Source organism: Polypterus senegalus, chromosome 10 (genome assembly GCF_016835505.1).
Source record: "Polypterus senegalus isolate Bchr_013 chromosome 10, ASM1683550v1, whole genome shotgun sequence".
Lineage (NCBI taxonomy): Eukaryota > Metazoa > Chordata > Cladistia > Polypteriformes > Polypteridae > Polypterus > Polypterus senegalus.
In genome coordinates, this window is record NC_053163.1 from 17,417,207 (window position 1) to 17,489,295 (window position 72,089).

Here is a 72,089-nt window from a genome sequence, read left to right on the forward strand (position 1 = left end):
CACAATGAGGCTATTAGAAATAAACTGGATACATTAGGATTAAAAGTCAAGACGGAGATAAAAAGCTTAGGGGTAATTGTTGACTGTAATCTGTAAATCGCATATTAATCAGATCACTAGGACAGTATTTTTTCACTTAAGAAACATAAATAAAGTTAGACCTCTTATATCACTGAAAGATGCTGAGAAATTAGTTCACGCGTTTGTTTTCAGTCGACTAGATTACTGTAACGCACTCCTCTCAGGACTACCCAAAAAAGACATAAATCGTTTGCAACGAGTGCAGAATGCAGCTGCTAGAATCCTAACTAGGAAAAGAAAATCCGAACACATTTCTCCAGTTTTATTGTCACTACACTGGTTACCTGTGTCATTCAGAATTGACTTTAAAATTCTGCTTATGGTTTATAAAGCCTTAAATAATCTCTCCCCATCTTATATATCGGAATGTCTGACACCTTATATTCCAAATCGTAACCTCAGATCCTCAAATGAGTGTCTCCTTAGAATTCCAAGAACAAAACTTAAAAGAAGTGGTGAGGCGGCCTTCTGCTGTTATGCACCTAAAATCTGGAATAGCCTGCCAATAGGAATTCACCAGGCTGATACAGTAGAGCACTTTAAAACACTGCTGAAAACACATTACTTTAACATGGCCTTTCTATAACTTCAATTTAACTTAATCCTGATACTCTGTATGTTCAATTTCCTCATAATAATTATTCATGGTGGCTCTAAAATCCATACTGACCCCTACTCTCTTTTCTGTTTCTTTTTCTGGTTTCTTTGTGGTGGTGGCCTGCGCCACCTTCACCTACTCAAAGCTTCATGATGCTCCAATAATGATGGACGGATTACAAGGCAGAACTCTACGTGACCATCATCATCATCAAGCCCTTCCGTGAGAATCCTAAATCCAAAGAGGACTGTTTCATTTATGTTAGGTAGAATGCCCAGAGGGGACTGGGCGGTCTCATGGTCTGGAATCCCTACAGATTTTATTTTTTCTCCAGCCGTCTGGAGTTTTTTTGTTTTTTCTGTCCCCCCTGGCCAAAGAACCTTACTCTTATTCGATGTTAATTAATGTTGATTTATTTTGTTTTCTTATTGTGTCTTTTATTTTTCTATTCTTTATTATGTAAAGCACTTTGAGCTACTGTTTGTATGAAAATGTGCTATATAAATAAATGTTGTTGTTGTTGTTGAAGTCTTGTAGCAAAACAACCAGAACTTCGAGAAGACATTTTAAGTGACATAATTACAGCCAAGCAAAATGAAGACAAGATGTTTATTGCATCTGCATACAATTAATGTAACAATGAGATGATATATAAACTGCATATCGACAATAGATAAACTCTGTCAAAGAAATGCTTACAAGGTACAACAATAAATATTAAACATTAGCTCAAGTAGTCTTGACCTTTGAGCTCAAATGTTTTTGAAAATCTTATAATAAAGGCAGTAAGGAATTATTTGCCTATCTGTGACATTACTTAATAGGCATTGAAAATGTAAGCAAAAAGGGCTGGAGGTGACAGAGAATAGACGCACTTTCACGTTCCCTCTACCTGCAAAACCCAGAAAGGAAAGACAAAGGGATCTGAGCGGAGGTCGGTCATGGTCTCGTTCCCCTACACTCCACAACTCAGTGTGAGTGAGAATTAATAAAGGAAGTGCATTTTGAAATGGACGGACATAACACCAAAACTGCTATCCATCCTCCTCAATGTATGAAGCTGATACACACAAAAACATACAAACCGAAACATAAGGTAAAAGACAATTACTTCAGTTTATATTAAATAAAGCAAAACGTCAAACGTATGATTAACACGTCAAAAATATGGTTAAAAATTCAAGTTCAAATAAAGTCTCTATAAAAAGTCAGGTATATTATAAATAAAACGGATGTCTTCATTAGAATAAGGCTTTATTTTTTGTTTTGGATTCCAATTTCACATTATTAAATCATTTCCGATTTCGAACTATTAACTTTTCTCTTTTCAACAGTCAGTAACGCAAAGCTTGCAGCACATAATTATGTAGTTTCCTTCATGAAAAACGAGTGTGATATAACTAATTCAAACATTTTCCCTTTATGGTATGCCATAAATGCCACTTCAGATTAAGCACTTTCAAAGTCAGCGACCTTTTTGTAAGGCAGCGTAAACTAACAAAGATTGGATTATCGGGATAATGAATGGGCTCAAGATTTTTGTGTGCAGTGGACATTTTACTAATCAAAAGCATTATACTAGAAATCTCCATCAGCTGTTTATTATTTAAATGCACTTCAATAATTATATGGGCTCCTACTTATTATCTTCTTATTTATTTGTTTTGTTAACTTTACAGAGTCCTGCTAGTAAACTGCAACTTATTTCTCATTTATTGAAGTCATCACATAAATCACATCCTATATCTTATACTTTATTAATATGCCATATTTTTTAGTCCATAGAATATTTGGTAGTATATTATGGGATAAGAATCAATTTTAAGATTTTTGCAGTTTATTTATTTATTTTTTTTCTTGTTTTTGTAAAGCAGTAGGAGGCAACACCCTCTAGTGTTCAAACTAAAAAATACTACTGAGAAGAGGTCACTTGTAATTTCACAGTCGGAATAAATGAAGTCAGTTTGCAACAGAGCAGCAGTACAACTTTTTGCAGTCAGTACTTAATGGTCTTAACCGCATGTGGACTGTGAAGGTTTTTCCAAAATAGCCAAGTATTTTTCCGTCATTCCATAATGTTTTCCACATACATTAACATTAAATACAATTTCAAGTTTGAATGGTAATACCTCATCGACAAAAAATATGCTTTGTTCAGTCAAATTAATATCAAAGAAACCTATTCAGGATCAACAGCTAGGCAGTCCATATAGAAAAATATACATAAAAGACATGTCCTTTGGTTTTCACTACCATTATAAATTGATCAACCTGCTGAAAACCCACATGTGGGGATATTTGCCAAGAAAAATGTTCAGTTTTTTTCAAACTGCATTAAATTCAATATTATATGTACTAATACATATGTATGAGCACATACAGCTGTTAGTAATCTTCTTAATAATTAATGGAAGACTAATAAAAAAAGCTATAGCAAAAGCCCACATCATGAGTTTGAACAGGTGCTGTTACATTTAACTGAAAAGCAGAAGGCTATGTTCAGACACCCCCATGCCTTGGATCTGTCAGTTTGTCCTTTCTAAGAACACCACGCGTCTTTTCTGTTTCGCTAGATGCTGTCATAAAGCTACATTCAATAGGAATAACCCTTTTGAGTCTGGCAGCAGTCTCTCCATAGTCACTCGTTTGTCCATAGTTAGGCTTCCAGAAGCCACTGAGCCAGTTTCTGAATTTGCTCTCTCTGCTCATAGATGTAGATCTGCGTCTCCCAGAGCATGTGAACCAGTAGGGCATCCTGAGTCTCATCCAACGTTACCTCCATGGAGAACTGGGGACTCAGCCTGCAATTGTGGAAACAAAACCAGATAAGGGATTCACAAGTTTTCCTTCACAACATCTTTACTTTTGCAGAATGGAAAGAGAAATGTTTAATATTAACAAATGTTTAACTTTGAGATAAAGTGTAGACTCTTCAGTACAAGGGTCAATACTCTAAAATTCAGTGAGATCCTTCCCTTTGTAATCTTAATACAGGGTGAGCCAAACTGAAGTACCACATTTCTCAGGGTCATTGAGGAAGGTAGAGGCAGTTGAGTGGGTTGGGGTCGGGGGTCCTTTGATAGGCAGTCTCTTGGAGTTTTCAGTCTGCAACATGTCTTGGTCTGATGCGCACCATGCTTTCGCTGCCGAAGCGTTCATCAAAAACAAATAATCCATCATCACTAAGTAGCGCACTTTTTCCGAATGCACTTGAGCATGCCCGCCAACAGTGACGTCCCAAATCAAAAAACAATTGGTGGCTAAATTTAGACAGACGGATACAACGTGGAACAGAAAATCTCCAAGCCGTCCTCAAACTGTACGAATGGCTGAAAACATCCAAGCTGTAAGGGCGTCAATTTCGCAGTCTCCTAGACGTTCAGCACGCAAACCTGCTTCTGCCTTAATCATTTCCAACACTTCTTTGAGGAAAATTTTGCATGAGGACCTAAATTTCCATCCATACAAAAAGATGGTAGTGCAGGAACTGACTGAGAGAGACAGGGAGAACAGTAGAGAGTTGTGTGTGAACATTCTGCAAATCATTCATCGAGATGCCATTGTCATGTGCAGCAACGAGGCACACTTCCATTTGAATGATTGTGTAAATAAGCAAAACTTTCACTATTGGGCTGAAACCAACCCTCGTGAACTTCATTAGAGACCCTTGCACAGTGAGCGTGTTACAGTTTGGTACGCCATTGCAGAATCTGGCATTGTGGGCCCTTACTTTTTTGAGGCTAGAGAACATTTTGCAGCCCCAACTGGAAGAAATGGATGTGGTGGATGCCTGGTTTCAACAGGTTAGAGCAACAGCTCATACGGCGCTGAGTTCCATGAAAATTTTGCGGGAGATGTTTCTGGGGAAACTGTTCTTCCTGAGAGGTGACACACTGACCTCACTCTGTGTGATTTCTTCTTGTGGGGATATCTCCAGTGGAAGATTTTCATTTTTATTACTATTTAATTTAATTTTTTTTTGTATCAGTATACTGCTGCTGGATTATGTGAAGTTCCCCTTGGGATTAATAAAGTATATATGTATGTATGTATGTATCTATTGTCATGCATGCACGACTAGGAGACCGCGGATGGATCTTAAAACACATCGAAGGACGTTCGCCGGGGAATGGCGGGGGACGAACCTTGTTTCTTTGTTTTCCAGGACTAAAGACGCTCCGCCATAAGACCTTGCCCGCAGTACGTTCACTTCCGCCCTTCCTCTGCCATCTTCCCTGGCGTCAGCAGTCCCATCATCCATCACGCCTCCTTCCCAGCATTTTTGCACTTCTGGCTCCTCCCATATAAAAATGGCTGCCGCCGACGCCTAGTATGGCGTCGCGCATGAATGTTGTTTTCTTGTGTTTTAACCCTGCATTATTTTGTTGAAAAAGTCTGGAGTGTCGACAATATAAAGGGCCGGAAAACCCCAAACCTTTTTGTTGTCTCCTATTGCATCTTTTACACTATGTATCTATCCATCTATCTATCTATCTATCTATCTATCTATCTATCTATCTAGGACGCTATTCCCCTTGAAATGGCCAAACGAGTCATGCGAGTGTTCAGAAATTGTCTTGAAGAGTGATGGCCACCACTTTGAAGACATCATTTTCAAAACGTAGTGAAAAAAATCTATTTTGTATACCCTTTCTTGTGTCGTAATGAAATTTATTTTATCTTGTAGTGTTTTTTGTAGAATAAAAGTTTGAAATGTGGTACTTCTTTTTGGCTCACCCTGTATTTACTGTCAAATTCCCATTTGCATAATGCCAGAAAACAGAGGTTAATAATTCTGCAGCTTTAGAGAATACCTCAGTTGACCCTTCATCCCTTGATTTAGATTATGCTAGAATGAATCCAAGTTAGAATGAATCCATTGTTAGAATGAATCCATTGTTGGAACTGCCTTATGCAATTACTTATATGAATTAGAAACATATTGTCTGGAGGAAATGAAGGAGAAATGCTTTACATTAACAAAATTTTACCTTAAGTTAAGTGCAAATATTGGAATTCAGTATTATTAAGAGAATTATTTACCTAAGACAGAACAAAAAAAACGCATGTTTAACTAACAGTTACATTCTGATTAACCTGAGTGCCATAGGATGTTCAAGAATTAGAAATACTTCTAGAATATAACAATACTTTTCTCAGTTCGGCCTGAAAACCGCTTAAGGTAACTGTGTCCTGGGCTCCCTTGTTATAAATAAACTTTAGGAAACTTCAGATCATCCTCAGCTTCAGCTGATTATTTAATAAAAAAGAAAATCCATGCCAGAGGACAGGTTTTTGATTTTTACCTATAGTACGTGATGTCAGTCATCTCACACCAAGCTCTTGCACGATCAACTGCTCTCCCATCCGAGTCTGTACACTGCAAAAAAGAGGAGTACTCTCAGTTGTTTCAAAAGATCCAGTCTGAATTTGAATCTTATAACAGAAATTCTTGTCTTGACACAATATTAAAAAAAAACACTGTATGTATGAGATGAAGTCAGAATTCATAAAGACAGCTATGATTAGCAAACTGTCCATTTCTTATGTTAAATATTGGCAGGTGAAGAAAAAAATAGTATTTCTGAGCTCCTTTATCTTTAGAAAGCACTACAATCAACCCAAGATTACTCCCTTTCCAGAACCCAGCAGGCTAATATTTACTCACGCAGTCTACCAGCATGCGACCCAGCTCCTTAGCCCCCACAAACGTTTTAGCAAGCTCCAGAGGATTTGAAGGACGAAACACATCGACAGAGTTAACCGCCACTTGTGGTGGCTTTCCCGTTCCAAGGGACACTACCACTCCAAGCTGCACCGCCTCAGCCCCCATGCCCTGCAGGAAAAAAGTTTATTTTGTCAGGAAAATATTCTGTACTGGCATATCCCACTGTTTGAACCCTCCAACCCCTCCACACCCAGCTCCTTATATTACAATTTTAAACAAACTCAATCTAAATACTGTACCCTGTGCTTCAGAGCTTTGTTGTACTCATGGACCTCTGTGAGTGCATCAAGCGTTGGATTATTGGCCAGCAAACCACCATCCAAAAACCGACCCATTGGTCTGAAGTAGGTAGGTGCAGCCCCACTGGAGCGAGCAGCCCGCCACACAAGCTGTTCTGAAAAAAAATGGAACAATACCTTATTATAACATCTCCCGGTCTGCATATTTCCACCTGCGTAACATGAATCGTATTCGCCCCTCCCTCACTCCCAACACCACTGCTATCCTTGCTCATGGCCTTGTCACTTCTCGTCTGGATTATTGCAATTCCCTTTTCTTTGGTCTTTCTTGCAAATCTCTTTATAAGCTTCAACTGGTTCAGAATTCAGCTGCCCGCATCATTACTAGAACCCTCTCTATTCACCACATCACTCCCGTTTTGCAGCAGCTTCATTGCCTTGCAGTTCAGTTCCGAATTCAATTCAAATTTCTCCAACTAACTTTTAAGGCTATCCACAACCTCGACCCTCCATATCTGTCTGACCTCCTCCATGTTGCCATTCCCTCCCGCACCCTCAGATCCTTTTCCTCCATCCACTTGACTGTCCCCTTCGTCCGTCTTACCACTATGGGGAGCAGAGCAACTGAAAGCTCTGGATCTCACTACCACCTGAGCTTAGAAATATTGAATCATTTTCACTTTTCAAATCTAAACTTAAAACTCATTTGTTTAAGACTGCTTTTTCTCTTTGATTTCAATTGTTCTGTCTGATTCTAACTTTTGTATTTTACTTTTGTTTATAATCTGTGTTTTGTCTATTATTTGGTGTCCTTGAGTGTTTAGAAAGGCGACTACAAATAAATAAAATGTATTATTATTATTATTTTATTTATAAACATACAGGTCATTATAGTTTTATAGAGCTACTATTTAGGGAATCCATTCCCGGGAATCCCGGGCTCCCGTGAATGACACAGTTCACGGGCATCTCACATGTGAACAGTTTTAGAATGACTGACACTTATTTTTAATAAAACTACTGCAATATGTTGACACCAATAAAAGACTAACCTTAACTACAAGCAGTTCATGCTCTCATATAAGTACATTAATCTAGTTAGTTGCATAATTAGAGCGTAGAAAGCACAACGTGTCGAGCGTGCGGTCGTCCAGGCAACAGCGCACCTTCATGCAGAGTATGCCAACAGCTGAGGAAGCGCACACTACCTCCACTGAAGTAGGCGGCACAGTCATCAGATACTGATACACTTGTTCTAAACAACGCCCGCGCTTGCCGTTGCTCTGAAACACAGCTATTTCAGCTTTTACCGATGCATCCAGTTTCTTGTCATCATTCTGTGATGGCAAGTTTTTTGGCACAGCTAATGCGGATGCAACAGACTGACGCATTGCAATTTCAAGTTGCTGTTCAAAGCTGTTGTCTGATGAAGACACCAGCCTGTACTGTCAACAGCACGTGCCACAGACGTCAACGAACTCTTCCCCGTCCCGGCATTCGTGAGCTGTAGAGTGCAGACACCTTCCATGTCCACTGTGCTTAGTCTTAGTGGGAGCCAGGAGACTGACTGCTGCTGGTCTGTTGTTGACTGAATTAATGAGCAACACACTACACCGTGGGCCAAAAAGCCATGCCACTTACTTATTTTCAACTATAACTCTGTTATTTCTTGATCAATTTTTACACTGTTACACACTATATATGCGAGCTTGGCCATTCCCGTTCAGCCAGGAATTCCAGCAGTTTCATTCCCGGGAATGCAGGAATGAAAATGTCTGGGAATCCCGGGCTCCCGGTAATCGGGAGCCTGGGATTGGATTCCCTACTACTATTGTCAAATGTACACAGTACAATGAAATTCTTTACTTGCGTGTGCTAATCAACTTACTTATCAATCATGGACACTCTCCAGCACCATGATTAGTAGGCACAACTACCTTTACTTGAAACTTCTATCTTCCTTACCTGAAAAATCAAATCCATTTGAGCTGCTTTTGTGCTAATCTTCACAAAAGTATGGTGATCCTCTCTCTGACACACTAGCATGGAGAGGTTTTAGGCAATAAATTACTCAAACAAACTGTATCAAAGCAACGCTACTGGGGCTCCTTCATACTTACAGAAATACACATTTACAATGCCTCACTGAGACTGCTCTCTTAGCTTTAGCCAAGTCATAAGTTTTCTTCTTTTTTGTAATTCTTTGTGTGTATTTGAGTGGGGTTGTTATTGTTATAATATTACCCGAGCTTCTGTAAAAAGCCAAAATTTCATTTGGGAGAAATAAGCAACTAACAAACAAATGAATGAGTGAAAAAGCAAGCAAGCAAACTACCTATCTATGTTATCTTGCCTACTATACTAAAATCTATCTATCTATCTATTGTCAGGGATGCCAGGGGCCATGACCCGGCCGGGACGTCATGAGGGACCGGATGTGGGTCTGTGCCCACCCTGGATCACGTGGGGTTTGCCTTCCGGGTTGCTTTGGGGGCCACGGGTACAGGGCATGGAAGCTCCACCCTGTAGGGGCCTCGTGGTTACCGCCAGGAGGCGCCCCAATGCCTTGGGGACCTGTTACCCCAGCACTTCCGCCACACCCGGAAGTGCTGGGGAAGAATGGGGCGGCACCGGAGAGCTGCCGGGAGGACAGCCGGCACTTCTGCCACGCTGGGGCGTGGCCAGAAGAGGAATGCGGGGAACACCTGGGGCTCATCCGGGGACTCTATAAAAGGGGCCGTCTCCCATCATTCGAGGCTAGAGTCGGGTGGAAGGAGGACGAGGCAGAAGAGAGTGAAGGCGGCCCGAAGAAAAGGCATTGTGGCCAGGACTGTGTGTTTTGGGGTTTGTGCACGTGACTGAGGTCTGAGTGACCATTGGACTGGGGTCTTTGTGACCAGTATTGTAAATAGTCTGTGTAAATAAACGTGTGGTGGTGTTTTAACAACATGTCCGCCTGTCTGTGTCCGGGCCGGGTTCACACTATCTATCTATCTATCTATCTATCTATCTATCTATCTATCTATCTATCTATCTAATACAAAAAGTATATAAAGAATATAAAATATACATAGGTACATAAACTCAGCACTTAAAAATAAATCCCAACAACTCAAATTAAGTGATAAAAATTTTTACATAATCAGTGAAGTTATGTTATTAAAAACACAAGAAAGACAAATTTCAGAAATAAGAGAGTGGCTCAGTTTGGTGTCAAGCACAAAGACATGAGGTGTTCATGTGAGTCATGTGCTCCCTGCAGTACAAAGCAAAACAAGTTTTTCTACACAGAGTGGTCAAATCACATTCCACCAGATGTCTACTGTTTCAGTGCTGAATGTTTCCCCCGCATGCGAGTGCCATTTTTTCTGCAGTGAGAAAGGCATTCCGAAATGCCTACACGATCAAAACCGCCACCAACCACACTTTATTAACAAAAGACAGGCAGCCATGAGGCAGAATCTAAACTTTGTTTCAGTGCTTGTAAGTCACTCGGCAACAACTAACCTTCATCACTTATTTTCTGACGCTTGCTTGCTCTCCGCACATACCCCATAAACACAACATCATCGGCTGAAACAACACAACAGAAGGACCTACATATTATTAAAGAGATTCAATGCCTCTAAGTAATTAGAATTTAAAAGGTTAATAACCTAGAAGGAACCATTGTCTGATAAAAAAACAAGATGAAAATCTTCCATACTTCAGACACCCAAACTTGTTTTGGGCATGGGGTGGTGAAGTGTTTCTGGTGGGCAATCAATCCTAACAAAGTTTGTGACGGACCATTCTAACAAATGCCAGTGCTCTAAATACAGTCATGTGAAAATATTAGGACACCCTTTGAAAGCATGTGGTTTTTTGTAACATTTTTAATAAATGGTTATTTCATCTCCGTTTCAACAATACAGAGAGATTAAAGTAATCCAACTAAACAAAGAAAACTGAAGAAAAGTCTTTTCAAGATCTTCTGTAAATGTCATTCTACAAAAATGCCTATTCTAACTGAGGAAAAAGATAGGACACCCTCACATGTATTCCCTCTTAAATTGGCTCAGATCTCACACAGGTATATCACACCAGGTGCACATAATTAGTAGATCGTTACTCTGCATGTTGAATGAGGCTTGCCCTATTTAAACCTCAGACATTTAGTTTGGTGTGCTCCTGACTGTTGAAGTGAGAGTGAGCACCATGGTGAGAACAAAAGAGCTGTCAGAGGACTTCAGAAAAAAGATTGTAGCAGCCTATGAGTCTGGGAAGGGATTTAAAAAGATCTCAAAGATTTTGAAATCAGCCATTCCACTGTCCGGAAGATAGTCTACAAGTGGAGGGCTTTCAAAACAACTGCCAACATGCCCAGGACTGGTCGCCCCAGCAAGTTCACCCCAAGAGCAGACCGCAAGATGCTAAAAGAGGTCTCCAAAAACCCTAAAGTGTCATCTCGAGAACTACAGCAGGCTCTGGCTACTGTTGATGTAGAAGTACATGCCTCTACAATCAGAAAGAGACTGTACAAGTTTAACTTGCATGGGAGGTGTGCAAGGAGGAAACCTTTGCTTTCCAAGAGAAACATCGAGGCCAGACTGACATTTGCCAGAGATAAAGTTGACAAAGACCAGGACTTCTGGAATAATGTTCTTTGGACAGATGAGTCCAAAATTGAATTATTTGGACACAACAGCAGAGGACATGTTTGGCGTAAACCAAACACAGCATTCCAAGAAAAGAACCTCATACCAACTGTGAAGCATGGAGGTGGAAGTGTCATGGTTTGGGGCTGCTTTGCTGCAGCAGGACCTGGTCAGCTCACCATCATAGAATCCACGATGAATTCTACTGTGTATCAGAAGGTGCTTGAAGAACATGTGAGACCATCAGTTAGAAAATTAAAGCTGAAGCGGAACTGGACCATGCAACATGACAATGACCCAAAACATACTAGTAAATCAACCAAAGATTGGCTGAAAAAGAAGAAATGGAGAGTCCTGGAATGGCCAAGTCAAAGTCCAGATTTGAATCCCATTGAGATGCTGTGGGGTGACTTGAAAAGGGCTGTACGTGCAAGAAACCCCTCAAACATCTCACAGCTGAAAAAGTTCTGCATTGAGGAGTGGGGTAAAATTTCCTCAGACCGATGTCGAAGACTGGTAGATGGCTACAAGAACCGTCTCACTGCAGTTATTTCAGCCAAAGGAGGTAACACTCGCTATTAGGGGCAAGGGTGTCCTATCTTTTTCCTCAGTTAGAATAGGCATTTTTGTAGAATGACATTTACAGAAGATCTTGAAAAGACTTTTCTTCAGTTTTCTTTGTTTAGTTGGATTACTTTAATCTCTCTGTATTGTTGAAACGGAGATGAAATAACCATTTATTAAAAATGTTACAAAAAACCACATGCTTTCAAAGGGTGTCCTAATGTTTTCACATGACTGTAGATGAATAGCAGTATATAGGGCAATGCTGGTCAAAGGCCTTTTTAGAGTTTCAAATCATAATCACTGCCAGCTACTGGTCATGTGTAGATTTAAACAATCCGCCTTTGTTTCATTTTGCAACATAAAATACCATGGAAAACAGCCTAGAGAACTTCTGTGCCCACCCACAAAAACAAAGACCAAGAATGAATATTTTCAAGGTGAAAGAGAACCAGTTCAGTAATGAAAATGAAAATCCCCACACTAACATGTCTCTCTGGGGATAAGGGGACATCATGGATCACAGAAGATAGGAGGAACAAACATTTTTAAAATAAAAACAAGACATGTAACTAAATAATAGATCAATCAATACAAATACAATAAAAAATTATATATACAGTATTTAAAAATCGGGAGTGGTCTCCCCTAGACTTTCTCGTATACTTAGATATGGGGATGGATATTTGAAGAGTAAACCGCAGAAAAATGATTATATTTTTGTATTATGAACATTAAAGAACCATCAACAACAAATCAAATTAATAATAAATTGAACATTTATTATAAAAGTATAGTTGAATAAATTGGAATAATAATAAAGAATAAATACAGTTAACAGTAATAGCCCTATAGTTGATAGAAATCTATGTTTTGTACCTGATACTTGTATGCAAATTTAGTTCATCTAAGTGAAAGCGTACTCAAGTATCGTCTTTACATACACAGACACACACACATAATTCCAATAATGGTATTTTCGGACTCAGGAAGGTCTAAAACGTCGAGAGTCATCAAAATCTCGAAATGGAATTTTTGGAGGATTCCAATACTTTCCCTACACTTCGTATACAGTACAAGAAAGTCAGGGAGGTCTAAAACGTCGAGATTCATCAAAATCTCAAAATCTAATTTTTAGACAATTACAATACTAATCATTTCCGGCGCCGCATCCGAGTGGCAGCCTTTCCAGCAGCTCTATCTATCTATCTATCTATCTATCTATCTATCTACTTTTCCCCATACTTTATATACAAGAAAGTAAAAAAAAAGACAACAGAGAGGAATGGGAAGATACCAGTGGGTTCAGTGAGAGGCTGGAAGTGAGCACTTCTCTTGTACGGGGGATCCAGGCCAGTCAAAGGAGCATCGTAATTCCTGAAAAGGTGGAGCTCTCCAGGATGTCTGTCAGCCAAGGTTCCTGTCACCATCACTCTGTCAAAAGTAAAGCAAAGCCATAGGGCGTGTTATGAAATACTGTAAAATGTTTACAAAAATAATAAAATTTAAAAGTTCTTTGCTAGGAATTTCATTTGGCCTCCTAAATATGAGTGATATTGTATATTGATATAGTGTTGGAATAAATGATTTAAAAAAATGTTTTCTATTTTCTATGCATTCCTTCTCCTTATTAGATGAATATGGAGGTATAGAGCATATCAGGTAAACCTAAGAAACCTTCAGCAACTGGTAAACATCATCCAATTCATTTGTAGCTTCACACTCCCATCCATTTGGGACATTTCTGAGCTGCTTGACAAAAGCACTGTCCATCAGAGCCACAACGCAACATACTTTTTTGCCCCCATTACACTACAGTTAATTTCATAGCACTGAAGCAGTTTCTACTCATGAGGCAGGACTACCAGGTTTCATACTAGTACTTACTCACAAGCTATGCAAAGAATGAACGTGGCATCTAGACTTTAAGGATTTTCTACACTACCCTAGTGAGAAGTCAATCAAAATGAGACCTTTTATTAGCCAATAAAAGGAATCATTTTGCTTGACTTCTCACTACATTCATAATGGCTAACATGGTACAACACCCTAGTACTACACCAACCTAATAAATCTGTCCAGGTAAGTTTTTGTTAAATTTTTTGTTTGGGGTGACAGTTAATGATCATTACTGTTGTTCTAATGGTAAATATATGTATTAATGTTTTAATCACCAAATCAAGTTGCATGTAACCAATTTTCTTCTTATATAATACACTACAATGGATGTTTGTTTGTCTGTCCAGAATTTTAAATCACCTGTAGCTCGCAAACCATTTCACCTATTGACCTGGAATTTGGTACACATATACTACGTGACATCTACTATCCGCTTTTGGGTGATGATTTTTATTACTCTTTTTATTTATATTTTATTTTTTTTTTAGAATCAACTATCGGCAGCACGCAGCAGGGCGGTCATGCAGCGCATGCGTATGGGCGTTATTCTCATTCCCTACCACCTTCGCTAATCATTCTTGAGGCAGATTGAAGATTTAAGTGCCAGCTTAAGTGAAAAATGAAAGTAACTGCAACACAAAAACTAACTTAATCAGTTTTAACGCGAAAAGATAATGACGAAAGAAGAGAAGCACTGGGCCACTAGGGTGTGGAAAAGAAGAGCTGCTCAGGAAGCAGCAAGCGCATCAACCTCTGAGCAAACGAATGCTAAACAGAGACAGAAAAAGATTATTAAAACTATGAATGCTCAAGTCAAGTGTATTCCCTGCACGTTATCGTGCAGTACGCCGTTACTGGTGTATAATAAATGATGTGCTTTCATTAGCAACCCAGAAAAAGGAAACAAACTAGTAAGCAGATTGAAACAGAAGAAAGGGTACTCACTTAGGGTGTCGAACATCTGTCATCTTTGTGGTCTCACCAAATTCCTTTTTCAGAAACTCTTCTAGTGGTGCCGACTCATACGGGCGAGATCCTTTAAACACTTCATCCTTCATTCGAAAATAGAGGCATCGAAGGTATTCCATGGGTTTCCCTAATAAAGAAAAACATTTTTTTTAAATCCTATAAACAAGAACAAGGTAACAGTTACTCTATGCTGAAACTAAAGAAAAAGGCAGCGGATAGAAATATTTTTAAGATTTTCATGGGTAGGTAATGTTCTTTCTTTTTTTTTTTAAATGTATAATGCATTTCAATAGCAATGACAATCAGAATGGAGCTTTTGGCTTTCAAATTAACTGACAAGGTATACACAACATGGGGTTTCCCATTTAGCTCTGAGGTGGGTATGTGAGTTTAACGTGATTGATCAAGTATGTCTATATCCTTCTTAATGCAACCTGGTGTTTCCTTCATCGAGTTACTGAAGTGTACGGTGGTGTTGGATAAAAAGAATGAGATGTAATTACAAGAAGCTGAACTCAATTAACAGTTTTGGGTTGAAACTTCAGGTGAACTTAATCACATTATTGAAGAACTCTGTCAAGAATGCTTTTGTTGCTAGGCTTGAAATTGACTTATCATTGATGTTATTGTGACCAAAAAGGCTTAGATGAGAGTCAAATGTCTTAGAGACACAGTTCCCTTGGCAACTACTGCCTTGTACAAGAGTCCTTGTAGCATTAGGGACCATGACTACTGGGGTGAAACTCTAGTGTCTTACGAATGATTCATTATTTTCTCTTTTTTGAATCTACTTCTTCTTCTACCACAGGTTTGTGACTGGGTGATCCAGGCTTGCACTGCACATTGTTGTATTGATGAATATTTGTCAGTGTTTGTCATTTGGGTTCATTACAATCCACATTGACCAATTCTGGGGAAATTTAGTACTAACAACCAACTTTGCACACTTTTGTAATGTGTGTGTAATATGGCATCTCTTGCTAAATAGGCATGTTAGTTTGACACAACCTGTGTTTTGTTTGCAGGTAAGCACTTCTACCTCCATTGCTTTGGAACTCATAAATGTTTTAAAATAGCATCTTTTTTTACTTTCTTGTATACAAAGTATAGGGAAAGTATTGTAATCGTCGAAAAATGCGACCTTGAGATTTTGATGAATCTCAACATTTTAGTAGGGAAAGTATTGTAATCTTCCAAACATTCGACATCGAGATTTTGATGAATCTCGATATTTTAGACCTCCCTAAGTCTGATTTACTTTCTCGTAGGGAAAGTATTGTAATCTTCTAAAAATTTGATCTCAAGATTTTGATGAATCTGGATGTTTTAGACCTCCCTGAGTCTGAAAAGAACCATTTTTGGAATTATGTCTGTGTGTGTGTATATTTAAACACAATAACTTCAGCACACTTTCACTTAGGTCAACCAAATTTTGCATACAAGTATTAGGTACAAAACGTAGATTTCTATCAACCTTTGAGCTATTTCCGCTAACCACAACTGGTACTTTTTTATTAATGCAGCAGCGGAGTCTGATTTATTCAACTTTACTTTTATAATAATTGTTCAACATATTATTACTTTGATTTGATGTTGATGGTCCTTTAATGTACATAATATAAAAACATAATCATTGTCTTGTGCTTTACTCCTCAAATATCCATCCCCATATCTGAATATACAAGAAAGTCTAGGGGACACCACTCCCGATTTTTTTAACTTATGGCCATTGTCTTCTAGTCAGTTGCATTTCAGTTACTATTTGCAGGACAAGGCTTATTTCCCACTAATCTTCATCTCATTATTCTGTATAGAATGGACAAAGACAGTAGGCAACAGATAAGTGTCACTTTAACAAGAAGAGGTCGCTGGCACAACAGAGATCATGGGAAATTCTAAAGACATAAGCTTCTGTCAACTGTATTGGTGCCGGAAAGTGTAACTGTTGAGTGAATGAGCCCAAGCCTGTGTAAAAAAAAAAAAAAATCACTTACTAATTTCCCTTTATAGGTATATTACAAATATGGAAAAGCAATGCTTGAGAAAAGCTATTACTGGAAAATAACATAGTAAATGTGAACTTGCTGAACTGAAGAGCATAAATAAGCATTCATACACAAACACACTACAACACAAAAAAAGATTAACACACAAAAGCTGTATTAAATTTTATATTACTATGCTTAAATAAAATGTCAAATATTAATGTCCTTGACTACGTAAATAGAGCCTCTAAACAAAGTTCCTTACCATGAACCACAGCCAGTGCCAAGATGCCTCCAGTGCTTGTACCAGAAACCCAGTCAAAAAGCTCTCTGATTGGCCGACCAGCTGCCTTCTCAATGGCAATAAGCAGCTGGATTAAAACAAGACCTTTAATTCCACCTCCATCCAGACAAAGCAACCTGTCATACCTGGAAAATCAAAGAACTAAATTGAGCTTGCAAATTGGGAAATCCAAAGTAAAGAATACCTATTGTTAATATTAAATTAAAAAAAAGTAATCTAATGCATAATCTCTGAGTAGCTATCATATGAATTTACTGAATAGAAAAAAACAAAATATCACATTGACACAAGTACTCAGATCCTTTTCCCCATACTTTGTTGAAGCCCTTGGGCTTTACTTGACGAGTTTGCATAGCTGGTTGTTGGAAATTTCTGCCATGCTTCTCTGTAGATCCTGTCAAGCTCTGTCAGGTTGATTAGAGGCCGTCGGTGGATAGTTGTTTTTAGGTCTCTCCATTGATGTTTGACTAGGTTCAACTTGAGACTCTGGCTGGGCAACGCAATGAGTCAACCCTATGTTGTCTTTGCTTTGTGCTTAGGGTCATTCCCCTGTTGGAAGGTGAACTTTTAAAGGATATCTCTGTACTTTTCTCTGATAAGCTTTCTCTCAACTCTCTATTGGCACTCCACCCACCATAAAAAAAAACCTCACACTGATCCATTCCATCTGAACTAGTGTTGTGCTGAGGTGTCACCTGCTGCATGGCTGCACTAGGGTCCTAATCTGGGATCTTGAGGTAGTTTGTCATGTGGTGGGTGCAGCAATGCGCTCTATCAGCGTGTGATCATAATCTCTCTCTCTCTGTTATCAACAATTACTGGATATTTATCTTGTATTCATTGCTTTTCTTGTGTTGCTATACAACTGACCATACAAAAAACATTTTTGCTGTGCAATATCATCCTTTTGATAAAGTATGTTACACTTTACATTACAAATGACTTTAAGTAACTGCATTGGCATTTCTTTTCATATCCTTTGTATGTTAACAGCTGGCTCTATAGCATAATTAAATTGTCTGCCCTTTTTTACACATGTTTTTTACCTAACATAAAGCTTTGCAAAGCTTTTGGTAAGAGGAATGGACGCATTTACCCTGATGAGGCCTAACTTGAAAAAAGGGCTAAAGGAAATCTAATTCAGAATAAATGCACTAGAAGAAATTATTTTAATAGAATAGTGATGTATGACCTGGTAGATATAGGGGAGCTAATATGGTCTTAGTTTGGTTTTAAACTAGGATGGGGCAAATACAGAACAATTGTGTTTTATTCCCCATTTTATCCAATTACCTTAGATAAGGTGTAGAATACACTAAACAATATCATAAATGAGAGATTGGGGATTGTGATGATATGCAAGTAATAAAAGGGTAGCAGTGGGCAAGGGTTAGGGCTCACCAAAGCTAAAATCAGAGTATTGTCATGGAGGGCTGACAACAGGTCAGAGTGGCTTCTACCCAATAAAAGGCAGCACATGGTTCTGTTTTGGGGAATAAGACCATGTTGCCCACTCCTAAAGGTACAATTTTGAGGAGGGCTGGCAAAAGGCAATTTGGTTTTCTCTTGCTTGAAAACTGACATCACAATTTAATTTAATATTGTTTGTTATTAGTATGCTGCTGCTGGAGTATGTGAATTTCCCATTGGGATTAATAAAGTATCTATCTATCTATCTATCTATCATAGTCGCAAAGTCTAAAAGGTCGAACTGTGTTGCTCTTTAAAGGAAGGTGGCCAAGAGGATTTATAACTGGCCTGATCGTTTAAAGGCATAGAAGACTGAAGGATGCTGTGCTCTCGGGTTTGGCCACGAGGTTAAGTGGTGTCATGGCCAAAACACTTTATAGATTCACCACCCCTGCTTCACTGCAAAAGTTCTTTTTGAGTCTGCCTGGAAGTGAACCCAGAAAGGATTAAAGCCACCTCTGGCCTAAAACACATTGAGCCTGCAATCAAGACAGAGATGAGAGACAGAAAACATTCTCTGTGTGAGCATGTGGGTAACTGAACAAGCAACTCTGCCAGACAAATAGAGAGCTGAGCAGGTGTAAGGAGGCCTCGTGAAAACAGCAGGTTTTTCTTTCTGGTCCATTCATTTGCTATATTGTGTTTCTCCTTTTGTTGATCTCTCCCTTTTGTTAATTTTATAGGAAATGTATCACATTGTGTACCTTTGCCTCCCTGGTAGAATTGTGGGTAAGGAGTACCTCTACAGGAATTCAAATAAAAACAAAATTTGTAAAGGTAACAGTGGTTCCTCTGCATTATCAACCAAAGGACTCGTCTTACTTCCTTTGAGCCATCCTCTTGTTATCCACTTGGTCCATCCCTCTGCTCAGATCACCCAACACTGTGGCAACATGGATTATGTCGTCAAACCCTGAGAAGGAATTGCAAATTAGTAGCAGTCTTTATCAAGCAGGAGAACACAGAAAACAAGAAGTCTGAAAATCTAAAGCCTGAAACTGAGTATCAACAAGAGACATCTTCACTGGATAGAACAAATCTAAACACCTGAGTATGAGAACTGTGCTGCTTACCTATGATCCAGTAAGGCGAACAATGTCCCGCATCTATTTCATTAGTATGGGAAAGGCACAATATACAGTAAATAAAATTATTATTATTATTATTATATAACATGACCACACCCTTTCACATAAAAGGGCCCATCTGAGGAGTAATGTACCAAATTGGCAGCAATGCGTTTCTTAGACTCTTTGAGCAGATGGACCTGCTGCTTTCAAAAGCTGACCTGCAGGAGTTGTGGTCAATAATCACCAACTACAATCATCCTACAAATACTTTAAAAGACTATATATACATTCACACTAGCTATGAGGCTTCCTAATTTATGGGAAAACCACAGAAGAGAAGCAGGAGATTGGCTCTGCTCTTTAATGGCACGATCTGCCACATAATGTGGCAAGGTTTATCAGACACTCACAGTACTCAATGTCTAGATTATTAACAAATCGTAGATATTATTAAACTGTTGATGCTAAGATAGCATAGAACTGTCTATCTGAGGGAGTCCACAAAAATGAAAAGCAAACGATGGCCAAAGAAAATGAAATTCTTCATGCAGTTAGGTGGCACACATAGTTCTTTTCTGCACAATAATGCATGCTAACATGCTTTTAAAACAGCACTCACTGTTATTTCTAACATTATGAACAAAGGAAAACATTCTGAGAAATACCTCAGCAGTGTCACTCAGGGGAAGAAAGCATGTCATCACGTATACAGGACAGCATAAAATGGAGGGAAATGAAAGGAACGGTGAAAGAAAGTGAAAACGTTGTTGCTCTGTAACACTTGGGAGCCAAAGGAAAAGAAAAGAGAAGGTGAAGGCTGGATCTACTGGGGTCTTGGAGTAGAACCTCAAAAAACAGTTACAGGTTTTGCCAAATATCATTTAGGATATTAGGAACACTACTTCCCAGTCACTGCTCAATTACTGTCGCTTACCAAAGATGATTTTGGTACATTCTTCCATAGGTTTTTCATGTGATTAAACGTGACTTAGAAATGCAACATATGTTTTTGCTGATTAGTACTTAAAGGGATCCGGAAGCTGTTTGGCCATCTATAATGTTGTAAAGGTGCAAGTCATTTATTTAACACTTCAGAGGAAGTTAACCATAAGTGTAGGAAACAACCACCCCCGGATAAATGCTATATTTGAATCCCACGCTTGGAAATTCTGGGAGTCAGAGAAAAGGCAGTTGCTATGATATTAATACATTACAGGCTAGATCTAATGTGCTGGGATGTGAATCATGAGGCTGCCATACCTGCTGACTGACAGAGTGACTCTGGGAATGTCACTTTACAATTCAGTACAGTATCGAAATTAACAAAAAAAAAAAAACAAAACATGTAAAGCACTGCATTTGTGGATGTGATTTTAGAGTGGTCAGTGAATTTTAGGCAGCAGGTTCAATAGCATTGTTCTTGTTATCCGGGGGAATCCATATGCTTTATTTATCACATACATACATACACACTGCTCTCTAGTGTAATGAAAGCGACTGATAAACTTATACAGAACAAATGATTACTTCAGGTGATTGCAGCTAAATACGGTTATGCAAACTACTGCCTCATGGGATGTACTTAAGTTTCATTCAAGACTTCTGTACATGTCAGCTTATCTTTTGTAAAATCACTTATGTGTTGACTGTCATCTAAGGTAAGACTCCTCTAAATTCAAGACGTATTAAAAACCAGCGATGGGGAATAACTTTATAAATTTGAAGACAGAACTCTTGACCAATGAATGACAGGGACAAGTCAAATAGTCATTCCCATGAGTCTATTCCAGAAGTAACTATATAACCATATTTTAATACAAATGCATTCATATTGCACATTTTGAGCAAGCTTCAAGAAAAAAAGACATGTGGATTATGCGACACGAGTAACATGAGATTTTTTTTTTTCCTGTAGACATTTTTTTTATATAATTTGCCATTGTATAGAACTGGTCACGATTGAGTTCTATTATGTCATAAACCTCTTTCTCAAAATTCTGTGTGAAAACGTAAAATAAATTTTTTTTTTCAGACATCACTACAAAGTATATGGGGTAAGTAACATAAAAAAGAATTATTTGATGAGGAGTATTCCTTGACGTTTGTGTGGACATATCAAGATTTAAGTAAAAAGAAGCAAAAAAGTCCCCAGGCCTTCCAAATTCTCTTAAATATGGCAGTTATTGCAAAGCCTTACTTGTGTAAAGTGTATAAATGAGATTTAAATTTAAAATAGTCGGCCACAAGGCTGTTAAGGTCTGGCTCCAGTCTGATGATCCCAGGTTTTGACAGAAGCAGGAGTGAAAGGAGACAGGGCAGAGAGATGACTAAATCTGTGCCCGGCAGCGACAAGAAGTGAGGAGGACATAGAGAAGAGAGAGAGAGAGACAGCAGTTACCTAGTGGTGGAGGTGGTCTCTGGAGGCCTGCAGCTGGAGGTAGGAGTCGCTGGGGGGTATCAGGGGAGGGAGGGTGGCACCGTTCAGCACCTACACTATACAGCAGGTTCAGCATCACCTTCCTGTTGGTACCTTATAGTTCCATGAGACAAGGCCATTAGAAGACACATGCACACACAAACATGCTCTCACAATAATAAAAATAATACTGACGGCGTGCTGTTAATGAGGCGGTGTGAGGAGATGAGTAAGATAAAGCACTACTGTTAGATAAAAATACAGGGGTGGGCAAAAGGAGGTTTACAGTACGGAAAAAGACATGCGGTTTATGATTATGATAACAGCTTTATTAACTTTATAAACTGAAAAGTGTACCTAAGTGTACTTAGGTACAATCTTGTAAGTGTTGAAAATGGCAGCCTTGCATGCTCGCAACTGTAAAACCTATTTTTGCCCACCCCTGTATTTAGGAAGCATTTATATAAATACACAGCCAAAATATCATAAAAAAACATACAATTCAAATTAAAAACAACAAAATGGCTTAGGAGATACAGTGTGTAAACACGGACAATTGTGTATTAAATCTCAATCACATAAAAAAGGTCAAAATGAATACAATTTTAGAACAAAAAGCAAAAACAGAATCCAAGAAAAAATTGAGAATTAGACAATAATTAGAAAAATGATACAAGAATGAATGACATAAATAAGGTATGGTAACAAAGGATAAAGGATGAAAGTAAAAAGAGACAGATCGAGATTAGTGATAAAGTAGAGGAAATATTTGAAGATATGAGAAATGCGAATTCTGTTGAAAGCACGTATCTACAGACAAGTGGTCATAGAAATAATCAACATCACATCACGCATATGGACAGCTGGTCATATTGGTTGCCCAAGCTTAAAGAAAGATCTCAGTAATGTGGACATAGGGATGGATGTTAGGGCACATTTGGAAGAAGCTTAGATGTTTTATGAGAAGAAGCTGAGCAGCTCAACGTACAGACGTTTTCATGAGAAAAAGTAGCAAAGGTGACATATACATGGGAGTTGGAAGGAAAGGTGTCATCTGCAAGCTGGAACTAGTGAACAAAAGTATAAACTCTTTGATGTCCACATAGTCATCCAAGATGCAAAAGAAAAGCATTCCAATTATGCTGGAAGACTAGGCCACAAATGGCAAACTACAGCAACCACAGGGAGTTGACACATACAGAAAATATGATCAAGTGAAGATGTATAAAGTCCTGATGGAAAATGTAATATAAACAGCACAACCAGTCTGTCTATTAAATGTAGAAAATAAATCTGTTTGTTCAGTTGAACCTTTACCTTGTTCTCAAAATATTTGGACAAGTACATGCATGCCACAGACTCAAAGATGTCTACAAACCTAAAGGTTCTTTTTTCCTTCTTTCTTTCTTTCTTTCTTTCTTATAATAACTGGTTGTAGTGGATCCACTATAGCAATATGGTGTATTTTCCTCACCTGGTCAGATTCCCAAGGTAAATGGAAATATGGAAATATAGCCAACATCTTCATCTGATAGTGAAACATTTCTATCTTGTCTTTAGTAGAATCTTTCAGGATGAGATTACCCAAAACCACAGGGTAAGAACAGTCATTATTGTATATTGTCCAGCAAGCAAGACAGTGACCAGACTGCAATTTAGTGGTGTACTTATCAGGTCAGGTCAGGTTGGGGAGCATGCACTGGTACAGCGCGTTGCCGCACCTACCACACAACGAAACAGCTCAGGATCCTGAAATGACCCTCTATCTCCTAATACCCAGGTGTTATGTGGGTGTGCCCTTGGCCTGGTTCAGCCATTCAGGTCCTCAACAATGAGGGTCCTATAAGCCGGATACACTCAGGGAATCGCACCACATGGTCGAAGTGCCGTAATTGACGCTCCCTCACAGGTAATGTGCTTCATTCGGGACTCCATTAGACACAAAGTCAAACCAGTAGTACTCAAGAATGCTCCGAAGAGACACAGTACCAAAGGAGTCCTCCAGTCTTCATCTCATGTCACTGGATAGCGTCCATGTCTCGCAACCACATAGCAAGACAGGAAGCACCAGGACTCTAAAGACTTGGATTTTCGTCCTTTTTTAGAGATATCGGGAGTGCCACACACCCATTTCCAGTGACTTCATGACCCCCCCATGCTCTCCCAATCTGTCTACTGACTTCATAGGAAGAGTCACCAGAGACATGAACGTCACTGCCAAGGTACGTAAACCTCTTGACGAGGCTGACACTCTATCCACGGCAGACAAACTGCTGATAAGTGTGCCCAAGAGGTGCAAGATGCAGAATGTCAGACTGAAACAGTATTTTTCAAAACAATCATAAAAACACCAAATTGTGGAGGTAGTCAAGGAAGAATGGTGCTACATCCCTATAATAAAAATCTACATACTTTTAGAATCAATCGTAAACTGCCATAAATGTATTCTGGTGGCATGTTGTAGCCCAGGACCCTACTGAAACAACATATGTAGGCATCTCCTTTATTCCATCCATCCATTATCCAACCCGCTATATCCTACAGTGGGATGCAAAAGTTTGGGCAACCTTGTTAATAGTCATTATTTTCCTGTATAAATTGTTGGTTGTTACGATAAAAAATGTCAGTTAAATATATCATATAGGAGACACACACAGTGATATTTGAGAAGTGAAATGAAGTTTATTGGATTTACAGAAAGTGTGCAATAATTGTTCAAACAAAATCAGGCAGGTGCATAAATTTGGGCACCACAAAAAAGAAATAAAAAATCAATATTTAGTAGATCCGCCTTTTGCAGAAATTACAGCCTCTAAACGCTTCCTGTAGGTTCCAATGAGAGTCTGGATTGTGGTTGAAGGCATTTTGGACCATTCCTCTTTACAAAACATCTCGAGTTCATTCAGGTTTGATGGCTTCCGAGCATGGACAGCTCTCTTTAACTCACACCACAGATTTTCAATTATATTCAGGTCTGGGGACTGAGATGGCCATTCCAGAACGTTGTACTTGTTCCTCTGCATGAATGCCATAGTGGATTTTGAGCAGTGTTTTCGGTCGTTGTCTTGTTGAAAGATCCAGCCCGGCAGCTTCAGCTTTGTCACTGATTCCTGGACATTGGTCTCCAGAATCTGCTGATACTGAGTGGAAACCATGCGTCCCTCAACTTTGACAAGATTCCCAGTCCCTGCACTGGCCACACAGCCCCACAGCATGATGGAACCACCACCATATTTTACTGGAGGTAGCAGGTGTTTTTCTTGGAATGCTGTGTTCTTTTTCCTCCATGCATAACGCCCTTGTTATGCCCAAATAACTCCATTTTAGTTTCATCAGTCCACAGCACCTTATTCCAAAATGAAGCTGGCTTGTCCAAATGTGCTTGAGCAGACCTCAAGCGGCTCTGTTTGTGCTTCCTCTGCATCACTCTCGCATACAGCATCTCCTTGTGTAAAGTGCGCCGAATGGTTGAGCGATGCACAGTGACTCCATCTGCTGCAAGATGATGTTGTAGGTCTTTGGTGCTGGTCTGTGGGTTGACTCTGACTGTTCTCACCATCCGTCGCTTCTGTCTATCCAAATCTTTCTTGGTCTGCCACTTGAGCCTTAACTTGAACTGAGCCTGTGGTCTTCCATTTCCTCAATATGTTCCTAACTGTGGAAACAGACAGCTTAAATCTCTGGGACAGCTTTCTGTATCCTTCCCCTAAACCATGATGGTGAACAATCTTTGTCTTCAGGTCATTTTAGAGTTGTTTTGTGACCCCCATGTTGCTACTCTTCAGAGAAAATTAAAGGAGGAGGGAAACTTACAATTGACCCCCTTAAATACTCGGATTCACCTGTGTATGTAGGTCAGGGGTCACTGAGCTTACCAAGCCAATTTGAGTTCCAATAATTAGTTCTAAAAGTTTTGGAATCAATAAAATGACAACGGTTCCCAAATTTATGCACCTGCCTGATTTTGTTTGAACAATTATTGCACACTTTCTGTAAATCCAATAAACTTCATTTCACTTCTCAAATATCACTGTGTGTGTCTCCTATATGATATATTTAACTGACATTTTTTATCGTAACAACCAACGATTTATACAGGAAAATAATGACTATTAACAAGGTTGCCCAAACTTTTGCATCCCACTGTAACTACAGGGTCACGGGGTCTGCTGGAGCCAATCTCAGCCAACACAGGGCACAAGGCAGGAAACAAACTCCGGGCAGGCGCCATTAATTAATTAATTAATTAATTAATGAAAGAAAGAAAGAAAGAAAGACTTCAGAATGCTAAAGTTGTTGGGCACCGTGCACTGCTAGACAAACAAGGTGCATTCCAAAAAATAACACATTACACATTTTTTTTTTTACATGCTTCAATATACAAAACGCTTAGACCAATTAAAAAAATAATTTTTAAAGCTAGTTTGAGATCAATATCCAATAAACTTCACTGGTACACCTACTTCAGCCAATCTCTACCTCATTCATTTGAATCAGACTTGCTGTTGGTGGACTTTAACAAATACAGTATGTGGAATGGCTGGAGCGCCGTGAGGACAGGGTTGAGAGCCAGTCCTGGGCTGTTGAAGCTATGTCACTAGAAACCATCACATTTTCGGAAAACATTATTGTTATGATACTGTATATGGAAAATACTTTACAATGCAAACAACCTGGCTACATGTGTGACTTCATCGGACAGTATTAGATGGATAGATAAGACAGAAGCCTATTACCAAACCAACAGGCAGACAGACTTTCATTTCCAATCAAAGACACAGACAGAATCAAACATGGATGCCTATTACCAAATAAACAGACAAGCAGACAGACAGATAGATGACTGTTATCAATTAGACAGACTGACAGGCAGAGATGAGTACTTGTTATAAGGCAGATAAGCCAGAGAGACAGAAGAATACACACCTATTTATCATACTGAAAAAAGTACAGATCGTGTAATGATAACAAATAAACGTTCATAACGAATGGACCTTCTTACATTTTGGGTCAGGCACCAAGCAATGCTCTGCTGGACATTAATATAAAACACCCTTAAAAGTGCCAAATTATGAAATATGAATCACCGAGCACAAACAAGGTGTTAGTAAAGATAAATGCTATAATACATGCAGTACTGAATTCTGGTCGTCTCCTTCACCATCAGTAATGAAAATGTGTGCGCACCTTTGCTGCAGCGAGCGGCAATCAAACCAGGGGTCTCCCCAAAGTCATTAGGAATCTCAACGTCAGCACCGAACACGATAAGGGCTTTAATCGTGTCTATGTCATCAAGCTGGAACAAAACAGAAGGTTAGGAGATACAGGTATGTACTCTGAGGTACTTGACAAACTGACATTCAGATACGTCTGTCCCCTTTCTGAACAGGCTATTATTACTAATGGATAGATTAATGATAAAGCAGGTGTTGTGACACAGGGGCTAATTAACTGGATTCTAAAGTGCAAGATTAATTTGCTACTTTAAATCTCAAAGTGTGACCCTCGGTAAGTCACTCCACTTGTTTTTGCTGCCAAAATTAAAAATAAAATGAGATGCGAGTTGTTGTTCAGTTTACTGGTACTTGTAAAGTGCCTTGGAATGGTACTTGCTATAGAAAGGTGCTTGTATAAAAGAAATGTTTGTTTATGAGTCAGATTATCATGTCCCATATGACTGAAACAAAAGATGTATTGAGTATATGAGTATTATTCGTTTTCTCGTATGTAACTTCTACTGTCTTGTTAATGTGTTTTGTTGAATTGTAAAGTGTCCTTGAGTGTAGGAAAGGTGATACATAAATAAAACGTAGTATTATTATGAAGATGAAGTGCTTCTAGCCATGCTACAGCATTCATATTTGGACTGGTCATATGGGATAGGTAGTGCATACCTTCATGGCAATATGCAGAGGTGTGTTGCCGTTCTCTCCTTTGGTATTGGGTTGGGCGCCATAAGTAAGCAACACCATGGCAGCATCAAAGCGCTTCCTCTTAACCAGGATATGCAGTGGCGTATCTCCTGTCTTACTCAGGTAATTGACATGGCAATCACGGTCCAACAGCAAGCGGGCCATCTGAAGACAGGAAAAATAGCTAGGTATGTTAATTTGAGAAACCCTTCAGCCAATATGCTTGCTGGACAAACCATCCCATCCTACCTCTCTGTTTTTTGCCCAGTGCAAAGGTGTTCCACCATAAAGGGGATCTTCAAAGAGAAGTTGCTTCCTGTCAGCATCCAACAATATCTCTGCACAGCTGTTGAGAAGACATAACGAAAAGAGCTTAACGGCTGCTTCTGAACTTTCTTTCGAAATTTTGGAAAAACTTGTATTGCTGCCGAATTTTTTTTATCCAGTAAAAGATAATAAAAACAAAAAAAGGGTTACTAAAAAAAATGATATAAAACTGAGAAAACATTTGTTTAATACATCTTAGGGATAATGTTCTATTTCCATCAGTTGGCTTCTTTACAAAATGTAATAATGAAATCAGACTTGTGGCTGTCTCTTATTTATATACTCCAGGTAGAGTTAGGGCCTGATCTTTATTAAACTGACCCACCTGGTTTGGTCTTTTTAATGAATGTTTTACTACTCGATATTTCATTATATTGTTTCTATTCAGTCACTGATCAAGAGCACAATAAACATGATGCTGTTTTTTTCAAATACTTTGAACATTTTGTCTTTTTACAAGATACATGTGATCTTGAATCATATTTTTTTTTTGCTCTGATGAAGAGTTTCCACTAAAAACCACGTTGGCATGTTCTGTAATTTTTCTCTCATTCATTTTTTAGACTAGGGGGCTTCACCCCCTGCTCGCTTTGCTAGCGAACCCCTGTGTTTGTTTTTCCGGATACGCACTTTTTTTGTTTGAATTGTTGCTATTTCATTAGTTACACTTTTACTTCAGAACTTCTGTAAAAACAATATTTGGAATCTTTTGAGTCCCAATATGCTGAATCTTTTTAATGAGGTCAGTGGGACATGTGTTTAATGACTTTGTACCATAATTCGGGATAGGTTTCTCTGTTTGGAATTTCAGCACAGACAAAACAATCATCGTCAGCAGTTAATAATTTTTTTTTGCAAAGTAACCAATAAATGCATGTGAGGTAAACCACGTTTTCAAATTCTCTTGACTTAAACTTCAAAGCCTTACAATATTTACATACTTATGACAATATCACCTACGAGGTGTGGCAGAAAATTAATGAGACTGGCAACACTGCAAGCGATCTGGCAACGCTGCGCTGTTGTCCTTGATAGAGCACGCGTATCAGTACCCTCCCATAGCTCAGTGCGAGTTTCAACTCCTTTCGTTAACTACGTGATTTTTGTGACTGCTATTAGTGAAGTTGTGTTTTTGGTTGTGCGTCACGCAAAACGGAACAGCGGAATTTGGAGCAACGTTGTGCCATTAAACGGCAAGTGTGACGTTTGAAAAGTTAAAACAGGCCTATGGGGAACGTTCTTTATCCTGAGCTCAAGTTTTTCGCTGGAACAAATCATTTTTGGAAGGCAGAAAACACGTTGAAGATGAACACCGTTCAGGGAGGACTTCAACTTCGAAAACCAATGAAAACACTGAACGTGTGAACACTCTTGTGAGATCAGACCGTCGTTTAACATTAAGAATGTTGAGTGAACAATTCAATTTGAACAGATGTACCGTTCATCAAATTTTGACTGAACATTTGCACATGCGAAAGGTCTGTGCCAAAATGGTGCCGAAAAACTGCCCTCTCCATAACAGAATTTTTGACCTCAAAAGGCATTCCTGTGGTTCCCCAGCCCCCTTATTCACCTGACCTCAGTCCGTGTGACTTTTTTCTTTTTCCTAAACTGAAAAATGTCCTCAAAGGACGTCATTTGAGACTTTAGAAAACATCCAAAAGAGTGTAACGGACATGCTGAAGACCATACCGGTTGAAGACTTCCAGCGCTGCTACCAACAGTGGGAACAACGTCTCCATCGGTGTGTAGCTGCCCAAGGGAACTACTTTGAAGGTGATAACATTGATGTTTGAAAAAAATAAAAACTTTGGTAAATAAAAAATCAGTCTCATTACTTTTCAGCCACACCTCGTATGTCCATATATTCGATCTCTATTCGCCTTTTCATTATTTCTCCGAGTAATAATTTCTCTTTCTTTGGCCCCCTTGTTTTTATAACCTCTTTATGACGTTTTACTTTGTTTTCTACTCTTTGTCTTTTATTTCTGACCTTGCTTTATCCTGCTTTTGTTTCAATGACACCTGGTACGTGGTGATTATTTTCCCTTTTTCGAGTAATAATTTCCATTTGTTTGCGCTACTGCAATCTTTACTTTCTTTTTTTTTATACTTTCTAATTTTCCTACTTTCATATTCTTTAACTTTCTCCACATGTGTATCGCACCAGTCTTTTTTTTTTTGAGCTATTCGATTTCCACTGCGTTCATAATCTCTAACCTGCTCTGCATGTGTATAGCGCCAACGTCCAAATTGAACGTGCTTTTTTTTCAATTCCACTTGTTCCAGGCTGATAATTTACTTTCCTTATTTTCTGAATTTGAACCTAGATTATTCTTTTTCCTTTTTGTCTCTCCAACGTTTTTGAGTCTCTTTTCTCTGCGCTGCTTTCTTCTTCGCTTAGTCGTTGACGTTTTATTTATAACGTATTGTCTTTATATGCGCTGTGAGCCCTGGATCTGTGTGTGCTCAAAGCCAAAACATGACTGAGTGTGTTGCTGCCCGTGCTCTTATTTGGTTGTAAGTAAGCGTGTCTTGCAAGAATCTCATGTTCCACTTCATCGCGAGACGGTCAATCTCTTGTCACAAAGTCTCATGTTTAAGGTCCCCGCAAGAGGCTTACATCTATCTATCTTACAGACTTATCTATTTTACCCTATCTTACAGACAGACCTCAACATGTGCGTCTTGGGAACTGCAGGTCTGACATTGTGTGCAGCAATACAGGGGCGCCGCAGGGGACTGTACTTTCTCCGGTCCTGTTCAATCTATATACATCAGACTTCCAATATGACTCGGAGTCCTGCCACGTGCAAAACTTCGCTGATGACACTGCTATTGTGGGCTGCATCAGGAGTGGGCAGGAGGAGGAGTACAGAAAGTTAATCAAAGACTTTGTTAAATGGTGCGACTCAAACCACTTACACCTTAACACCAGCAAGACCAAGGAGCTGGTGGTGGATTTTAGGAGGCCCAGGCCCCTCATGGACCCTGTGATCATCAGAGGTGACTGTGCAGAGGGTGCAGACCTTTAAATATCTGGGAGTGCAGCTGGATGACAAATTGGACTGAACTGCCAATACTGATGCTCTGTGTAAGAAAGGTCAGAGACGACTATACTTTCTGAGAAGGTTGGCATCCTTCAACATCTGCAGTAAGATGCTGCAGATGTTCTACCAGACGTTGTGGCGAGTGCCCTCTTCTACGCGGTGGTGTGCTGGGGTGGCAGCATAAAGATGAAAGACGCCTTACGCCTGGACAAACTTGTTAAGAAGGCAGGCTCCATTGTAGGATTAAAGTTGGACAGTTTGACATCTGTGGCAGAGCGACGGGCACTAAGCAAACTCCTGTCAATCATGAAGAATCCACTGCATCCACTTAACAGTGTCATCTCCAGGCAGAGGAGTAGCTTCAGTGACAGACTTTTGTCACTGTCCTGCTCCACTGACAGACTGAGGAGATCGTTCCTCCCCCACACTATGCGACTCTTCAATTCCACCCGGGGGAGTAAATGCGAACATTAATTTTATTTTAATTCTTTTCATTTTTATTATTATTTAATTTAATATTGTTTCTTTGTATCAGTATACTGCTGCTGGATTATGTGAATTTCCCCTTGGGATTAATAAAGTATCTATCTATCTATCTATCTATCTAAGAGGCTCCGTGGTCAATCTGTTTAGTCTTGCGGGTCTTTTAAGTTTCTTCCGTGATATTAACGTGAAGATCACGTATCATCTCCTAGTCATTCCCTCTCGAAGGATTTTTTTTTTTTAGAATAGAGAGATACATTACATGGCAAAAGCATCAACTATCATTGTCATGACTGTCTGTTTGTCTTTCTGTCTGTCTGTCAGCAAGAAATAGCTTGGCTGCCAGTGGATCATACACATTTTTTAAGGACATTTGTCAGGAAAGTTCAATTTTCATTGAGATATATTGAGCAGAACACCTTGTACATACCATAATTATCAAATATGAAAAACATCCATTGAAAAAGCATTAGTGAATTTTCTGAAGTGGGTATTTAAACAAAATAAAACAGAAACATTCTCTGTGTCCTTTACTAATTAATTGTTTTAAATTTGGCTTGAGAGAGCAAAAAACACTGCCATTAAAATGAAAGCAAGACATGTGTTTGCACAAATAAAAATCGCAGAAACCTCAGTACCAACTAATTTCCCCTGCTGCTCGTAGAAGGTAAGATAAATGATCTTCATAACCATAAAAGTAAACAAATCAACCAAGGTAAGTCATCCTGTTGGGATGAATCGTGTTTTCTTTTAGGTCATCTGGAAGGCCTGTTGATGTGTGTGCCTTGTTTACCTGGAGAAGACAGAGGAGCAGGATGCACTATGGGAATAAGGCAAGCCAGCAGAAGCAGTGTGAAGGCAGTGTGAATCTCCGGGGAATGTTCTGCTGGGAAATGTTGGGTCCTGCCATTCATGTGAATGCTACCTGCCTAAATGTTGTTGCAGACCATGTACACCCCTTCATGGCAACGGTACTCCCTGATAGCGGTGGCCTCTTTCACCAGGATATTGAGCCCTGTCACACTGTAAAATTTGTTTAAAAAAACTGCGGCTAAACTCCACAATAACGGGTCACTTTCCTTATGTCTGAGGGGTCTGTTAATCTTTCTGAGTTAATCCCCCAGTACCCCCACCCTAAAAGAATATAAAAGTGAGACAGATCGTAAGAACAGCTGTCCGTCTGGGATTTTTTTTTACACACTACAGGCTCTAGAGCCTGTCAATAAGTGTCAGCTCTCTAAATAAAAAAGAACAGTCAGAGCGTTTCTAGTTCCAAAGAAAGGACAAAAACACTGAAATAACAGGTCATTGTAATAGTGATGTGCACAAGGATATTTTCTGCAGTTCTGGGTTTGTTTCCTGCCTTGTGCCCTGGATGGGCTGGGACTGGCTCCAGCAGACCCTCGTTACCCTGCAGTTAGGATATAGCGGGTTGGATGATGGATGGATGGAAGGATATCTTTGAATGCACAACACATCAGACCTTGAAGTGTATGGCCTAAAGCAGCAAAAGACCCTGCCAGGTTCCACTAGTGTCAGATAAGAATGAGAAAATGTGGGTACGGTGGGCATGTGATAACCAAAACTGGACAACTGAAGAATGGAAAAATGTCTAGTATGTCATAAAGATGGCAATGCCGGAATTTGGCAAAACCTGCATGAATCCATATGTCAATCTTAAAATGAGTCAACGGTAAAGGCAGGTAGGTAGTGTGGGGAATGGTCCTTAAAAAACAGGATATCACAGTGCACCTCAGCCTTTTTGATGACCACATGCATCCTTTCATAACCACATTCTACCCTTTTTCAAATAGATAATGAGACATTGTCATAAAGTATGCATGAGCTCAAGATGGTATCTGAACCACTCAATGAAACCCAAGTCTCAATCCAATAGATTCTTGGTGGAAAACCATGTTTTCAGCATGATAATGTAGCTAAAAACATCCAGGAATTATGTGTTATACTACTGGGGCACATTTGAATGTTTTCAGACACTATTCTGAATACATTCTTTGAAGAATTCAGGCATCTCTAAAGACGAGAGGGAGTCTTAGCCAGTAATAGGCAGGGGAACCTAATAAAGTGGCCACACTATAAAATATCAGGAGTGGTCTCCCCTAGAACTTCTTGTATACTCAGATACGGGGATAGCTATTTGAGGATCAAACCGCAAGAAAATGATTTTATTTTTATATTATGTACATTAAAGAACCATCAACAACAAATCAAATCAAATTAATAATATATTGAACATTTCTTAAAAAAGAAAAGTTGAATAAATCAGACTCTGGAGCTGCATGAATAAAATAGTACCACTACCACTAATGTTGTGACTGGTGTACCTGTACCACATGATGTGCATTCAGAAAAAAATCCATCCCATCCATCCATTATCCAACCCGCTGAATCTGAACACAGAGTCACTGGGGTCTGCTGGAGCCAATCCCAGCCAACACAGGGCACAAGGCAGGAACTAACCCCGGGCAGGGTGCCAACCCACCGCAGTTCAGAAAAAAATCAATTAACAAATGTCAACCTCAGTTATAATTCAAGGGTAATTTGCCACAAGGGAAACTTGTTGAAAGACATCACAACAACTTGATAGGACCTCCTAGCATTCTGAGAAACAAAATTTGCACAAGAAAGGAAAACACGCACACATACACAACAACAGCAAATCATTATTATCATTGCCTGACTTACATTTACTATAAAAATAGAAAAAACAGGAGTGGTCTCCCCTAGACGTTTTTGAATACTCAGACATGGGAATGGATATTTGAGGAGTAAACCTCCAAGACAATGATTATATTTATATAATCTGTACATTAAAGAACCATCAACAACAAATCAAATATGCAAGCTTTCGAGGCAACTCAGTCCCCTTCTTCAGGCAAGATGTTGCCTCGAAAGCTTGCATATAGTAATCTTTTTAGTTAGCCAATAAAAAGTGTAATTTTGCTTGACTTCTTGAACAGTTCTTATAAAGCTGAATAAATCGGACTCTGCAACTGCGTGAATAAAAATGTACCACTTCCAGTTAGCGGAAATAGCTCCAAAGTTGATAGAAATCTACGTTTTGTACCGAATACTTGTATGCAAAATTTGGTTAACCTAAGTGAAAGCATGCTAAAGTTATTGTGTTTAAATATACACACAGACATAAATCCAAAAATGGTTCTTCTCAGACTCAGGGAGGTCTAAAACATCCAGATTCATCAACATCTCGAGATCAAATTTGACTGACCTAACTGAAAGTGTACTCAAGTTATCGTGTTTACATACATACACACACACACACAGACAGACACATGACGTAGTTCCAAAAATGGTATTTTTGGACTCAGGAAGGTCTAAAACGTCGAGATTCATCAAAATCTCAAAATCTAACTTTTGGACGATCACAAAGCTTTCTGTGCAGATCCAGGCCTTTAATGACCTCGTGGGCACAGCCATCAGCAGGGTGTCTGTTTGAGAAGAGAGTGTCGACCTTGTCGAGAGGTTTAGCTACCTTGGCAGTGACATTCATGTCTCTGGTGACTCTTTCTGTGAAGTCAGTAGACGGATTGGGAGAGCATGGAGGGTCATGAGTTTACTGGAAAGGGGTGTGTGGCGCTCCCGATATCTATTCAAAAGGACGAAGGTCCAAGTCTTTAGAGTCCTGGTGCTTCCTGTCTTGCTATATGGTTGCGAGACATGGACGCTATCTAGTGACCTGAGATGAAGACTGGACTCCTTTGGTACTGTGTTTCTCTGGAGAATCCTTGGGTACCGCTGGTTTGACTTTGTGTTGCTCATTGGGCCCGAATGAGGCACATTACCTGCATTATGAGGGAGCATCAGTTAAAGCACTATAGCCATGTGTCGCGTTTCCCAGAGGGTGATCCGGCTCGTAAGATCCTCATTGTTGGGGACTTGAATGGCTGGATCAGGCCAAGGGGTCGCCCACATAACACCTGGCAGCGGCAGATAGAGGGACCACATCCGGAGGGTGGGACTTGATCGCGTGTCTGCCTGGGAGGTTGCCAACCAGGATCCCGAGTTGTTTCGTCGTGTAGTGGGTGCGGCAACGTGTTGTACACAGTGCATGCTCCCCAACTTGACTTAACTTGACAATACTTTCCCTACGAGAAAGTAAATCGGACACAGGGAGGTCTAAAAGGTTGAAATTCATCAAAATCTCAAGGTCGAATTTTTGGACGATTACAATACTTTCTCTATACTTTGTATACAAGAAAATAAAAATATAGTAATAATAATTTCAGTTCAGTTTGTGAAAGCTTAGTAATGAAGTAACCTTATTGCAATAATAGTGAACTTTAAAAAAAACAAAAAATCTCTGACATGTCTTACGCCTCATAATCTATTTATGAGAGTAACTTGTGCACAAAAACGTTTCGCATACCTTTTGTATGAGTACTTCATAGCGGAGTGGATGGGGTAGCCATGTCCTCCCATCACGTTGCCGAGGGCCCCACTGTTCAGCAGTGCACGGACAGTATCTGCCTTACCCATGCGGCAGGCTACATGAAGTGGCGTCTCCCCCTTGTTGCTTAATTGGTTTATGCCTTGGGACGTGTGGGAGCACAGGATCTGCCAGAAGAAAATAAGACAGGGGTAAGCACAGATAATATAGAGAATGAAAGATATTTGCATTACATTCATTCTCTTAGCAGATGCTTTTATCCAAAGTGACTTACAAAACAGGTCAAACATAATACAGTAACATTTGATTTCAAAACAAGTGTTACAGAATAAGGTAACAAAACTAACCTTCAAGTGAGTAGCTCTAAGCCAAGCGGAACCGAAGGACACAAGACCAGTTACTCCTTTCTTTGTTACAAAGATTCACAAATTAAAGCTATTATTGATTAAACATATTTCAGAAAGAGGTGGGAAGCTCCTTCTATCAGCTAGGAACTACACATGAAAAGAGTTGGAATTGAGATCTGATGCCACACAAAGACATAGCTTATTAGCATTGGGCGAGAACGGTAAAAAAGTAAGAGCGAAGCAACGGTGACTTATTGAGATAGGCAGCCGAGAGCACAATAGCACTCGGGCTCGATGTAGTGCGCGTCAAGTCGATCTAAAATGCGCGGTCAGAATTGAAAAAATATATCTTTCCAAGTTCTATTTAAATATAAGTAGGTTCTATTTAGTAGACAGAAATATCTTTGGTAGGAATGTAAGTTGAATATAGTCTTTAAATTTCTCTGGTGAAGAAAAATTTATGCAATGATGACTAAATTTAACGTACATTCCTACCAAAGATATTTCTGTCGACTAAACAAAACATACTTGTATTTAAAATTTAAATAGAACTTGAACAGATACGATAGTTCATAATACCTACACAGTACTAAGTGCGCGTAAGAGCGGAAGTCATCCATTTTAACAAGCAGCGTATTGCACTGATACGAAATAGCCTGTCCATTTAATTATTTAGGAATGGATAAATAAATTAAGATTTTGTCCTCGATGGATTCTGGCACCCCCAGCAACAGTTGCTCGCACCAGCACCCCCAATCGGGAAGCGCTGACGTAAGTATTCAGACCCTTAATTCAGTACTCTGGCAGTAATTACAGGGAGACACCTGGAGCACTTCTGGGTGCTCTATAAAAGTGGCCAGCTGCCACAACTCAGACAGCCTGAATCTGGAGGTAGAAGGAAGAAGTTTGTGGGACTAATGGAGGCAGAAGGAGAAATGAAAGGAAAAGGACTGTTTATTGTGCTTTGGTGCTGTTTACTTTTATGGTGTAGCTGCTAGGGAGACGAGACAAAAACGTGTCCCACAGCCGAAATGAAATGTGTGTGCTGGACTGGAACTTGGGTCTCTGCCTGCCTGTGTGTGTCTGGGTGGCCAAAAGGTGCGCCCTCTGGTGGTCCACAACACATCTAAGGGTAACTAAATTCTGTTAAGTACATTCTGTTTGCTATTGTACGCCACAGGAAAAGGACTTGAAAACATATATGACGAAATTTTACTTTTTGATTTTTATTAAATATGCAAACCTTTCTAAACATATGGTTTTACTTTGTCATTATGGATTGTTGAGTATACAGTAAACTAATGGGTAAAATTGGCAAATCTATGCACTTAATATTAAATCTACAACACAATGAAGTGTGCGGAAAGTAAAGGAGCCTAAACACTTTCCAAATCCACTGTAGGTGCTGATTCGCTGACTATTCTGTGGAAAAGAATCAGAGAAAGAAAGCGGTTAAATGCTCAGACACTGAAGTGGCACTGAAGCAGGCACCACAACCAGTGCAAAAGTTGAATTCGAACCACCAGTTTGGTGGGCACCTGACATTTAATGTAGGTGTACCGACGACAAGAAAAACACAGCTGCATTGCTTACTGGGTTTATGCCGAGTCTCTGCTTTTCTGAACTTAGGCTTAAAAGCTGAGGTAGAAGTTGGTGTTTGCTGCAACAAAGGGGTCTGAAATACTAAGAAAAGGGCAGTTAAGTGTGTTTTATTATTTAGTATTCCAGTGACAGCGCGGATTCAACAAGTAAAAGCTTTCCTTCTAGGGCGTGCTTGCTAAGACACTTAACTGCTTGACTTCTCTGTGGTTGACAAGTCATAATAAGCGAGAAAGAGGAACTTGTGGTTGACTGAATTGTGCAGGATAAGCACGGAGCTTTGTGAGCGTACAAGAGTTAATATGAAGACAGTGTACTTTTAGCACCTTAAGGTTATGAACCTTTAGACTAATAAAACTGACAGAAGGCCTTCCGGCCAAGTGGACCAGGTTGATAGAGACCTTTTAAGGTATCTCCATTCTGCTATATCCTGATAGCAACTGTGTATTAGAGCTTATGTTATAAGTGAGACCTGAAATCTGATTTTGGAATGTATAAAATGATGCAGCACAGGTTCCTCTTTGCAACAATTTCCTTTATTGCTTTACTGATTTATATCTGAATGACCATTACCTCTTGCAAGACTCGGAAAATAAAGGAAAACTGATTGACGCTTCCTCCTGCCTGTGCCTATTTTCCTCAATGTAGATAAGGAGAACAGGCCACCCAGTTGGGGTGACCAGTATAGTTCTTCCACACCAGCCATTCAGCTCCTGCTACTTATGTGACCCTGAAGAATTCATTTAGCCTGCCTGCACTCCATTGGTAAAAATATGCAAGCTTTAAAGCTGTGCTACAGTTAGTTTAAACTAACACAATGAGAGTCACCATAAAAGGTGAGATGGCTCAGTTTCAAGTTTAGTGTTGACAACAATAAGATTCTTACTTGCATGTTTCCACAGACAAGTAGCAGTAGTGCAATTCCAAAAACAGACAACACATACAGTACTGTACAATGTAAGACATTCGACACATTAAATGACTGCAGCAAGAAACACCAAGTAGCCTTATGATCTGTGCATAAATAAACTAGCTGTGAGCCTAATGAGGCTCACATCTACTATTGTACCAAATACTTGTATGCAAAATTTGGTTGTCTTATGTGAAAACATACTCAGTTTATCATGTTTACATACACACACAGACGTAATTCTAAATATGGTATTTTCAGACTGAGCAAGGTCTAAAACGTTGAGATTCATCAAAATCCCGAAATTGAATTTTTTGGAAGTTTACAAAACTTTCCCTACAAGAAAGTAAATCGGACTCAGGGAGGTCTAAAACATCACGATTCATCAAAATTTCGAGGTCGAATTTTGGACGGTTACAATACTCTCCCTATACTTTGTATACAATAAAGTAAAAAAAAACAAAGTGGTGAGTGGAAGAGACAAAAGCAGGGAAATCATACCTTCATGACCTCACGGTTGTCCTGACCAGCAGCATAGTGAAACGGCGTCTCCCCATTCTTATCTACTACATCCAGCCTGGCCTGGCAGTCCTCCAAAAGCTCACGGAGACAAAGAAGGTCCTCCTTCCGGCAAGCCAGATGCAGAGGGGTGCAACCAGTCTCATTGTCCTGACTGTTGATCTGACTGTAAGAGAGAAAAACGGACTCCTTGTGTGATCACAAGTCAATTATAACTGAACAAAAAAACAAAATGGAGAGCACCGGCTAGGATTCTGTTATCTCAGTATAAAGATCTTCCAAGAGAATTGGGTTTATTTAGCACAATAACATTCAAAGAAAATTAAAGAAAAAGTAAACATGGTTGCTCTACTGCACATTCATCTACATGTTTGAACCTCAATCTACCACTTGTCTGTTTTCCGAGTGTCACATCCCATCTCTCTTTTTCTTTGCATCTCTCGCTTATTGATGGCTGAACTTGCTTCCTTCTACTAGTATACCTTCAACCTAATTCTCATTCTAACTCTAAAACCCTTCATCCATGCTAAGACTACTTTTAAGCAGCAGGTGAAATTAACCTTAAAAGGATGGCCTGTATGGCTTGAACATGCATCAGCTGCATTGTCCTTCTAAAGCACTGTGGAGTTTCTAAATTCTTAAGTAACAAGTAGTCAGCTTTAAGAGGACTATGTCTTCATTACAGCTCTTCTGTTGCCCAAATTTCTTAAAAGGTCAACATTGCTCCACTAATTCCATTCAAGGCTTATATGAAGCTCTCTAATGGTTGGCAAAAAATTCCTTGCACGATAATTTAAGGTTTAGGAAGTATATGCTGCCACCCAAAAAGTCTTTAGGCCTCTTGAACTCCATAACTGAGGGGTCAGGCACCTCTAGCCTTTCCTCTGTTGGATATCCTCTAGCATTCCTGAAGGTTTTTCTTTGGAATCCCAGGGTGCCTTGTGCTCTCTCGTGTTTGGTGAGGATTCATGTGAGGGAATCCAGTCTTGAGGCTTCCATTTAGTGGATTCAGACCTTAAATGCTGAAATGCTTCCTGCTATTGAAAAGACAGGAACCAACTCAGGACAGGATCCCTGTCTATTGCAGAGTATACAAAAAAGGTATCGAAACAGGATCGATTTTGAGCAACCAATTAAAGTAACAAACATGAGATAACAGATAAAAATCAGAGTACCCAGACAAAAACCCATGCAGAATTAAGGAGAATGCGAAGCTTCACCCAGATCACGACCAGGTTTGTAATTTCAATCAAGAACTCTGGAGTTGTGAGACACCAGTACTAACCACTGAGCTACCATATTTTCCCATTAAATACAGCATTTATTTCAATATAGTTAATCCTCAGCTTTTGCAAGGGAAACATTTCTAGACAACAGAGCGAAGATGCGAATGTTAATACTGAACCTATGGGAAACAGGAGGTTAGGTTCTCACTATAATGTTTCACTACAGATTGTTCAAAGTACACTTTTCTGCATGGAATTATTTATAACACAAACATTATTTCTGCTGATACGCACTTTTCATAACATGGTAACAATGAAATAACAGTACTCAAAATAAAATTTATAGCATGAAAAATAGTTTTTCTCGCTACTCATTCCACAGAATTCTGTGAACTTCTCTGCTAACACCTCAATAACAACAACCTTTAGTCATTGCTATCGGAAGACACTCAGACTGGCGAGGTCTCAATGTCACTTCCAACATCCTGTCCTTCACATCTAGTGGATGAGGTTGAAGATCGTGAATCACGTACCACCTTAAAATAATCCTTTGGCGACGTCTGCTATGGGGGCATAGCAGAAACGGTTTGACGTTTAGCCTTGAGGCTGTGATTAATGATGAAATCGGTAGCCTCAATGCCACTAACCAGTCTGTACTTTTTTGCAGATATAATGAACCATTTATTCGTTAACACCAAACTCCTGGCCAATAGTGGGTACTGACATTCTGGCACAAAGTTTACGTAACATCTTTATTTTCTCACTAAACCACATCTCTGACTTTGCATGCTTGGATTTAGAGCCCAAAGGACTTGCACCACGCTGGGGGCATAACTTCAACACAAAATTAGATTTTTGTTTTTAAGTAAAGCAATGAAAATATGCAAATAATGTAATGGAAGCTCTTTACTGTACAAGGGACCAGTGAAGCACCTTATAGGATACTAGCCACTCTACAAACTTGCATGCAGTTCGCCTCTCATTTTTTTCTCTAATACACTGTGATGGACGGCCAGCAGCTTATCCCGACCGACACATCCAGGCCGCTAGATGGAGTCCTCCCTGCAGCATACTGTAGATGTGCCCCGGATTCCCGCAGGGCATCATGGGAGATGGAGTTTGGATTTACAACCCTGCTGGGGACCTAGGGTGCCACCGTGTGACGCTGCAGGAAGACGCAGGAATGTTTATTTTCCCTATAGCCCGGAAGTAATCCCAAGTCATGGGGACGGAAGAACAGAAGTATTTCCTGGGCTGAAGAAAAATATAAGTCTTCCTCTGACCCGGAAGTGCTACTGAATCACATGGACTGAAGGACAGGAGCACTTCCGGGTCAAGGACTACATAAGGGACTATGCGAGACCCAGCAAGCTGAGACAGAGTTGGGTGGTAGAGGGAGTGGAGGATTGTGTTATTATAATTGATTATTGATATATTGTTTATGGTGGTGTTAGTGGTGTCTACTGTGGCACAATATCGAAAAGAAGAAATTAAAATATTTCTAAGTGCTTTTACTTGGTGACTTGGATGTTTGTCTGCGGGGTTTGAGGAGCGTCAGCGCTCCCTAGTGTCACAACACATAGCCACAAAGCCAACGTGAAAGTAAAGGTGAGGTTACTAATAAAATTCCGCGAATGCTTGAAGTCGCAAAACTTAAATGTGCAAATGTTGAAGTTTGGCTGTTATTTAAGTCTCCTTTGCTTGATTTCTGGATTGGAGTGGTGCCCAGATGTTTCTAAACAGAAGTGAAGGTCTGTGATCTGGTTTGCATATTTACAACTACAAATCCACAAAGGGAGAAGAAAATGAATTATTATCTTAAAACAGTCTTTAATTCCCCAAGCTTTCAACACCTACCAGGTGTCATCATCAAGAAGAATGATTAGACATACTGGAATCAAAGACAATAATGTGAGCTTCTCGGAGAGTGAAAGATCCCCATCGTCTAATACATTGAACTGCTTCTTGCCCAAGCGTAATACAAATAAAAGGAAGATCTGTGGTACAGTTTCCATAATTATAGCTAGAAATCCACAAAAGGAGAAAAAAAATAATCATGTATCTTACAATAGTCTTTTATTTCTGAGTTCTCAACACCTAGCGGGTATCATCATCACAGGAAAATTATTAGACACTAGCTGTGTAAGCCTGTGTTGTAAAAAGCCCGGGCTCCTAGAAACTATTGAAATCGTCAGGAAAAAAAAATCGAAATACAGAGTCGGCGGTTTTGCTTTACAGATGTGTTCACTCCACTTGTCTCTCAGTGTCTAAGCGAGTTTGTTTTTCATTGGTCGTTCCACTGTGGCGACAGAGTCTCTTTCTTTCAGCTTCATGCTGTAGTCTTGCACTTCTTTCTTCTTCTGACTCGTTAACTTGGGGCCGCCTTGCCGACTCTTCGAGATTCATGCTGCAGCCTTGCACTTCCGGGCCGGACAGACAGACAGTCAGACACACTTCCACATGTAGATGTTTATATATAAGATATACAGATAGATTAAAAAACTATTTTAAGATAAGCTATCCATTTTTTTCTGCCCTTGCAGATCTCTAGCTATGTTTATAAATAAATAATAAAAGAATAAAAAATACAAATAGAGCTATACTGCCAAAAAACACTCGCTACATGAAAACTGCAATTTTAAAAATGTCTCACAGTTTGAATTTTACAAACAAAATTACAAATGTCTATACAGTACAGCTAGGTAATATCAATAAAATCGCCCTCCACATCCATCCAAGGAGCCAAACTCACCTCATCACATGATTGTGCTTCAGACATTCCCTCTGTCCCGTCTCCACGGCAATGTGGGCAGGTGACCAGTCTGGGTGGTTGCGTAAACAATCCGTAATCTGCTGGAGGATCTCTGTGCGGAGGGGCAAAGGAGAACTTTCATAGAAAGGGCGCAGCTTTGTGGAATACTGGGCAAACCAATTCCGTGCATCTCCCTCACTGGCGACTTGGAAGAGCCTACAGAAGGAACGAAACAGTCAGTGAAGACACCAGCTGATGTCTCCATGGCAAATTAAGCATAATGGCTTTTACATAACCACCACAGCCTGGTAATTTTGCTTGTTTACTTCTGCAGTCACATACAAATGCAGACAGTGGCATAAATGTACAAATATTTAAATCTGGATGCTGTTGGTCTCTGGTCTCATTTATCCAATTATTTTGGAAGGCATTCCAGATGTGAAGCCAATGTCATAATACACCAATTTTATATCAAGGTGTATGTCACACTTGCCAAGAGCAGGTTCTGATCTTGTCAACGAAACTGGTTAGTGTAGGCAACTGAAATCACAGCCCATGTCATATTTACCAACTAAGTGCCAACCTTCCAGCACAGGTGTGCTCACACCTATTTGTGACAGCTACTAACATGTTATCTTATGGAGCCAGAACTATATGTAGGGTTAACAGGTATGGCAAAATCAGCTGCAATTGCAGCCTTTTTTTGTGTCTTTTTTCACAATCGGTTTAGTTACATAAAATACAAGGCATCATTGATCAGACAGACAAGCCTCTCTTCTGTATGTGAAGTCAAAAACATGCACATTTCATACTCCTCATCATTGCATTCAATGCCTGGTACTGCCAGATGAGCATTCATTGGTTTGGTTGTCAGCCCTTGTGCCCACAGAGACCACCCCTACAACTAAAGACAAAATCAGATCTGTTTTACTTTATTGGAGCGAGTCGCAGATTAATTGTGCATGTTGTGTGGCATGTCATATTCAGCAACTGGCATCATAGGTGTGTACCATTGATAGCCTTCGAATCGCTAAGATTATGGAAATGAAGGGTATGACTGAAAATCTCTGGAAAAGTCGTTTAATGTGACATAGGCTTTACAGGTTCATGGGAGGAAGGAGCCTATCCTAGCAATACTGGGTGAAAGTCGGGAACCACCCTTGTCTGGAGCTGTCCATCTTAGGGCACACTCACACTTACTTGTATGTCAGAAAAAAAAAAAATGAAGAAATCAGAGAAGACCCACATAAACACAGACGTAAAGTAAAACTCCACACAAACAGTAATCCTGAACCAAGGAGTGTGAGGCATCAACGATAACCACTGACCCATGTGTGTTAAAGTGTATTTAGTGGTCATGGGCAATGTGCAGATGTTAAATAAATACAGTGTGATTAGGCTCAGGAGAGGGCATAGGTGTGTGTGATAGCATGGCTGAGTGGCCCCAGGGTAATGATGTTGAAATTGGCTGATCAAACATTCACATGCAGATGTGGTCGGTTCAGCCAGTTTCCTCATTAGGGGATCACAATCAAGGCACTTTTTCCTTACATGGGCGTAAGGAGACTGAGCAGGATAGACGGGGAGTGGAGAATAATAATGAAAAGGGAGAAAGAGTCTGAACCTAAAACGGAAAGACTGGAGGCAAGTTATCAGGAAGAGGCCCAGAGTGGTGCGACCGGAGGACGGTCACAGGGAGGGTCACTCATGCTCGGCACCCAAAGAACAAGAGTGACCTACTGTTCTGAGTGACTCCCACACACATATCTCTCTATTATAAAACAAAATCTTGGGAGGGAGCATAGGAAGACGAGACATGATCTTCTCAGAAGACAATTTGACATCCAGTGAGAGACATTTAAAACAAGTTCACGAACATCTAACCTAGCAGTTGTTGGAATGCTTTTGGCAGAAACACTTCACGTGCTCCCAGCTCTTAAAACAACAACAAACGACAAGCAGAACACGCAGTTCACCAGCAGCAGCAGCAAGCCAGCAGATGATACGACCTCTTCTCCTTAGCATACAATCAGCCCTACCCCTTTCACAACGTGAGTGGCAGAGATGCGAAGTGGCAAAAGGACAGCTGCTGTACAGGCTTTGAAATGATCAACGGGCAGCGTGACAAGCAGAACATGCAGCTCGCCAGCAGCAGCAGCAACAAGCCAGCAGATGATCTGATTGCTTCTCCTTAGTATGCATTCAGCAGTTTTGTTTTGAGAACTTGATCTCCCCCCTTGTCTATCAGCAGCTAATCGAGTTTCTCTCTCATTTCTCTTTCGTTGGCAGTTTCACTTTGGCGACAGAGTCTCTTTCTTTCAGCTTCATGCTGTAGCCTTGCACTTCTTTCTTCTTCTGACTCGTTAACTTGGGGCCGCCTTGCTGGTTCTATGAGCTTCATGCTATAGCCTTGCACTTCTGGTCAGACAGACACATAGACACACATACTTCCACGTGTAGACATTTATATATAAGATGTCCTGTTGAAAAACCCAGTCGTTACCACACAGACGAGGGCCCTCAGTCATCAAAGACCTCGTCTCCTTGAACGCCACAGAACTGCTCGTTTGGACTTTGTAAGAGAGCACCAAACATGGGACATTCAAAGGTGGAAGAAAGTTTTATTCTCTGATGAGAAAAAATTTAACCTTGATGGTCCTGATGGTTTCCAACGTTCCTGGCATGACAAGCAGATCCCACCTGAGATGTTTTCTATGCGCCACAGTGGAGGGGGCGCCATAATGGTCTGGGGTGCTTTTTCCTTCAGTGGAACAATGGAGCTTCAGGAAGTGCAGGGGCGTCAAACGGCCGCTGGCTATGTCCAGATGTTGCAGAGAGCATTCCTCATGACTGAGGGCCCTCGTCTGTGTGGTAATGACTGGGTTTTTCTACAGGACAACGCTACAGTACACAATGCCCGCAGGACAAGGGACTTCTTCCAGGAGAATAACATCACTCTTTTGGCCCATCCTGCTTGTTCCCCTGATCTAAACCCAATTGAGAACCTTTGGGGATGGATGGCAAGGGAAGTTTACAAAAATGGACAACAGTTCCAGACAGTAGATGCCCTTCGTGGGCCGTCTTCCCCACTTGGAGAAATGTTCCCACTCACCTCATGGAAACACTTGCATCAAGCATGCTGCAACGAATTTTTGAAGTGATCAACAATAACGGTGGAGCTACTCAGTACTGAGTTCATGTTTGGAATTTTGATTTCTGTTTTGGGGGAGGTTTATGGGTATTTTTGGAGGTGTGGTCCTAAACTTTTGATCAGCTGTAAAACAGCCTGTTTCAGTTTAATCGTTGTTTTCATTAAATTGCATGCTCAAAAAATGTTTTTTCTCACTCCCATTTCTTCTTGTTGCATGTTGAAGCTCTACTTGGAACCTTGTTAAGATCCAACCATGCAAAATATGATTTTTTGCCATTTTTCCAAGTGGTCTTAAACTTTTGATCGGGACTGTATATATATATATATTTTTTTAATTATGTGCTGATCATCATGACTGGGTTATGCTGCTTGCTTTGATTCACACAGTGAGGCAGGAGTTATTCTGAGAATTTACATTCTTATGGCTTCCACTCCCAACCCTTTGCCATCAACTCACAGTATTTGCTATGTGCCTAGAGCACATGCCATCACTTTATGTGATACTGTCATGTGTAAGTGATGTAGCTCACGGTGCAGAGGCCATAAAATAAAAAAAACTGAGGGATTAGTAACAATAAACCGCAATCAGCCAGGCAGATATTTAAATGGACACAATTGGTAATAGTGAAGCGCCATGGCACTGGGGAGAGGCACAGAGGCCGGACATAAAATTCCAGCGTCTTTCTATCCAAATGTAAGTTTTCCACATTCTTTTATCTTCTATGTGCACTTGATTTTTTTTTTGGACTGTCTCAAAAAGACATACAGGATGGACCAGAGGTGGGCAAAGTCAGTCCTGGAGGGCCGCAGTGGCTGCAGGTTTTTCTTCCAACCCACTTGCTTAATTAGAAAACAATCCTTGCCAATAATTTAATTTCATGGCTTGTTAGTTGCTTTAACTCTGCTATGTCAGGTCATTCTCATATCGTAGATTTTTTTTTCCTTTCTAAGGATAGCATCCAAATGATTTGAAGTCTAAAACAGACGAGTAATTCTCAATCCTGCTCTTTTTTCTCTTCACTTTCCTTCCAGGTATTTAATTAAACCAAACAGTGCATGAGAAAGACACACAGGTGAAATGGTAACAAGCTAAATGGAGAACTGGTTTCTTTTGTCATTTGCATCCAATTGCTGATCAGGAGCCAAGAATACAGCTGTTGAAGATTGAAATAAGCAATAAGGTTTCAAAATCTTAACAAGCGAGACAACTAAAATGAAGCAGAAGTGTTACTTGAGCAATAAGTGCTTCTTGTTAAGCAATTGGGTTGGAACAAAAACCTGCAGCCACTGTGGCCCTCCGGGAATGACTTTGCCCACCCCTGGGCTAGACTATTTATCAACTCTAATTGTGCATGTAAGTGTGAGTGTGAATGAGGATGTCAGTGACCCCTGTGGTAGACTGGAAAGAGCTCATTCCTGCCCTACTCCCAATGCTGTCGGGATGCACACCAAGTAACTACAACCCCAAAATGGTGAAAGCAACACTGCTGGTATTCTCCAATGTAAAAAAAAAATAAAAATCTTGTAATCTGTATTAGATAAAGACATCATCCAAATATACAATAACTAACTGCAGTACCCGTCTAGGACAGGTTGAAATCTAAGCAATGTAGACTTCAACGTTAACATTTGCAGTACACCATCTACTGAAACATATTTTGTAAAGAATTTAGTAAAAAATACATTACGTTGGTCATTCCAGCAGATGGCGCATCACAGACATTAGCACTGCTATTACGAATCCCACACCAAAGGGCATGTAACAGACCCACAGCAACCAGACAGTAACACAGATACACAAACTCTTGTCCTTTTATTAAGGTGGACAACCATTAGAAACACAGTGGCAATTCAAGGCAAGACACACTTCAGCGAGACTACACTTTGATGATCACTGTCCATATTAGAAGCCAACAGACTAGACTTGCAGTCTATACCCGATTCCCAGTGAACACAGTAGTCGACACGTCTTACCTTTGGACGTTTTGCTTGCTGTCGTGAACGAGAAGCAGACAATCCCATGACTGTGTTGACTGATTTCTATAAAGTACAATCTTGCCATCTTCCATCAGCAAAACCTTTGAAGGCCCCCTATAGTCAGAAAAGGGCACTTCCTGTACTCGGTATGGGTTAGAGAAAAGGTTGGACACCGTGCTGAGGGTGTCCATCATCAGACGGCCTAGGTACTGCATCTTGAAATCGGCAGTCTAAGAAAACAAAAAGAGTCAGCTGACAGTTAAAAAGGAAACCGGGAGATGCGGAAGTGAAAAGGGAAAAAAAAGTGAAAGCAAAAAGAAAGACAAGAGACTGATTAAAAATATTTTATATTATTTATTATACTAAATGGAAATGTGCAATCTAAAAGAATTGGTCTCACTTCAAAGGACCAGAATTAAATTATATCTACACATCCCTACATAAGCTCACTTTGTGCCAAAATTACTAGCTCAGTGTCATGTCTGGGAAAAGAATTGCACAGTATTACAGCATGCTGTAAAACAAAATGGAATGTTGCATTATTCTTGGCCATCTGTTATTTATTATTATTTTATAAACCCAATTAGTTTTTCTGGTATATTTTGAATCTGTTATTTAGCATATAGGCAAACTAGTTAGAAGATGAACTTGTTGGAAATGCCAGAACTGTGAGCTCAAATGTGAATCCTTTGACATATAATGGAGTCATAAGGTAAACTGTATGGCTAACTAACGAGGGAGTGTGGATGGTACAAAGGCAGGCTAGGACAGTCAAGTCAAGTGACTTTATTGTCACGCCATTCATACAACTTACTGCAGCATTCAGTGGCACAAATAACTTTCCTCAGGACCCGAGCGCAACAAATACATAAAAACAGGACAAGTGCAAGACAGGTTAAGAACTACATTAAACAATTAATAGATAAATAATAAGTAAGTGAATTGAGAGTAATAATTTGAAACAGTAAAAAAAAACAAAAACATCAGCATTAATTGTAACAAACATACTGCACATAAAATACTGTAAGCTGCTAGGGACAGATCTGAGGGCAGGGGGCAGCACAGAGTAGACGCTGTTGCAGAACCTGGCAGAAAGGGTTCGGATGTTACAATACCTTCTGCCAGGTTGTTAGTGAGACAACGAGACCAAAAGAGAGGTGGGAGCAGTCCTTCACAATTCTATATACTTTGCGGATGTCACGCGTCATAAAGATTTCTTTAATGGAGAGCAGAGAGGTCCCAGTGATCTTTTCTACCGTGTGCACGACCCGTTGTAGGAGCTTACAGTGTAAGACGCTGCAGTTCCCAACACAGACGATGATGTAGCTGTTCAGAACTTTCTCGATGGTCCCCCCATTGAATGTGGTGAAAATGGATTGAAGGGATGGGATAGATGGGGGATAGGCTTGTCTTCCTCAGCCGCTGAATGAAGACAAACACACTGCTGAGCCTTCTTCGCTATATAGGTGGTGTTAATCGACCAAGTTAAGGGCATCTGCCAGGTGCACACCAAGAAATGTGTTGATCTGGACCAGTTCCGTTGCAGAGCCCTCGATGTGAACTGGAGTATGGACAGCATGGTCACAGCTACTAGAGTTTGATTAAGAAAAATAGAACCTACGAGTCACAACGCTTTTCCCGAGTATGCACTTATTCTCATTGATAAAATCCCGTAAATCTCCAAACACAAATTGGTCTGCTTATAACTCTTAACATTAAGAACAGGAATTTAAGAAGGAGTATCAGCTTGAGTAAGTGCGGACTCGCACAACTGACAGCCTAGCGAAGCCTAAGCACAAGCGAATTACAGAAGAGTAAACGCTTGTATTCAGCATATAACAACGGCACAAATAGTCAAAAATCCCGTGACTCGTCAGCCACCTGTTGATTGCCTTTCGTTTAACTTGGTGCCTCTCCACTCCCCAAAAGCAAAGGTACTGCGCTACTCGAACTGGATGAGCAAGCAGCCGATCCTGTCTTTACCATCACAGTGCACAGACGGGATCGCCTCTAGCGGACAACACGTCCATGACGCATGCCATGCTTACTAGATACATTCATCCTACACAAGCGTTAATGACACGCGAGGGCCATTTAATCAGTCCGACGTCACACGTTTTTGCCGTTTAATGTTAGTATCGAACAATCGAACAAAACCATTGCTCCTTACCTGCTTTAAGTGCCAGCTGCATGAATGACTTTCGGTACGATTCCTGACAGAACACCAATCATCGTCAACGAGGCGGGAACACTAGAACTTTCCAATCATGCGCTGAGAAGTTCAAGCCCGCCCCACCTCCAAACCAATGATGTAAAAGGAAAGACTAGGGGGCGTGTTTGACAATATGAGTGAGCTGGCTGAGTTTACGAGCCATAGATATCCACACAAATGGTGACTAGATTGGCGCAGAAGACTCCATAGACATATATACATTGGGTAGACGCCGCAGTCACTGTGTTGCCCAGTCGACACGATACGTTAGCGCATCCGCCATATTGCGAGTGGCAAAAGTGCCATTTAAACTAATAAAGGTAGACGTGGAAACCGGATTTTCGGATGAAAAAACAATAACGTTTAAAACATCGTTTAAATGCAATTATTCATATCCATTTATACACTAATAATGGAAATTATTAAATGATAATAATAATAATAATAATAATAATAATAATAATAGGGCGGCTCTGTGGCAAGGTGGGTAGCGCTGCTGCCTCATAGTAAGAAGACCTGGGTTCACGTCCTGTGTCCTCCCCAGTCGTGACATACTGGTTTGCATACTCTCCCCGTGTCGGCGTGGGTTTCCTCCGGGTGCTCCAGTTTCCTCCCACAGTCCAAAGTAAATTAGGATATAGCAGATTGGATGATGAATAATAATAATAATAATAATAATAATAATCATATTATTAAATAATTCGTCCCATATAAGTAACATTTCTCGGACTGCTTTGTTCCATCTCCGAAACATTTCTAGACTTCGTCCTGTTCTTACGCGACACAATACTGAAGTATTGGTTAATGCCCGAGTCACCTCACGTATAGATTACTGTAATGATATTCTATCTGGCATCCCACAAAAACACATCCATTTCTTACAACTTCTTCAAAATTCTGCTGCCAGGATAATAACCTGCTGTTCTAAATCCACTGAACATATCACACCTATTTTCTCTCAACTTCACTGGCTCCCTGTTAACTACAGAGTACAAAACTAAATGCCGCTCTTAACATTTAAACCTCCCCACAACCTCACTGATCTCCTCCAGACTTGCACTCCTCTCACTCACTCAGATCCTCATCTGCAGCTCGACTTTCTGTACCACACATCAAACTCTGTTCTATGGGAGCTCGAGCGTCTCTCATTGTGCTCCTCAACTCGGGAATTCTCTCCCCTCTCATATACGTCAGCTCGATTCAATGACACACTTTAAAACTACCCTCAAAACTTATCTGCCAGTTATCTTTGTTTGTTTGCTAATTATTGCTCTTTGATTTATTATTCTCTTGTTTTAATTTTACTAATGTTGTTTAATTTTATTGTAAGGTGACATTGAGTGCTAAGAAAGGTGCCTATTAAAAAAAATGTATTATTAATATTAATTATTGAGATGAAAACTTGACCAATGTCTGAAAATCAAAATAGTAAGACTGCAACTGGCAGTCTGGTCTTTCTTTTAACAGTGAAATGATCCACTCAATGACAAAAATAAACAATTTGATTGTATACAAATTGTCTTAATAATTTCTGAAAACATTTCACTCATTCCTCTCTCAGTCTCTCTCTCTCACACACACAATGTGGTTACTTAAATATATAGAGGATAGGATCTAAAATCCTTGAAACAGAATTGTCTTCCATAGCTTTTTCCGTGTGTTGCCCCTCTGTAATTTGAGAGTATTCAGTCTGGCAAAATGGTGCAGCCTTAGTTTGTGTAAGACAGACACAACTAAAGACATGAGCATAAAATGATGGTTGTCAATTTTAAACTGTGTTTCCTCAATGTGCTCCTTGAGAAAAAACACATCATCTGAACCAATCTCACTCCAAACAAACTGATTGATCAAAGATACACTGACAGCTTGCCCTAATGTTGACTGTCGGATAACACGCTCAGCTACTTTGACCACCTTGACTGGACCCTCAGAAGGAATCATCAAACCTCCTTTGTTTTTTATGTTTTTTGAATGATGTTGACACAGCATCTGTTACCAAATTAGCATGGTCACAGCTTTGGGCTATCATGCTTCCTGAGGTGGATTTTCTTGGGAAACCTTCAAAGTTTGAGAAATGTTAACAGGCTGTGGGCAATGCTGTGTACCAACAAAACTAGAGAGTAAAGTGTGTTGGGGCATGTGGTTTGGGTTTCACAACAGCTTACATACATGGGCACAATTAAAACAAAGGCAAATAATCAGCATAAATTTCTCAAAATCCCGTCTAAGGGCTACCTGACCTCCCACTGCTTCCTGAGGTGGATTTTCTTGGGAAACCTTCAAAGTTTGAGAAATGTTAACAGGCTGTGGGTAATGCTCTTGGAGGAGTAAGGAGAATTGTGCTTGGTGTGTTTCTTTGCTGTTATTTTTGTGGAGAAGGTGTTGGGGCTCAACAAAACTCTTTATTTGAGAGTAAAGTGTGTTGGGGCCTTTGTTGTGTATGTGGTTTGGGTTTCAGTGGTCCCCCCTTGTGGTTACAACAGCTTACATACATGGGCACAATTAAAAACAAAGAATAACGCAAATAATCAACAAAAGTGATATTAACATAAATTAAAGAATTGAAATGAACAAAACAGACTTAAAATATAAATTTGAATCCCAGCCAAGGGATGGAGTGGGAGCCAGGCTGAATGCACAACAACTTATGTAAATCTCTATTATAAAAGAAAATCTTGAGAAGAGACTAGAGAGTCCCACCCTCCTCTCAACCATTTGTGGTTAACGGCCCACTCACCTCTCATTCGTGTGAATGCTTTTCTCAGACACAGTTCCTGCGCTCTCAGCTCTTATAAATTTTTACGTTTTCCTCACTTTAAGTTCCCAATAAAAGAAGACTTATTAAGTCCAAATCTTATTGAAGTACTTCATCCTGAAGGGTTATCAACAGAAGAAATGAGTACACAGGCAAATGATGAAGTCAAACGAATTAACGTGAAAATTGTCGATCGGTTACAGAGCAAATTATTTAAATGTGTATCAATAGACTATGCTGAAACAGTTGCTGGTGATGGTGCGGAAGATGAAAACATCAACTTGCAATATCCTATAGAATATCTACAACCATTAAAATTTGTTTTTACTGAAAGTGTAAATTTAAAAAGTTTTTGCGTGTTAATTTCAAAGCCAAACAGAATGAAAATGTGTAACGCAATGAATACCTTGAACGCAACATGAAACATAATTTTCTTTAAATTTATTACGTTTTACTATTTTATACTATGGTTAATTACTCACTGTAATGTAAAATAGTTAGCTCTATTATGCATATGTAACAATTCCCATGAAAATAACAATCTGTTTAAATTGTACATCCGCTTCCCTGAGCAGCAGAGCCACGAAGTAGCTAGCACGTAGCTCCCGCCGGGGGTTAGCGAGTGAAGTGAGCAGGGGGCAGAACCCCCTAGTTTTGATTATTATTATTAGTGGCCTAGCGGCAGGGCCAGATTAAGGTGGGTGCTATTGATGCTGCAGCATTAGGCCCACTCTTAAAATAGGCCCAGATGAAAACAGACGAGATTTTTCCGGAGCTAAACATTTTCCTTTGCTATATTAACCTCAAAATAATTCTTAGAATGAAATTTGGAGTCTGACTTTCAGACGCCTAGACACAGCGTTGCTTATTATACAGTTACTATTGTTCTTTGTACTGTGACATAACTATAACGTTGTTGTGTTTATTGTTAACCGAAGATTTCAAGTTAATGCTATCAGTTTTAGGTTAAACAGTTTACTTAGTAATTTAACTGCGTTTTGTGCAATATCTTGGGGATTCTTACCACTTTATTATTGTTCGGTAAGTGCCAAATAGTAAATTTTTCACCTTGAAAGTTAGTTGTACAGTAAAAATCGATGGCTATTTAAATGGTTATCTGTAAAGGTAAAACTAAAAGCTGGCCCGCGGTACCGGCATGGATGTTTAAAATTTTTAAAATCCTTGACAGGATTCTGGTCTATTATGAAATTTAAATAGTGGACAAATTTTTACCCTCAAGAGCCTGAGCTGAGTCACTTTGACCCAATGTCTCTGCAAATTCATTTTTTATTACTCTATTTCATAAGAGAACTGCGAATTTTTGTGTATTTCATTGTTAGGTTTTCTGCATTAAGTGCACTTTTCAGACAATTGCTATTGAATGTTGATGTTACATAGTTTGATGTTAATCTCGAGTTGCTACGATACTATTATTATTATTCATGTTCAATAAAGGCTGGCTGGTTGGGTCGCAATCAATTAAGGCTCCTTGGTCGGTCTGAGTGTGCATGTACGGTGAGTGTCGAATGCACATGCACCAATGCTGAGAAAAAATAGGCCTTTTTTGCGCTGCAGCATCAGGCCCAATTTCGTCGGTAGTGCTGGTGCATTACAAAAAAGAAGACCGGGATTCAAATCTTTACGGGTTTTGCCCGTTTGTGCATGGGTTTCCTGTCAAGGTCAAAAAGACACATGGATTAGGTGGATAGGCGATGCTAAATAGGCCTATAGGTGTGTTTCTGTGTGTTCACCTAGTCTTGTGGGGCCAGACCTGATTCTCGAACGAGAATACACATCCAGTTAAAATGTTTCTAATGAACCGCAGCAAAATTCACCACTGAAAAAGCTCCACCCACGGGGTTTCTTCCTCAAAACCCCGCCCCCAGTTTCCTCTAGCCTGTGCACTTTTTGTGCCCCATTTCTACTCATGTATTAGATGAACGAGTAAAATGAATGGAAAGAAAAAGGGAAAGAATAAGAAACTGAACAAAGACTGAATAGAAAACTGTTAATTCAGGGGATCAGTAGCATAAGGCAACTGAAGCTTAATGATTAATTTGTAATGAGCACTACAGCAGAAAGGACAGACACACATGTAGACCACTACTCTATCTTATATATAAACGTCTAGGCATGGAAGAGTGTGTGTCTGTCCGTCTGGCCTGGAAGTGAAAGGTGGAGTCGGGGTAAAGGCTCCACCTCAAAGGATACACAAGTGAGGCCAGCAAGTCGGCAAAACGAAACCTCCGAAGAGTCACTCGCTTAGCCGCTAATACAGAAGCAAGGCAAGCACATCTGTAAAACGAAAACTCAGAAGAATGACAAAGTTGTTTAACTGCTAATGCACAAACGATGTGAGCACGACATGCCTAAATTTCAATTATTTTTCTGACAATTTCAATAGTTTCTAGGACCCCTTGCTTTTTACGGCACAGGTTTACACAGCTACTGGTATAACAACAACAAACAGGGTTTAGTTAAGCATCATTGTCTGTGTATTTACTAAGTGATGGACATTGCAACTCTTTTGTCATTGCTGGCTTGCATTTCCAATTAGACAGTAATGTTGACTTATTTTAGTTATTCATTTGGACGTGTAGCCAGAAGTTGGACTTTGTGGAAATGTGTCTGTGGTTCGCCTGGTGTCTCTAGGCAGATTTATTGATTTGAGTGTTTTGGGCACTAAAATCTGCATCTCCTGTGAAACTCTGTTATGAACTCTCTTAATGCAGACAGTCATTTGTACCTCCTTTTAATGTTTAGTTCGAATGATATTTTGCAATTCATTTTTTCACAGCTACCAGTTCTTTCAAACTTGCATCCAATGCTATCATCGTAACAGTGAAAATCAGCATCAATGTATCGTTCACTTTCACCACTCGTCCATCAATGTCTTTAATTGCCAATGTAGTAAGGTTTTACCCTTACAGCAGTCAGTCAGTCAGTCAATTTATAATCTGCTTATTTCTGAACGGGTTTGCGGGGGTCTGCTGAACCCTATCCCAGCGAGAATAGGATGCAAGGCAAGGAACAAACCCTGGACAGGGTGTCAGCCCATCACAGGGCAATCATACACAAAGCACACACTTGGGTAAGTTTAGAATCGTCAGTTCACCTTACCTACATGTCTTTGGACAGTGGGAGGAAACCAAAACACCTGAAGGAAACTCATGCAGACATGGGGAGAATATGAAAATTCCACACAAGGGGAACTCGGGAAGCAAACCTTGGTGTCCTTACTGCGAGGCAGCTGTGCCACTTTATCAATACAACAGGTCAGGTCAGGTAGGTCAGGTTGGGGAGTATGTGATGGTACAGCACATTGCTGCACCCACCATATAAAGAGCTTGTGATCCTGGTTGGCAAACTCCTCACCCCAGGCAGACATGCGGTCCTATCCCACCCTCCGGAAGTGACCTTCTATCTGTTGCACCTAGATGTTACGTGGGCATCCTCTTGGCCTGGTCCAGCCACTCGGGTCCCACAACAATGAAGATCCTGTGAGCTGGATCACCCTTGGGGAATCGCGCCACATGGCCGTAGCGCCTTAACTGACACTCCCTCACAATGCAGGTAATGTGCCTCATTTGGGACTCCATGAGCAACCACTCAATTGACACAAAGTCAAACCAACGGTACCCAAAGACTCCCTGAAGAGACAGGTTATGTTTATTTTTAACACATGAAATGTGCTCTCCACAAATACGCCATGCATTTTATTAGGAGACTTTTCAGCTGTGGAAGCTTGCTCTCTGTCAGATCTGCTTAACGAAAGCACCATCGCTCTTTGCAGTTTAGTATCACCACCTCTACTTTGAGTGCTGCCTTCTTGAGGTGTTGGATTAGTTTAGAAATGTGACATTCAATGAATTGCCTAATTGTCCTCACCCACTTTTTAAGCAAAATTCATTCATGATTGTCTTCAGACGTATGGTGCTGCGTGACAAGTGTCTTCAGATTGTTCCTGCCTTGTTCCCAATGCTTGCTGGCTTAGTCTCCAGCTTCCCCACAACTCTAGTCAGGATAAGCGAGACTAGAAAATGCATGGATATTATTATTACAAAATAAATATCTCATCTCCTTGTTCCAGTCAGTTAATGACACCTACAGATAATCAAGAAGACAAATCTTTAGACAGTAAGGTGGTGCAGAGGCCAGAAGTCTAATGGTTCAGTACTCAGGTACCAGATCAAGTCCAAGGTGGGGTAGAACAGTTTGTAAATGTGCAATTCCCAGGCTCACTGCCATCTCTTAACACTAATCTAAAAGGAACACAGCATTTCAGAAAAAGAACATCATACCAACAGTAAAATATGGTGGTGGTAGTGTGATGGTCTGGGGTTGTTTTGCTGCTTCAGGACCTGGAAGGCTTGCTGTGACATGAATTCTACTATCTACCAAAAATCCTGAAGGAGAATGTCCGGCCATCTGTTAGTCAACTCAAGCTGAAGCGATCTTGGTGCTGCAACAGGACAATGACCCAAAACACACCAGCAAATCCACCTCTGAATGGCTGAAGAAAAACAAAATGAAGACTTTGGAGTGGCCTAGTCAAAGTCTGACCTGAATCAATTGAGATGTATGGCATGACCTTAAAAAGGCGGTTCATGCTAGAAAACCCTCAAATAAAGCTGAATTACAACAAAATTCTGCAAAGATGAGTGGGCCAAAATTCCTCCAGGCTGACTCATTGCAAGTTATCTGCGCTTGATTGCAGTTATTGCTGCTTTTATTAGGTTCACTTACTTTTCACACAGGGCCATGTAGGTTTGGATTTTTTTCTCCAAATAATAAAACCATCATTTAAAAACTGCATTTTGTGTTTACTTGTGTTATATTTGACTAATGGTTAAATGTGTTTGATGATCAGAAACATTTTGTGTGACAAACATGCAAAAGAATAAGAAATCAGGAAGGGGGCAAATAGTTTTTCACACCACTGTACATCCCTGCCAATCTGACACACTGACTTTCCAGGAGGGTGTGTCAGTGCTTGGGTGCACCTCGTCACAGACTGGCATCCATTCTCAGGCTGCTGCTCCCTGCATTGAGCCATTCACTACCACTCCCAGCAGCTTTCTGTTTAGTGACAGGCATTTGAAAAATGTAGTATTAATGTACCTTGAATGTCCTTTCACTTCTCAAGGTTTGCCATAAATTGTTAACTTCATTAAATCATGAGTGAAAATGAAACTTTTCTAAATTTGGTAATTTGATTTGAGGAAAAACATAAACTTCAGTTTACTTAGACATTGTGCTGCTTGATACTCACAACTAAAAACAAAATGTTCACCTCTAGTCATTTCAACTATCCAGGACTTTCCAGGTTACTAAGGTGAACGCAGCATTAAGTTCCTGGAACTTTATGGGGCAACTCTGATCCTGGAGGGCTGCAGTGGCTGCAGGTTTTCAATCCTTCCACTTTCTTCATCATTGACTTATTTCTGCTGTTGACTTCTTTTCCTTTCATTTTAATTGACTTGTTTTTCAAGAGATCTATCTATCTATCTATCTATCTATCTACACTATTTGTCCAAATTTTTGTGGACACCTGGCCATCACTCCTATTGTTGGACATGCTATTCCAAAACCATGGGCATTAATATGTAGTTTCCCCCCATCCCCTACTTTGCAGCTCTACCAGCTTCCATTTATCTTTCCACAAGATTTTGGAGGGTCCCTGTGGGAATTTTCTGTCTATTCAGCAAAAATGCTGTTACATTTAGCAATTCTGGGTGAAACTTTGGGACAGCTTAGATATTAGCTAACTAAACAAATAAGCCTGATACACTGAATGGTCTCCTCTCGCTAGTTAAAGTTGTTATGTTCCTAGATTCCCTTCAGTTCTCGATTACGTAACCCAAATAGCACCACAAGCAACAGAATATTAAAGTCATAGAGGAGGAAGAATGAGGGAAGTGTATATGAACAGAAAGCTTCCATCTCTCTTATTGCTGGAGCTATACTTTATCCCTCTTTGTCTACCATTCTCCTCCTCTGAGAAGGATGCTTTCCTTGTACATTTCTTGCTATTCTTGGTGTGATTCCACCCTTGAAAAGAAAACAAGTCTCTGAACTTGTGGGCTTTTCCTTTGATTTTGGAGGTTCATCCTTCCATTTGGGGCAGAAAGGGCAGTTGCGGTTCATTCCATCGGGCGGCACAGTGGCGCAGTGGGTAGCACTGCTGCCTTGCAGTAAGGAAACCTGGGTTTGCTTCCCAGGTCCTCCCTGCGTGGAGTTTGCATGTTCTCCCTGTGTCTGTGTGGGTTTCCCCCGGGTGCTCCGGTTTTCTCCCACAGTCCAAAGACATGCAGGTTAGGTGCATTGGCGATTCTAAATTGTCCCTAGTGTGTGTTGTTGGTATGCGGGTGTGTGGGTGTGTGTGTGTGTGTGCGCCCTGCCCAGGGTTTGTTTCCTGCCTTGTGCCCTGTGTTGGCTGGCATTGGCTCCAGCAGACCCCCGTGAACCTGTAGTTGGGATATAGCGGGTTGGATAATGAATGGATGGATGGATCCTTCCATTTGAATTTATTTTGTTTTGTTAAGGATTATAATTTTGCTGTTCATTTTGAGTCTCTTCTCCTTTACACTTATATATAGTATATGTACTCCCCTTTCCCTTTCAGTTATATTTCAGCATTATCTATTGCTTCATTAGAACAATTTAGACAAGAGCAGGCCATTCAGCCCAACAAACTTGCCAGTCCTATCTAGTTAATTCTTCTAAAATAATATTAAGTTTTTGAAAGTCCCTAAAGTCCGACTGTCTACCACAATACTTTGTAGTTTATTCCATTCCATGCATCTGCTCTTCTGTTTTCATCTTATACTTGATTTTTATTGCCACACTTGGGCATTTTCAAGCTTAATAAATTTAATTTTGAGCTACTAAGAAATTTTCCGGGTTTCCATGGAGTTTACCTCCCAATCATAACAGCAGCATTGTTACATTAGGGTGGATTCATGATTTACAGCCAGTGTTTTGACAAAAAATGGAGGGATGCAATAAAGATTAATGATCCATATCTGGGACATTCCCATATTTTTGTTTGATTTGTGGACTATGCACATGGTAAACTCAACACACGACAGCAGCCAGTTAGGTCATATAAAATTTTATTATTACACGTGCCGGGTGTCAGCAGAATGTAAACGACTAAAATGTGTCAAAGTGTGTGCTCATAAAAAGTACACGTGTGCGTTAAGTAGACCGTATGCCCCAAATCCTAAAGCATGTTTTCCAGTTCCAAACTTGTATCATAAGTTGGGACATTTGTCAGTCCCACCGAGGTGGAGCCATTAATTCATGAACTAATTTGGCAGGTTGTTTCATTGTAAGGTGCTTATAACGAGTTTAAAATGTGCTATAAATTGTTCCACAATGTGTAAATTCATTAATTTCCATGGTTTGCCTCTTTTGATGTGATGTGTGGAATAGATCTGTGTGTATGCTTGATGCATCACCAAATAGAAACACATGAGTGTAATGAACCTAGAGCTATTACTGGAGTTGGAAGACGACGAGTGATGTGGAAAGGTATGGGTGGAGAAGGTGAAACAAAATATTAATAACGCTCATTAAAAAATAATGTCCTGCAATGATGGCCATATGGTAGCAGAGCAAACGTTACGAAAAAAGACGAGCTTTCCCCAGGCACAGAATTCTTGTTTCTCCTAATTAATTATGAAAGCAATGTTTACAAAATACAAAGGGGATGAAACAGCCCAAAATCCCACACGTAAACATTTGCTTGCTTCGACTATCCCATTCGTATCAACACTCCAGCAAATAGTTACATTAAAACTGCAAGGAAAAATCATCGGCTCAGTTCTCCTTGTGTGATTTTGCTGTGCACCTTCTAAACTAGGGGTTCTCAATTATGATACTGGAAGGCCTACAGAGGCTGCAGGTTTCATTCCCAACCACTTTCGTAATTAGACAACAGTCCTTTCATTCTACGTGCTTTCAATCTTCCAAGACAAATCCTAATTGTACTGTAGGTGTTCACCTTCTGAGAATGTGATCCATATATTTTGTGGATCAGAAAGAATTTCTATTTCTCTGTTCTTTCGGTTTTTCTCTCTCTGTTTTATTACCACAGTTTTAAATAGAACCAAGTTAGCTGGAGAGCCGCTGGGCCCATAATCATTTGTGTCTCATTAAATGGTGGCAGGCTTAAGAAAAAAGGCAGCAATAAAAACTAAAGTGTAGTGGTTTAAACTTAACATATGGCAACAAAAGGCTCTGAAGTATCCTGTAACAACTGAGTTGGCTAAAATTAAGGCCAAAGAAATGTATCAGTTTAGCAGCAAATAATTGAATCTAATTGACAAACTGGATGAAGTGAAAACATGTACACGTTGAAGACCCCCGTTGTAAATTAGACTTCTCGCAAAAAATGTTTTTGTGTGTTGTGTTCATTATGAAAAGTAAAATATGAAGAACGTCTTTTTGATTTAAACCCCCAACCTGGCCCATTCCACCCAACATATTGGTATTTATGGAGAGCTCTCCACATGCCAGCGAAGATCAAGAGGGTTAACTCTAAATTAGTAATCTGAACAGGAGGGTAACTTATAATGTCTAAGTAGAGTGATACTGTCACACACAGTACATTGAGAGGTTCATGGGATCCAAAATGGATGCATGTAATGGGAAAGAGACACCACCTATTAACAGGGCCAAAATTTTCCTTCTTTGAGTTGAGTTGACGAGAAGGCACCTAAAGAACGTCACTTCCACCTTATTGCCAGCCCCACCCCTGTATAAAAGAACACTGATGACCAGAAATGGGTTATGATTGGATTGATGTGATTAATGACAGAGGATGACTCCTCCATCTTTTCAATGTAGGAATATATTACTGCATTTTCATCTCCCTTTCCGCAAATAAATGGGGATTTCCTATCTGGGACCCCAACACTTTGACATGCTTCTGTTTCATCTTTCCACACACATACAAACTATACATACATACAATTGCACAAGAGTGCTTGAAGAGTATCTCGAGGGCTCTATCAAGGTAAGACGACCAACAGTAGTATCAGGGCGAAAGAGATCGCTAACCATCTCTTCTTTTCCTCTCAGACCAGACGAGCTAGGATGTCTCTCTCGGTATAAACCCGGAGATCCCATCTCTTCAGTACTGGAAAATGGTGCCCATTCGGACCATGTTTGCTTAGCGTAAGGAGCTCCATGAAGGAAAAGCTTGTTATATGGAAAGCAAACAGGACCTGACAGGTTCATCTTATTTTTCATTCCTTCGAGTTAAATGGGGTACCCCAGCTAGTCTCCAACCCTTTATCATTTTTTGTTCTCATTCCTTATCAGAATTACTACATATACTGTATATGTATATATAAAAATACACACACATACATAAATATGATCGAATGCACTGCCTCAGCATATAAAACAGTGGTGGAGAGCAACCAAACTATGCAATTCATCAGCATAGTTCCCCCCTCAACTTTGTTGATTTTCATGACAGGGCTTGGCAGAGCAACACATTTTGAAGTCCCTCCATGCACAGTATTTCGAGGGCAGAGCATGCTGATCAACCCTAATACTATAAATACTGTATTTGTGAGTATGTATGTATGCTTATATGTATATTGTATATATACTCACACATACAGCGATAAGCCAAAATATTATGACCACCTCATATAAACTGAATGACATTCACTGTCTTATCAGAGACAGATTAATTAGACCGTAAGATGACATCAGGTACTCATAGTTGATGTTTTGGAATGAGAAAGATATGGCCAGGTATTAAAACCTGAGTGACTCTGATAAAGGGCCAAATCATTATGGCCAGATAACTGGGTTAAAGCATTTTGGAAATAACGAGGCTTGTGGCGTGCTCATAGTCAGCCTTAGTGAGTACCTACCAACAGTGGTCGGTGGAAGGATAACCCACAAACCGCTGAAAGATTGTTAGATGGCTAAGACTCAACAAAGCCAGAGGTCAACAAAGGCTGTCCTGCTTGGTATCAACCAATAGAAGGCTACTGTGGCACAAATCACAGATAATTTCAATGATGGTGATGGAAGTAATGTTGTCACAATGCACAGTGCACTGAACCCTGCTGTGTATGAGACTGCATAGTTGTAGGTCAGAGTGCCCATGGTAATCCTTGTTCACGGTCAAAAGCACTTACAATCTGAGTACGGACATCAAAACCTGACCTCGAATCAATGGAAGATGGTCACCTGGTCCAATCAGTCGCATTTTCTACTGCATCACTTGGACAGTCAGGTACATGGGAGTCATTTATGGCACCGGGATGCACTGTGGGAAGATGACAAGCTGGTTGAGGGAATGTGATGCTTTGGACAATGTTCTGCTGAGAAACCCTGGGTCTGGGTATTCAAGTGGACATTAGTTTGAAGTGTACCACCTACCTAAATATCACTGCAGGCCAAGTACGCTCCATCGTGCAAAGGGTGGCATTGCAATGCACCCTGCAACACTGCATGAATTGATCAGGAATGCTTTGAGGAACATTCCCCAGATCTCAATCAAGCTGAGCATCTTTGTGATGTGTTGGAACAACAAGTCCAATCCGCGGTGACTCCACCTCATAACTTGCAGGAGTCATAGGATCTGCTACTAACGTCCTTGTACTAGATACCACCAGACAACTTCAGAGGTCTTGTAGAGCCCATACTTTGTCAGCATATGGATGAGCACCAGCATTTTAGGCAGATGGTCATAATGTACTGGCTTATCAGTGTATAGACACAGCCAGGTTTTTACTTCTCAATGTGAGTTTTTCGATGAGCCTTAAGGCTCTCCGAATGGCTAAAGCATCTCCCACACTCAGCACAACTATATGGCTTCTCCCCAGTGTGGATTCTAATGTGTCTCTTAAGAGAGCCCAGGGCGGTGAACATCCTTCCGCATTCTGGGCACACATATGGCTTTTCTCCAGTGTGAACTCGTATGTGCACTTGAAGGTTTTTTGAATGCATAAACGTTTTTCCGCATTCATTGCACCTGTATGGCTTGTCTCCTGTGTGAGTCCTCATATGGACTTTAACGTATCGTGCACTAGAGAAGGCCTTGCCACATTCAGCGCAACCATATGGCTTCTCGCCCGTGTGACTTATGCAGTGCTGTCGAAAGCTTTTTATATGGGCAAAAGTCTTCTCACATTTAATGCAGCAGAATGGGTGTGCACCGCTGTGAATCCTCTGGTGTGATTTAAGGCCACTTAGGTTGGTGAAGGTCTTGCCACACTCTGTGCAGGAGACAGTGTGGACCTTGATGTGAACCTGCAGGTTTTCTAAATTGGTGTATGACTTGCCACATTTAGAACAGCTATACAATCTGTGTTCAGCGTGGAGCTTCTGGTGGATTCTGAAATTATCTATGCTTTTGAAGGTCTTGTCACACTGTTGACAGTGGTGGGGCTTCTCCGCGGCATGCCTCTGCAGGTGGATCTTCAAGCTTATAGGGAAGCGGAAAAGCCTACCACACTCTCGGCAGGAATGCGGTTTATTTGCCATGTGGCTCTTCTGGTGCGGTTTAACAAGCGATAGCGCACGGAATGCTTTCCCATATTCTTCACACCTGTGAGATTTTGCTTCCATGTGAAACTTTGCATGCTGTGCTAAGCTTTCTGAATCAGAGAAGGTTAGAGGACATTGATTGCAGATCAGTTTTGCATCCTTTGAATGAGCTGTATGATGACTTTCAAGGAAACTGAACTGGGCAAATGTTTTCCCACAATCATTACACACATATGAGCCACGAGGACCCGTCTGCAAACTCTGATTCTCAGTACTTGAAGAAAATGGAGGTTTTTCTGTGACTTGACAATTCTTCTTAATATTCTCTGGTGGACTCTTCACAGAAAATTCTTTTCCAGGTCCACTTTTGTCAAGCTGTAAACTTTTGATATTAGAAAAGACAGGCTCAGCTGGCTTTGGTTTGATATGAATAGGCACATAGTCCATGGGCTCCTCCTTGATCTGAATGGGTTTTGACAAAGGAATTTCTCCTTTGTCCTGTCCAGCAGCTCCTACACGGAGTTCTTCCTCAGAACAGACTGATTTTTTGGCTGGAGTTGCCTCCTTCATGTGGACAGGCATCTCAAGAAGCTCTTCTTTCAGTTGAACAGGCACAGAAATATTGGGCTGCTCTTTGACAGAAGGGGTAGTCACTGGTCCAATGGCCATTTCAATGGCCTCCTCTTTAACCTGGTTTTGATCCAATCCGGCACCTGCCACTAGGCTCCTGTCATGATTTAATTTTTTGGATGGGGGTGCATTCCCTGTACCAAACTCAGTGTCTTTACCTGTATGGAAAAACAAAAATCATGTAAAAACACTGCAACAATTATTTTATAAAATCTTTTTGAACGGAACCCGTTAAAAGCATAAACAGCCAAATTTCTTTTTGTTAACAAAACATAATAAAAAGCAAAACAACCGTATACAATAGTAACCTTTAATTTTACTAAAGGAAATGTTTTATAGGTGGCATGGTGGCACGCGCTGCTGCCTCACAGTTAGGAGACCCGAGTTCGCTTCCCAGGTCCTCCCCTGCGTGGAGTTTGCATGTTCTCCCCGTGTCTGCATGGGTTTCCTCTGGGCGCTCCGGTTACCTCCCACAGTCCAAAGACATGTAGGTTAGGTGCATTGGCGATTCTAATTTGTCCTTGGTGTGTGAGCATGTGTGTGTGTGTGTGTGCATCTTGTGGTGGGCTGGCACCCTGCCCGGGGTTTGTTTCCTGCCTTGTGCGCTGTGTTGGCTGGGATTGGCTCTAGCAGACTCTGTGACCCTGTAGTTAGGATATAGTGGGTTGGATGGATGGAAATGTTTTATATTCAGTAGTGGGAGACCCATTTAGCCCAAATTTAAAATCAATGGTCCACTGATCTCTTTAATCAGGTAGCATTTTGTTATTTTGTGTTCTAGAATGGACTGGCATTCTCTCTAGGGTCATTTCTTATCTTCAACAATGCTGCTGGACCTAAACAACTCTGGCATGGATTAAGAGAGTGGATAGATAGATAGATAGATAGATAGATAGATAGATAGATAGATAGATAGATAGATAGATAGATAGATAGATAGATAGATAGATAGATAGATAGATAGATAGATAGATAGATAGATAGATAGATGTATAGTCAGCAGGACAGTATTATCCTCTAAGATAGATAGATAGGACATTTATACTTTTGATAATATGTATAGAACTTTATTCTATTTAACTTTATTCTATATTTATTCTAAAATAGTACAGGACTTTATTAATTTGATTTCCCTTTGAAATTTAGGAGGCATTGTACAGCATATTTGCTTTCAGCAAACGGTGACAGCAAGTAAAATATGTACATAAGCTAAGAGCTTACAAAACCAGAGTGTCTGAGGTACTTACAAATATTATGATTATGTTTTTCTACAAATCTGAACTTTTGCAAATTTGTAGGATATTGAATAAAGGGTACAAGAATGGATAGAGACCCCTGGTCAATAATTATTTTTTACCGAAGATAGTGATTTTTGTTCTAAGCATCTAAAATATAATAAAACACTACTATATGTGTATCTAGTTCCTCCAAACAAATTGATTAGTCAGTTTGGCTTTGGTTTCTCAGTGGTAGGCATGATGACAGAATAAGTGTGAGAAGTTTGATATTTAATTGTGACCTTTTTTTTTTTTCTTACAAAAAAAGGAGTTAAAATAAAGCATTTCAAAGACAACAGAGTAAATAACTTACTAAGTGATGTTGGGTCAGTAAATACTAATGAGGCACAATCCGAGTTGCCTTTAAAGACGTGAAGAACTTGCAAGAGAACTAATGATGTTTCCATAACGAATGATAGGGATCTGTCTACCATCGGTGGTAGGCAAAAAGCGGACAGGAGGTCAGCAATGTAGCTCAAAATCACCGTTTGAGAAGCAAGCTTTATTGGTATGTGATCAAGAGAGGAAGCACTGGATAAAAGTGGTTCAGATACACAAGAATACTAAAAAGAGGTGTAGGGGGAACACTCAGAGTCACCTTAAAAGAAGGAAAAGTGTTTACACTGGGCATTAGAGAGACACAAGGATACCTAGGAATGGGGTAGAATGAACAGTGGTAGTCGCTACAAAGACATACAAAAGATGTTTTCACACCAGGGAATGGGGGCCTGTCTATTAGAGGTGATAATCAAAAAGCAGATAGGAGGCCTTGGAATTATACAGTCTGAGTAGCAAGCGTTATGGTAATGCAATCGAGGGAAGATGCATCGGGCAAGGACAGAGTTGAGCCACATGAAGATACCGAGCGGAGGCACTGGAGGCACATTGCAGGTACACGTATTGAAAGAAAGGCTAAGAAACGCAAGGATACTGAGAAGATGCTCAGAGACAGACGTTAGAAAAGATGTTTGCTCATGTTGCTGTATCAAAGTGTCAAAATGAGAGAACATGTGAAGATGATGATAGCTGGTGAGAAAAGTCATAGTGATTCAAGAAACACAGCATACAGAGAGGTCCTATAGAGTTAGAAGTACAAAAGGAAGGTCGAGAAATGAATGGTTTGGGGATATTACAGCAGTATATGGCGATTAGCCTCACACAGTAGTAGTCAATTCATTGTGTATTTGATCAGATTGTTTCACAAGGAAAATAAATAAAAACAAAATTATGCTTTATTATCTAAATTAACTTTTTAAAATTTTCATTTTAACTAAATTACATATTTTATTAAGTATCCATGTTATTAATTTAGAAATGTTACATTTACAACAATTGTCAATTTAATGAAACTATTTTTTTCCATATAAACAGATCAAATATTTTAAATTCGACAGCTAAGTGTACCTAATAAGAAAGCTGCTTGGCAGAGTAACATCTCTCAGTTGAAAACTATGCTGCAAAAGTGAGTGAACTTCTCAAGTTATATTGAAAATGGGGTGCGAGAATGATTTCTTGCTCTGACTTGGGACTTTTTCCCCCTAAAGATATTGGTGCAGTCAGTGATGAACATAGTGAGTGATTTCTTCAGGACGTTCACGACACCTTGATAACCCAGAGATATGCAAGGATTTTATTTGTGGTCTTCAGTTCAGCATTTAATACACTCATCCTGGAACTCCTTCATTTTAAACTCGCCCACTTTTCTATCCCCGACTCCACCTGTTAGTGGATTGCTAAACTCAAACAGGAAACAGAAGGTAAAACTTGGGATAGTCATCTTTAGCTCCTGTACAACATTCAGCACTGGTGCCCCCTAGGGTTGTTTTCCCTCCCCACTGTTCTTCTACCACATTTGCAAATATGCAAATGACATTGGACTCGTCAAAAATGGAGATGACATTGCATAGAGATGGGAGGATTTAGCAGACAGTCCTTTTGGGTTGTCAGAACAACCTGGATTTATACACGCTCAAAAATGTACTGACTTTAGGAGGGCCCCCAATATTATTTCCTTCCACCTTACTTAGTAATAATGTGTCAGTTGTGGAAACTGTCACATTTCTGGAATCCTTTCACAGGACTTGAATTGGAAAACCAATATAGATTCCATTAAAAAAGAGAAAAAAGAAACAGCAGCAGATGTACTTCCCGTGACAGCTGAGCGAGTTCAGATAACCACAGGAGCTGCAGGTTCACTTCTCCACATCAATCATCAAGTCTCTTTATCTGCTTATCCTGAAGAGGCAGGTCTGACTAAAAGATCATTGGCATTAGTCTTCCCATCTTGCAGGACCTGTACTATTCCAGAGTCATGAAATGGGCTGGGAAAAGTGCACTGACCCGCCACCCTTACACATCCAGGCCACAATATCTTTCAACATCTCCCATCTACCAGGTGTTAATAGATTAAATTACAGCAAAACAATAAGGACAAGTTTCTTTCCACACGCCATCAAGCTCATTAATGGTTAATTCAGCTGTGCCTGCCCAGGTTTCCTCCCACCCCACCATTATTCCCCAATCCTGTAATATTGTAACATATAGTGCGTAACTCAGCATTTATTCAGTATTTCTTAGCACTGCCTTGTAATATGCAGGCAGACGTTTCCACCCCTGGTTTCATATTTTCTTCAGGCATGTTGTTATAAAGTATGTGTGTTTGTCACGTAACAATACACAAATAGTCAAAAATAAATAAAATGGAGTTGGATTCTTTGAGGGCGAATATGCTGGCTGACTACTGCTGGGGGGACATTTGTTGTGATTCAGTATTTTCTTTTAGCTCTTTAATTTCATCCTTTAGGATCCTCATGTCGCAGTAAAGACGTGTCATCTCAGGATTGCGCATACTTTTGTGATGCTATACAAATGTTGGCCTTTTCCTATAAGGAACAGGGGGACGCTCTGGTCATAATTTGTTGATTTGCTACATTTAGCTAAACTAATAATACACGCGATTTATTCTCATAAGCAAATATTTAGGTTATACACGTGCATACACGTGCTGAAAACTGCAAGATGAAAGGGAGACCCATCTGGGAGAGAAATGGGTATAAAGACATGGCTAACCTAAGACAAGATAATTGGTAAATTAAAAAAATAAAATAGTTGACTGGGACATTCATGTGGGAGTTTGCTTGAATAGAAATAAATGGCAGATCGGTGTACATTCCTGCCGAGAACCTCAGAAGCGTCACGTTTAAAAAGAGAGGGATAAAAGCATTACAGACAACGGGAAGATTTCACGTTACCGGTTTGGGTAATGAGACTTTAGAGGTGTACTTGTTACATTGCACTATTATAAGTCTTAAAGCGTGGCGCCATTCAGTGACAAACCTTGAGCGGAGGACGGCGCCTTACGGTGGTGCAGCGGTAAAGCAACCATCCTATCGTCTCCGCCTGCAGTTGTGATCGGAGGCAGGCTGTATTGGTTCCAGTCAAACAGGATTGGGACAGCGCCGCGGTACAGCCTGCGGCGGCCACCTGGGGCCAGCGGCCCGAGATCTTCTTTAACAAAATGCCGACTGCAGACCTTGCTGCTCTTGCGGATGTCGGAATCCTCAACTCCAATATTTTTCAGCCAAGTCTTCCTCTTCGCCTCGTCCGTAGGGAAACCGTGGAACGTTACGGACCAGTTTTCGCCAGTGGAAGAGGAGCAACGCGGCACGCAGCAGCGGTCCTTGCCTTTACCCGGCTTTGAAGGCATGCTTTTCGTCGAAAGGCTCATTGTATCAATATTCATTCGGCTGATAAGGCTCATAAAAAAAAAAAAAAAATCAACTGAGGTTTGGATGTCGGCTATTTTGCCATTCCTAAGAGCTGCTCAATAAATCGTCATCTTAAAAATCGCACTATTTAATTACAGGAATAAAAAAAAAACAACCTCATCAGCCCAAGCAAGTAACATACTTTGCGCGGATCAAGTAAAAAGTGTCCTTTTAAAGCGCAAGACTCGTGTTAGCCACACCCATTGGGTCCCGCCTTCTCGCGTTTCTGCTTACTTTATAAACTACTACAGTATTATACGCATCGCTTAAAATTTGTGTAATGAGACCAATTGAATAGGCGAGCTCCGAGTGGGTTCCCTGTATAAGCTAAGCATAAACCGCGAAATAATTGTTGGGTGGCTTACCCTTCATTGTGGGAGGGCCCAGGGGACCGTGTTCGTCCAATCACATCGCTAGGCTATGCCTAACCATAACTAATGTTTTAATAAGGACAAAATACTCATTCGTATAATATAGTCAGACCTCCGTATTTGCGAGGAATTGTTCCCAGTAGCCCCTGTCCGCGGATGCTATCCCTTACATAAAATGGCATAGTATTTGCACTTAACCTACGCACATACTCCTGTATACTTTAAATGATGTTTAGGTTAGGTCTACTTGGAATACATATTACAAATATATCTAAGATTTGCATTTCTTGTCGAAAGACAGCACTTTACGCTCCCCCTTAACCCTTGAGGGATTTCTTTGACCACTTAAACTGATTTTTTAAGGAGGCATTTTTTCACAGAAACACACAATGCGACTCCAAGGTCCTCACCTTGCCTAAGTGCCAGGATTGCTGAATGAACGGCTTTTGTTTAAAGAAACGTAGGGCAGCGCTGCCAGCTGTGCGTGCTCGTGTCCTCGTCAATAATAACGGTTTTGTCGGCAGGAAATTGCAGTGTATGGATTACCGGCTTCAAGCAGTCCGTGTGTTTCGAGCAGCTTTTTCTACGAGCGCGCGCGCACACACACACACGGCTCACCTTACCAAAGTTTAATGCGGATACTCTGGCCAGGTATCCGCGGGCTGATGGACGGACTCACTTTTACTGGATTTGACGGTGCAGCAGTTTAATGAAGTCCGATTTCAGTTTAACTTGATTGTTTATTCTTCTTTGTTTCAGTGTCTTTATTTTCCAGAATGTATGTCTTTTATGTTTAGTTTAAGAGCTGTACTACTGCGGGACGTGTAAAGATAGAAACTGTTTCCTGAATTGGCATTTGGTAGTGCTGAGAAGCGGAGGCAGGATAGGTGAGCGTGAAATACTTTTTCGTTTTAT

The 72,089-nt window shown here is 40.2% G+C and overlaps 2 protein-coding genes across 4 annotated transcripts; both read right to left on the reverse strand.

The window, feature by feature from the left end:
• Positions 1–1,269: 1,269 nt before the first annotated feature.
• On the reverse strand, positions 1,270–50,883 carry pla2g6 (phospholipase A2, group VI (cytosolic, calcium-independent)). 3 transcript variants are annotated; one of them, XM_039765335.1, is made up of 18 exons: positions 50,813–50,883; positions 48,640–48,872; positions 43,515–43,730; positions 39,519–39,702; positions 36,141–36,328; positions 28,122–28,218; positions 27,855–28,037; positions 27,148–27,256; positions 21,943–22,074; positions 19,297–19,387; positions 16,966–17,129; positions 14,692–14,842; positions 13,145–13,281; positions 10,154–10,219; positions 6,647–6,801; positions 6,348–6,515; positions 5,986–6,059; positions 1,270–3,480 (listed from the first exon to the last, which is right to left on the reverse strand). In XM_039765335.1, the coding sequence occupies exons 2-18, from the start codon at positions 48,855–48,857 to the stop codon at positions 3,336–3,338; spliced, it is 2,478 nt and encodes an 825-aa protein (XP_039621269.1). In that variant the 5' UTR covers positions 48,858–48,872; positions 50,813–50,883; the 3' UTR covers positions 1,270–3,335. The 3 variants fall into 3 exon arrangements, with proteins under 3 accessions (XP_039621269.1, XP_039621271.1, XP_039621270.1); XM_039765337.1 differs by lacking the exon at positions 21,943–22,074; XM_039765336.1 differs by lacking the exon at positions 10,154–10,219.
• A 13,487-nt stretch (positions 50,884–64,370) lies between these two features.
• On the reverse strand, positions 64,371–70,742 carry LOC120536397 (oocyte zinc finger protein XlCOF6-like). The gene is made up of 2 exons (XM_039764721.1): positions 70,373–70,742; positions 64,371–65,917 (listed from the first exon to the last, which is right to left on the reverse strand). The coding sequence occupies exons 1-2, from the start codon at positions 70,740–70,742 to the stop codon at positions 64,371–64,373; spliced, it is 1,917 nt and encodes a 638-aa protein (XP_039620655.1).
• Positions 70,743–72,089: the final 1,347 nt, after the last annotated feature.

Coding starts and splice junctions, on each gene's coding strand:
- pla2g6 (XM_039765335.1), bottom strand. CDS start 48,857: ATGCAGTACCTAGGCCGTCTGATGATGGACACCCTCAGCACGGTGTCC. Junction 22,075..27,147: donor TGCCGCTCGCTGCAGCAAAG/GTGCGCACACAT, acceptor TGGAACTATAAG/GTACCAACAGGAAGGTGATG. Junction 13,282..14,691: donor ACAGATGTTCGACACCCTAA/GTGAGTACCCTT, acceptor TACTTTTGACAG/AGTGATGGTGACAGGAACCT.
- LOC120536397 (XM_039764721.1), bottom strand. CDS start 70,742: ATGCCTTCAAAGCCGGGTAAAGGCAAGGACCGCTGCTGCGTGCCGCGT. Junction 65,918..70,372: donor GGCGCCGTCCTCCGCTCAAG/GTTTGTCACTGA, acceptor TTTTCCATACAG/GTAAAGACACTGAGTTTGGT.